At 36.0% G+C, this 72,089-nt stretch overlaps 2 protein-coding genes across 2 annotated transcripts; both read left to right on the plus strand.

Annotated features, from left to right (window-relative positions):
- The first annotated feature begins 21,601 nt into the window (after positions 1-21,601).
- Positions 21,602-22,513, plus strand: LOC110201853 (vomeronasal type-1 receptor 2-like). The gene has a single exon (XM_020977725.1). The coding sequence runs from the start codon at positions 21,602-21,604 to the stop codon at positions 22,511-22,513; it is 912 nt and encodes a 303-aa protein (XP_020833384.1).
- An 11,446-nt stretch (positions 22,514-33,959) lies between these two features.
- Positions 33,960-43,524, plus strand: LOC110201830 (olfactory receptor 10R2-like). Its single transcript, XM_078155764.1, has 2 exons — positions 33,960-33,983; positions 42,562-43,524. Exons 1-2 carry the CDS (start codon positions 33,960-33,962, stop codon positions 43,522-43,524), a joined length of 987 nt encoding a protein of 328 aa, XP_078011890.1.
- Positions 43,525-72,089: the final 28,565 nt, after the last annotated feature.

Here is a 72,089-nt window from a genome sequence, read left to right on the forward strand (position 1 = left end):
CTCTAAGATGAAATGCGATGATTAAATATGGACATTGGGAGTGAGTTACCAGGGTACTTGATGTTAGCTTTGTTGCTAAGTATTATTGTATTACTTTGGCTTTTGTTACATCATATTTATGTTTGCTGAGTTTTCTTAGTTACCTTGACACATGTAAATCTCCCTTCTAAATTTAGTCCCTGGCTTTAGATATTCTTACTATGACTTGTGTTATGTTCAGTCTATCTCGGTGTTCTTACATTTCTATTTTTTCATTCTTACATTAACTGTTTAGGAAAATTGTACACAATGACGTCCCTCGGGTAATCTCTGGTGGAGTCCCTATTCTTGGTTCACTTGGCAGAGAAACAACCTGTTATCTACCCTTGGTGAATGGGCCCTTGTTGCCCTCTATCTTTCTATTCTTTTTAGACTTTGCATTAGTTGCTGTGTTAAAGCCTATTCTGGCTTGCCCTCAAGAAGCATATGTCCTTGCACCCTATTAGTAGTTATTATGTTAGAGATCTTATGGAACAGGCTTATAGATACATGATTAAAGGGAGGAACTGAGATTAAAACTGATCCTGTATAATTTTCTTATTGATCCTACTCACAGTTAATCGATTTTATCTTATAACTACCTAAGTCATGGTTTCCTGGCTCTGAACTTAGTTCAGAATTCAGCTGGCCTATAATAGCTTATGTTTAGACATCAGTTTTTTGTTTCTTTGTTTTGTTTTTGATTTTTGCTGATCACTGTTCTATTCTTGCCTCAAGAAATTCTGCTAACCTTGGGGAATGTGGCTTGCCATAAGGGAGTTGGGCCTAATATCTTTATACCAACAAGCTATCCTTCAAAGATGTCTGATCAGTTATCCAAAGAAGTCTGCCTCACTATTTTGTAGGTGGAATCAAACAGTGAATACTTCTTAGTCACAGAAGGAAAGAAGGAGTCTTATTGCTAACTCTTATTCCCAACATCTGACCAGTCATACTGCTCTCTACGTCTTAGCTATGTAACTAATCATGTTTTCCTCAAACCTATGATGTCAGCTATTCTGTTCTGTTCTTTGTTCTGCATTCCCCAAAAATCTATGAAAGGGAAGCTGTCCTTCTGTTCAGGATCTTTGGTTGGAAACTGAGGCATCCATTGACCATCTTATTTCCAAGATTCATGCCATTTGAATAAAATGTTACCTTGCTTAGAGAAACATGCCTTAGTTTACCTTTTTGTGATGCTATTCTTGGAAACAATGCTTCTCCCTGTTTTTTTGTTTTGGTGAGTAATTGGGGTTAAGTTATTTGCCCAGGGTCACACAGCTAGTAAGTATCAAGTGTCTGAGGCCGCATTTGAACTCAGGTCCTCCTGATTCCAAGGCTGCAGCTTTATCCACCATGCCACCTAGCTGCCCCTAGCAATGCTTCTCTAAAGGCACAACAAGTTCATGGTCACTTTTTTTAGCTACCACATTACTCAGCTGTAGCATTTTCAGCTCACAACCCAGTTAAATGCCCAGATCATTTTCAGAAAATGACTGATATCAATGTATCCTCCAACTTATATGTATGGAATTATTTTTTTATCTTCAAACAAGACTTTTACATTTACCTCTATTGATTTTCACCTTGCTAGATTCAGTTTGGTTCTCAAGTCTAACAAGATACATTTTTATCTAGACTCTGCCATCCATTTTGTTGGCTATCCCTCCTATTACTGTGTCATCTGTAACTTTGATGAGTGTGCTATTTATGCCTGTATCTAAGACATTGATAAAAATGTTAAGTAGCACAAGGCCAATTTCAGATCTGCTCATTAGAGACCTTCTGCCATATTGATGTTGAATTGTTGAATTAACAATTGCTCTTTGAGGCTGACCATCCAATCAGTTCTGAATCCTGATTGAATTATCATCTAATCTATTCTTCTCCATCTTCTCCAGAACATTATTAGATACTCTATTATAAGCTTTTTCTAAAATACAGAGAAACTGTATCCATAGCATTCCCATCAACTACTAGTATAATAATCTGTTCTAAAATGGAAATCTGTTTAGTCTGGCACAATCTTTCTTGATGAAACCATTTTAGTTCTTTGTAATTACACCTTCATATTTTGGATATTCTCAAATGATGATCTTTTTAAGGATCCATTCTAGAATTTTCCCAGGAATCAAATCCAAGCTCCCTGGCCCACTGTTTGCAGACTCTATTCTCTTCCCTTTGTTGAAAATCTGAGCTACTTTTGTTCTTATTCCATATTGTGGTGCTTCTCCCCTTTTCTGTGGATATATTTTCAGCCAGAATCCCAGTTCTTTTGCTCTGCAATATATAGTGTTCCAAGACCTGTGGTCTTTTAGTGACACTGCTGCTAGGTTTTGTGTGATTCTAATTGTGGCACTGCCATATTTAAAGTTTTTTTTTTCTTTTGTTGCTCATAATATTTTATCCTTCAGCTGGGGGTTTCAGAATTTGACTATAATATTCCTATGGGTTTTCCTCATAGGATCTCTTTCATGTGGTAATCAGTGGATTTTTTTTCAATTTCTACTTTCCCCTTTTATTCTAATTCTTCTAATAACTTTCAGTTATTAGTGATGGTAGCTTAGCATCATATCTTACAAATAGTTTAGGTCCCATGCATGGATGACTTGAATTCGTCAAGGCTGCCTAGGTAGTCACTTGTTATCTCTTCACTTATTTTGTATATCAACTGCCTATTATTAATTTGCTTTCTATCATTTCCTACATGAAAAACATTCTCCTTTGAGAGAAATAACAGAGCAAAAAGAATTGAATAGCTTTGCCCTCTCTCTTATGTCAGTTGTTTTTGACTCATTTCCCTTTCAAAACAAAGGTCATATCCCTTTTCTGTGTTCCCATTTTTACCTCCCAAGGAGCATACTTTTTTTTGTTCTGGTTTTCACTCTCCAGTCTGACTTAATTTCAAGCTTTGGCATTCCTGATGTCATTTTATAGAACTTTGTAATGTTCTTATATTAATTTTTGTTATGACAATAATAGTTATAATAAGCATCTCTTTAGCACTTTAAAGTATGCAAAAAGCTTCACCAATATTTTATTTTATCATCATAACAACCCTGGTATGTAGCTGTGTCTGTTTCTTCTTCTCATTTCCATCTGCTGCATGTTTATTTTTTAAAAATATATAACTAATTATTTATTTTTAGTTTTCAACATTCACTTCCATAAGATTTTGGGTTCAAAATTTTCTCCCCCTTCTTCTCCTCCCCTTTCCTCAAGATGGCATGCAATCTGATATAGGCTCTACTTATATATTTATGTTAAACATATTTTCACATTAGCCATGATGTAAAGAAGAATTGAACTATTGGGAAGAACCATGAGAAAGAAGAAATAAAACAAAACAATAGAAGAAAAGGAGAACAAATAGTATGCTTCCATCTGCATTCAGACTCGAAAGTTCTTATTTTGGAAATGGATAGAATTTTCCTTCATGAATCTTTTGGAGTTGTCATAGTTCTTTGCATTTCTGAGAAGGGCTAAGTCTATCAATGTTGGTCATTGCACAATGTGGCTGCTACTGTGTACAATGTTCTCTTGGTTCTGCTAATTTCACTTAGCATCAGTTCATATAAATCTTTCCAGATTTTTCTAAAGTATACCTGCTCATCATGTCTTAAAGCACATTAGTACTCCATTACATTCGTATACAACAACTTGTTCAGCCATTCCCCAATTGATGGACATCGACTCAATTTCCAATTCTTTGCCACCACAAAAAGAGGTACTATAAATCTTTTTTTTTTTTACATGTGGGTCCTTTTCCCATTCTTATGATCTCTTTTGGATATAGAACTAGAAGTGATATTGCTGGTCAAAGGGTACGCATAGTTTATAGCCCTTTGGGCATAGTTCCAAATGATTCTACAAAATGGTTGGATCAGTTCACAACTCCAACAATGCATTAGTCTTCCAATTTTCCCACATCTTCTCCAACATTTATTATTTTCCTGTTTTGTCATGTTAGTCAATCTGATAGGTGTGAGGTGGTACCTGAGAGTTGTTTTGATTTACGTATCTCTAATCAATAGTGATTTAGCACATTTTTTCATATGACTATAGATAGCTTTAATTTCTTCATCTGAAAACTGCCTATGCATATACTTGGACCATTTATCAATCGGGGAATGACTTATATTTTTATGAATTTGACTTAGTTCTCTATATATTTTAGAAATGAAGCCTTTATCAGAGACAAGCTGCAAAAATTGTTTCCCAGCTTTCTGTTTCCCTTCTAATCTTGGTTACATTGGCTTTCTGCAAAAAAATTTTAATTTAATGTAATCAAAATTATCCATTTTGCATTTCATAATGTTCTCTATCTCTTGTTTGGTCATAAATTTTTCCCTTCTCCGTAGATCTGACAGGTAAACTATTCCTTGCTCTCTTAGTTTGATTATAGTATGAGTTTATATCTAAATCATGTATCCGTTTTGACTTTATTTTGGTATATGGTATAAGATGTTGCTCTGTGCCTAGCTTCTGCCATGCTACAGTTTTCTCTGAAATTTTTGTTGAATAGTGAGTTCTTATCCCAGAAGTTGTAGTCTTTGGATTTATCAAATAGTAGATTGCTATAGTCAATGACTGTTGTGTCTTGTGCACCTAACGTGTACCACTGATAAAATGGGAAAAGGACCCACATGTAAAAAATCATTTATAGTATCTCTTTTTGTGATGGCAAAGAATTGGAAATTGAGTCGATGTCCATCAATTGGAGAATGGCTGAACAAGATGTTGTATATGAATGTAATGGAATACTATTGCGCTTTAAGAAGGGCTTATTTAGCCAGTACCAAGTTTTGATTATTTCTGTTTCATAACACAATTTAAGATCTGGCATGGCTAGGCCACCTTCCATTGCATTTCTTTTCATTAATTCTCTTGATATTCTGGACATTTTGTTCTTCCAGATGAATTTTGTTATTGTTCTCTCTATAAAAAGATTTTTGGTAGTTTTGGTAGTTTTATTGGTATGAAACTGAATAAGTAATCTAATTTAGGTAGAATTACCATTTTTATTATATTAGCTTGACCTACTCATGAGCAACTGATATTCTTCCAATTCTTTAGATCTGATTTTATTTGTATGAAAAGTGTTTTGTAATTGTATTCATCTGGTTTCTGGGTTTGTTTCAGCAGGTAGACTCCAAATATTTTATAATGTCTACAGTAACTTTAAATGGAATTTCTCTTTCTATCTCTTGCTGTTGGGCTTTGTTAGTAATATATAGAAATGCTGATGATTTATGTGGGTTAATTTTATTTCCTGCAATTTACTAAATTTGTTTATTATTTCAAGTAATTTTTTACTTTATTCTCTAGGATTCTGTAAGCATACCATCATAGCATCTGCAAAGAGTGTTAGCTTTGTTTCTTCTTTACCTATTCTAATTCCTTCAATTTCTTTTTCTTCTTTTATTGCTAAAGCTAATGTTTCTAATACAATATTGAATAACAGTGGTGATAATAAACACCCTTGTTTCACCTCCAATCTTATTGGAAATGCTTCCAGCTTATCCCCATTACATATAATGCTTGCTGATCATTTTATATGGATACTACCCATCATTTTAAGGAAGACTCCATTTATTCCTACACTCTCTAGTGCTTTTAATAGGAATGGGTGGTGTATTTTGTCAAATGTTTTCTGCATCTATTGAGATAATCATATGATTTCTGTTAGTTTTGTTGTTGATATGGTCAATTGTGCTTGTAGTTTTCCTAATATAGAACCAGCCCTGCATTTCTGGTGTAAATCCTACCTGGTCATAGAGTATTATCCTTGAGATAAGTTGCTTTAATCTCTTTGCTAATGTTTTATTTAAAATTTTTGCATCTATATTCATTAGCAAAATTGGTCTGTAATTTTCTTTCTCTGTTTTGGTTCTTCATGGTTTAGGTATCAGCACCATATTTGTATCATAAAAAGAATTTGTTAGTACTCCTTCTTCGCCTATTTTCCCCAAAATAGTTTATATAGTATTGGAATTAATTTTTCTTTAAATGTTTGACAGAATTCACTTGGAAATCTGTCTGTCCATGGAGATTTTTTTCTTCAGAAGTTCATTGATGGCTTGTTCAGTTTCTTTTTCTGAAATAGGGTTATTTAAGTATTTTATTTTCTCTTCTGTTAATCTGGGCAATTTATATTAGTGTAAATATTCATCCATTTCAATAAGATTGTCAAATTCTCTGGCAAACAGGCAAAATAGTTCCTAATTATTGTTTTGATTTCCTCTTCATTGGTGGTGAATTCACCCTTTTCATTTTTGTTGCTGGTGATTCCGTTTTCTTCTTTCTTTTTTTTAAATCAAATTAGCCAAAGGTTTATCTATTTTGTTGTTTTTTTTTCATAAAAGCAGCTGTTAGTTTTATTTATTAGTTCAATAGTTTTCTTAATTTCAATTTTATTTACCTCTGCTTTGATTTTCAGTATTTCTAATTTGGTATTTAATTGGGGATTTTAATTTTTTTCTTTTTCTAGCTTTCTTAGTCGCATGCCCAATTCATTGATCTCCTCTTTCTCTATTTTATTCATGTAAGCATTTAGAGATTTAAAAATTCTCCTAAGAACCACTTTTACTGCATCCCATAAGTTTTGGTCTTTTGTCTCATTGTCATTCTGTTGGATGAAGTTATTGATTGTTTCTGATTTGTTGTTTGATACACTCATTCTTTAGTATTATATTATTTCATTTCCAATTAATTTTTATTCTATCTTTCCATGACCCTTTATTACATGTAGTTTTTACTGCATCATGAGCTGAGAAAAGCATGCATTTAATATTTCTACCTTTCTGCATTGGATTATGAGGGTTTTATGCCCTAATACATGGTCAATTTTTGTGTAGGTGCTGAGAAAAAGGGGCAACCAGGTGGCACAGTGGATAGAGCACTGGCCCTGGAGTCAGGAGGACCTGAGGTCAAATTGGGTATCAGACCAGACACTTAACACTTACTAGCTGTGTGACCCTGGGCAAGTCACTTAACCCAATTGCCTTGCCAAAAAAAGAACACCCTTCCATTTTCCTTCTCCTTTCCCTTTCTACTTCTTACAAAGTAAGTTAGATTTCTATACTTAAATGATTATGTTATTCCCTCTTTGAGCCAAATCTGATGAGAGTAAGGTTCAAACAATGGTTACCTCTCTCCCTTCTTTCACTCTATTGTAACCCATTTTTGTACCTTCTCATGTGATTGTAATTTAACCTGGTCTGCCTTCTCCTTATGTCTTTTCCCAGAACAATCCTGTTTCACCACTTAATTAGATTTTTTTAATCATTGCATCAAAGTCAACTTATACCCAGGCCATCTGTCTATGTATACCCCCTTTAAATGTAATAATCATAATAATACAGTTTCAAGAATTACAAGTGTCATCTTCTCTTGTAGGGATGTAAACAGTTTGCCCTTATTAATAACATTTTGGTGTTTTTTTCTTTCCTGTTACCCTTTTATGCCTCTCTTGAGTCTTGCATTTGAAGATTAAATTTTCTGTTGGGTTCTGGTCTTTTCTTCAGGAAGGTTTGGAAGTCTCCTATTTTATTGAATGTCCATCTCCTCCTCTGAAAGATTATGCTCAATTTCAATGGGTAGTTAATCCTTGGTTGTAATCCAAGTTCCATTGTCTTAAGGAATATCGTATTCCATGCCCTCTGATATTTTAACATAGAAGCTGCAAGGTCTGCATAATCCTGACTATGGTTCTATGATATTTAAATTGTTTCTTTTTAACTGCTTGCAGTATTTTCTCTTTGATCTGGTACTTTGGCAATTTGGCTACAATATTCCTTGGTGTTTTCAATTTGGGATCTCTTTCAGGAGGTGTTTGGGGGATTCTTTCAATGACTATTTTACCTTCTGGTTCTAGGACCTCAGGGCACTTTTCTTTGATGATTTCCTGAAAGATGCTGTCTATGCTCTTTGTTTTTATCATGGTTTTCAGGTAAACCATTAATTTTAAAATTGTTTTTCTCGGATCTATTTTCTAGGTCAGTTATTTTACCAATGAGGCATTTTACATTTTTCTATTTTTTCAGTCTTTTGTTTCTATTTGACTGATTCTTGATATCCCAAAGTCATTAGCTTTCACTTGCCCAGTTCTAATCTTTAATGAATTGCTTCCTTCTATTAGATTTTGTACCTCCTTTTCCATTTGGCCAATTCTACTTTTTAAAGAGTTGATTTCTTCAGTGTATGTTTTTCCCCATTTGGCCAACTGTATTTTTAATCTTGTTTTCTACAATCAATTTTTGTCTTTCCTTTTCCAAGCTACTGACTCTCTCTTGTATATTTCCCATTTCTTTTCCCAATTTGTCTTCTACCTCTCTTATTTGACTTGTAAAAATCCTTCTTGAGCTCTTCCAAGAAGGCTTTTTGGGCTTTCAATCAGCTCATATTCCCCTTTGAGGTTTCGGATGTGGGTATATTGATAATGTTGTTCTCTTCTGAATTTGTTCCTTGATCTTCCCTGTCTCCATAATAAGAATCTATTGTCATTTGTCTGTTTCTGCTTTTTGCTCATGGTGTTTGCCTATTTCCTAGTTTTCAAAGTTGAGATCTCCTACTGGAGTGCAGGGGCACTGACCCAAGCTTCTTGTGCTGGGTGCCTGGGTCCTGCTCACTGGTTTTGTGTGCTGGGGCCTCAGGTTCTTGCAGCTGGACACTGTAGGGGTTTGGCAGCTTATCTGGTGCTGAGCTGGGGTCAGCAACACTGTAGCTCCCTGGATAGAGGTGGGGAGTCTGGTCCCTGGAGGACACTCGCTCACCCGGGCTTCTTCAAAGCACTCAAACATTTGGCTGTTGGAAAATGTCTGCAAGGCTAGAGCTGAGCCTCTGGAGTTGTGTTGAAGCACCGGGAGATTTGGCTGCTGCAGAATGCTGGCACACGTGGTAGTTTTCTGAGTTGGTGTCTACCCGTTCACCTGCCTGTGCTGAGGCATTGGCAAGGCTGGGATTGCCGCTGGCTTGCTGGGATGCCTCCCATCTTGTACTGCTCCCCCTCCTCTAGAGCAAAAGGGACTTTTCCCATTAATCCCCCAAGCTTCCTGGGCTACAAGACTGCTGCACTCCATCTTTCTGCTGGCTCAGCTATTCCAGAGTTCTTCCTGGAGTGACATATACTGGGCTTTCAGAGGTCAATAAGGGAGGGTAAGAACAGCTTACTTCTTACTCCACCATCCTGGCTCCTGGAAGTCCATTGCTGCATGTTTATTTTAAAATCTAATTCATTGAGTGAATTCCCTATGCATCTACTTCAGACAAATTCCATATTGCTTTTCCCTTGGAGGTTTTTTCTCTGTGTCTACAGGATGTCATTCTTGTGCATCTGTCATATTTTCTCTGTTGACTTCTCTGAAAGCATTTTAGATTGTGCAATATTCTTTATCTTCTTTTTTTTTGAGAGGGGTCTAGACAATGGGGTTAAGTGACTTGCCCAGGGTCACAGAGCTAGTGTAAGGCCAGATTTAAATTCAGGTTTTCCTTCTCCCCCATCAGGATCCCTCCCTTATCCTCACTTTCCTATAAATATAAACACCTTTCTATACCCCTGTTTGACCTATTCCCTCACCCTCCCCTCTAGACATCTCCCCCTTATCCTCTTCCCTCTCCTTAACCCTTTAGATTTTTATTTCTTTCTGAATTTAGAAGATTGATACTTTAATATGTGTATATGTGTGTGTGTGTATGTATGTATGTATTGTTCCCTCTTGAACCCATTCCCAATGAAAGTAGGTTTCCAGAACAGCCCTTCTCCCCCATCTAATTCCTTTATGTTGGTTCTTACTCTTGCACCTCATTTGTATAAAAGAATTACTCATTTTAACTGTTTCTAAATGGTTTTACTTTTTAAAGTTATATTTTATTCAAGTCTAACCCAATCTTTCTTACGAGCTATTCAATTACTAATAACAATTTTAGACATGTATTTTGCATTTTACATACATAAAAGGTAAACAATCTACCTTATTTAGTGTCTTATAATTAGTCTTTGGCATGTACCTTATATTTCTCTTGGCTCTTGTATGTCAAATCTTCTATTAAGTTCACATTTTTTTTTTTTAAACAAAGCCCTGATCATCTGACAGTGCACTAAATATCCATTTTTTCCATTCAGGATTATACTTAGCTTTGCTGGGTATGACATTTTTGGCCAGAATACCAGTTCTTTTGCTCTTCTATATTTAGTATTCCAAGACCTGTGGTCTTTTAGTGTCACTGCTCATAGGTTTTGTGTGATTCTAATTGTGGCACTGCCATATCTAAATTGTGTTTTTTCCCTTGTTGCTCATGACATTTTATCCTTGAGCTGGGGGTTTCAGAATTTGACTATAATATTCTTATGGGTTTTGCTCATAGGATCTCTTTCATGCTGTGATTGGTGGATTTTTTCTATTTCTACTTTCCTCTCTTGTTCTAATGCTTCAGGACAATTTTCTTTAATTTTTCTTGTATTATTGTATCAAGATTCTTTTTATGATCATAGCTTTCTAGTAGTCCAATTATATTTATGTTTTCTCTTTTTGATCTGTTCTCCAGATCAGTTTTTCAAATGAGATTTCATACTCTCTTTTATTTTTTCATTCTTTATATTTTGTTTTTATTATTTCTTGATCTTTTATAACTTTACTGGCTTCCCCTTGCCCAATTCTGATTTTCAAAAAGTCATTTTCTTCCTTAAGATTCTGGATCTACTTTTCTAATTGATTGACTTTCTTTTAATAATCTTATTTTTCTTGGCTTGTTTTCTCTCTCCCCCCCCTCTAGTTTTTCCTTAATCTTTCTAATTTGATATTTAAAATATTTTTAAAGTTCTATGAATTCTTTTTGCACAGGTTGACCATTTGACATTACCCTTTGGGACAGAAGAGGGTTTCTTTGCTTCAGTATCCTCCTCTGAAGATGAACCCCTGTCTTCTCTATTCCTATAGTAACTCTCTTTGGATTCTTTCTCCTTTGCCTATGCATTTTTTTTAAAAAAAACATTTGTAGTTGCTTAATTTTTATAATCCCCTCTAGTCCTGGGATATAGGGGATGGTGTCTCTGGCCTCAGATCCTCCTTTAGCTCTCCCCTTTGGCCTGGAACTGGAAGCAAGGCCTCCAGCCCCCTGTAAGTGCCCACAGCCAGTGGTATCCCCACCCCACTGCTTCTGCACTCACTGGACATGGACTGGATCCTTCTCTCCCCTGCCCCCCATGTCTCCACAGCATAGCTAGGTCTGGAGTTCCTTGTCAGCAGAGGTTCCTTCAATCCTCCCTGGCTCAGACACCCAACATCTCTAACTATTCTGGCATTAAAAGTTCCTGAAGTTGGTGCCAAGGCAGCCTCCCAACCCAGCTAACCCCAGGGCTTGCTACTTGTTGTTTAAGTGGATCTAGGACCTAGCTGGGAGGTGTTTTCTCTTCACATGGACCAAACCTCATCCTGGGACTTTTCTTCAGATCTTCTCTGATTGTTCCAAGAGGACTCCTGTCCTGCCCCTACTCATTTATTTTTACCACTCAATATTAACCCTGAGGCATTATTTCATCTCTTTTGTGGGAGGAAATGTTGAGAGCTTGGAATTTTTTGACCTGCTTCACTGTCTTCCCAGAATCCTCTCACTGCTGTCTAAACTTTGGGCATCTGTTTATAGACTGCTGAGGCTCAGGGTTTTCCTACTGGCTCTTTTCTTTGTCTTCTTTGAGTTTCTGTGTGTTTCTGTAGTTATCCTTTCTTCATAGCTACTCTTTATAGGGTATAATTTAGTTGATAGAGGCAGTTTTCTCTCATTCCTCATTCTGAGTTCAAATCTGACATCACTTCCTCACTGTGTGACCCTGGGCAAGTCACTTAACCCTGTTTGCCTCAGTTTCTTCATTTGTAATGAGCTAGAGAAGCAAATAGCAAACCACTTCAATATTTTTGCCAGGAAAACCTCAAATGGTGTTCAATAATTGACTGTAATAAAAGAGTTGGACTGCATAATAGAGAAGGATAGATAGAATCTCAAAAGAAGAGAGGTTTCTAAGTAATGATGGCAAAGAGGGTAATGAATATAAATAAAGGAATGGGACTATGCCCACTCTTCTTCCTTGTTCATTGCTTTAGGTGGTATGAGAGAACACCCAGAAATGGAGAGCAGTGAGGGATGGATAGTCTTCTGTGGAGACCTAGATTTCTGATAGTACAATAAAATGGAAGAGTATCAAGCGACTAGGATGAAAAGGAGAGGGTTTACAAGAGATGAAAAATTATAGATGGGGCAGTGGGGTGGAACAAGCAAGGATGATATGGATTATGGAGGTATGGAGCTGAAGAGTACAGAGAGGAGAACATTGGGAGACATAGGGAGGAAAGTGGAGAACAAGTTGTAGTATATGATTGTGACGGAATACTACTATACAATAAAAAATGATGAGCTAGATGATTTTAGAAAAATGTGGATAAACTTGCATAAAATAATGAAGAGCAAAATGAGTAGAACCACATGTTGTATATAGTAAGAACAATATTGTTTTAAGAAAAATTGTGAGTGACTAAAATTTGGACTACTATAAATACGCAAATTAGCTTCAAAGGAATCATGAAGGAAGACATTATCAGCATTGAAAGAATTAATAAATAGAACTACAGTGACCCCAACATCAGGTTTCTGAGGACCCCATTATATTTGGTGTGGACACAACCAGAGATTCTGGGGATGCCCTAAAGGAAATAAAGACCAAAGCTTCCATGCTTTGGAGACTTCAGCAGCCATAAGGGCCAGAACATCAAAGAACCTTACACATCAATCTGTCCTAGACCAATGGTTCTCCAAGTGTTATTTATCCCCTTTCAGGAGAGGTGTGTGGGGTTAAAACTATTTTCATAATAATCCTAAGATGTTACTGGCCTATTAAATATTCCCTTTTCTAATTATTTTTCAGTTCTATGAGGCTTGATTTTCTTCATATGCTTCAACCAAAACAACACATCACAACAGATTGAATTCTGAAGCAGATATGAAGATCCAGCTGTCTTCTATTAAACTAGGAATTAAACAATTTTGAAGAAATTTGTAAAACAATGCCACCCCTCACTAATTCTGGAAAATACAGATATGTTTTCATAAAAATGTTATTAATGTTAATATGTAGTAGGTTTATTACTTTTATTTTAAATGAATTAATAGATATTTTAAAATTAAGTGAAAGAGACATAGGAAGGGAGAGAATGTTTTCCTGAGAAGATGATGACCCTCTAACATGAGTATTAGGGAGAAAAGACTGAGAATTTGCTCTTCAGAGGATGGAATATGACCAAGTAATGGACCAAGTAAGGGCATTAGACCTTGCTGTTTTGTGATTCTGTGATGATTGACTTACTGTCAGAGATAGTACCTTATAGATAAAAGACCTGAGATGCTGAAGAAGAATAAAATGATAATTATGTTCCTGAGACCTGGGTTGATCTTATATACTTGACTAGTATCTTCATCTCAAATGACCCACACCTGAGGCATGTCTAGTATACTCCCTGTATGAGACAAAGGCATTCACCAACTAATCTCTGAGTACCAGCAAACAAAAAGCACCAAGTGCTTTAGGTGATCTGTGGATTAATATCTAAGATGGCTTACAATCTTTTTTACATCAGATACAGAAAGTTTTATTTTCCAACTCATTCTCGTTATCCTTTTGGATGTTCTAATTGTTTAATGATTAATACTGCTAATGATCTGCACCTGGGACACATTTGTTCCATCCTCAGAGATATCACAGAATCCCACTGCAGACAGTGTCACTTCTCTGATAGGTGACATAATAATCACAATTCTAAGGAGAGATGAGGTCAGGCTCTTTTCCCTTTATAATTCTGTCCTCAACCTCCTCTCCCATCTACACGTTGACTGCTACAGTTCCATCTTATGCCGGAGCAACAGACCAGCCTGGTGAGTGATTCCATGCCACCTCTGTCAGCCCCACTTTCTTACCCTTAATCTCTCCCTACATATTAGCTCCTTTCCTGATATCTAAAGACATGCAATCTTTCTCTCATTCTAAAAAAAGCCTCCAAAACAAAACACAAAACAAATTGAAAAAGAAAATACTCAAACTCTGCTTTCTTGATCACCATTCACCTATATCTCTTCTTCTCTTGGAAACTTGTTGAGAAAGCTACTTAGTCTCCATTCATTGCTTCCACTTCCTCTCCTCTCACTGTCTTCTAAACTTTTTGTAATCTGTTTTCCTATCTCATCATTCAAACGAAACTGCTGTCATTAAAGTTACAGATATTTTCTTAATTGACTAATATAATGGTCTTTTGTTAATCTTGATCCTTCTTGATCTCCCTACAGCCACTGACATAGTCACTTACCCTCTCTTCTCAATTAAACTCTCCTCTCTAGTTTTTCATGACACTGTTATCTCCTGGTTCTCCCTCATCTGGCAGATCTCTTGTTCTTAATTTCCTTTGTTCAATCTTCAGATCTTCATCTAGGTCATGTTCACTAACCATGGGTGCTTCCTGAGGCTCTGTCCTGGGCCTTCTTTTCTTCTCCATCTTTAGTATCTTACTTAGTGATCTTATTATTTTCTTGAGTTCAATTATCATCCTTTAAGCTAATCGATACACACATATGTATATCTACACACATACATTTCTATCTTGAGCTCCAGTCTTGTATTACCAACTGCCTCTTGAATATTTTAAACTGGGTGCCCCCTAGATATCTCAAACCTATAATGTCCTAAAACATAGCTCATTATCTTTCCTCTCCATGCACTCTACTTCTCTGCTAATATCATGGGTACCATCATTCCTAGTTAATCAGACTCAAAACTTAGGTGTCATCTTCAACTAGTCATGTTTATCCTACAGATCCAATCTGTTGCCTTGTCTTTCTGTTATTACCTTCACAACAACTCTCAGAAATCCCCCTCATAGAGCTTCCACTCTGGTACAGGTCCTCATTACCTCTCTCTTATATTATTACAATAGACTTTTTGGTCTCTCTGCTTCAAATCTCTCCTCACTTGAATCCAATAGAAGGCTGGTTGTTGTCCCTGTCTTGAATATTTTTTTTATTAGAATCCATCCCTCACTCAGCTATCAAATTTATTTTCCTAAAACACAGGTGTGGCCATGTCATCATTCCACTCATTTAAACTTCAGTGACTCCCTAGTACCACCAGATTCATATTCATATATAAAACCTGCTCTTTGACTTCCAAAGATCTTTTCAACATGGCCCTTTCCTACCTTTTCAGTTTCTTACACTTTGCTCTTTTCCAGGTACAATGTCCAGAAACACTGATCTTTTTGCCATTCCTTACTCAGGACATTCCATATCCCTACTCTGTGTCATTTCAATGATCAACCCCTGTGCATGGAATGCTGTAGTCTCTCATATCCACCTCTTGGCTTATGTAGCCTCCTTCAAGACTCCGTTCAGATACTACCTCATGCAGTAGGACTTTACACTTCTTCTCTTCTATTGCTCCAAATCCCCTCCCCATTGCTAGAACCTTCCATTATACTTTTCATTACACTATATATCTTATCAGTTCAACTTTTTGTAAGTTGTCTCCTCCATTAGCATGTACTCTTTCTCCCTCCCTCCCTCCCTCCTTTCCTTCCTTCCTTCCTTCCTTCCTTCCTTCCTTCCTTCCTTCCTTCCTTCCTTCCTTCCTTTTCTTCTTCTTTATTTCCTTCCTAACAATTCTAAAGAGTTGTCTTTATCTCTGAGAACTTAATAGGTACATAGGTTATTTTATGTTTTGAATATTTGTTAATTTATGCTTATGAACCTTTTGCATTTTAAGCATTACTTTTGTGTTGGAAGAAAAAAAAAATCTGTCCTATATCTTTTGTATATTAGGAATGTTTTCTAGAAGGGACCTTTAATTCCTTTTTAAGAGAGTCCTCAGACATGCATGATGCCTAATGTTTATTTACAAGATTTTCCATACAACCATTGGGTTGGGACCTAAAAAGCCAGAAAGTGTTAGAAACGTCCTGCTTCCATCTTTGTGGTTAGGCCTTGCCCAGGATGAATGTAGGATCTCTGTGAGTCCAGTCTAGTTTCCCCTGGTGGCATGCTACCTATAATGCAGATTTTGTCTCTGAAGACTTCCAGGTCTGGGATGTTAAAATCCTGGTGTGGTGATTTCTTTGTCTTTTAAAACTTTAAGAAAAAAAGTTCATGCCTTTTCTATCTTTCATCATTTTGCTGTCCTCATATTTTCTGTCTTATATGCTCTTGGAATGACTTTATTCTCTTTGAATCTTCATCAGCTATTAAACTGTTTTTATGTCAAACATCTCTGTTTTAGATGACAAACTGCTTATAATATTTTCCATAATATTTTATAAACAAACTTATAACCTAAGTTAGTGTTGCCTTTTTATGCCATTTCTTTGTGCTTGCCAAACAAATAAAGTGTTTGTTAACCAAAACACTTTTTAGGTTCTTTAGATCTCCATATTATTGTTAGTCTTCCCTATAAAACTGTAATCTCCCTCACAATCCATTTATTTATTAAAGTGGTTGTTTTTGTTTTATATTTTTTAGTCTTTTGTTTTTGTTTCCATCACAAAAATTTTCCCCTGTATCCCTCCTCTTCTTTGCTTTCTAAAAATCATTGCATGTAATAAGCAGGCATATGCTGATGTCTACACATGGAGTTGGAAATACCTGAGTTTAAATCTGGTTACTTCCTACTGTATGACTCTGGGTAAGTCATTTAACTTCTTTCTACCTTAGTTTCTTCAACTGAAAAATAAGGATATCTTTGTGCCCATCTTCCAGGGTTATTGTAAGGATCAAATAAGCTAAAACTCATACAGTGTTTTTTAGCACAGTGTCTGACACATAGTAAATGCTTCATAAATGCTAATTTCCTTCTATACAACAAATAATTTTTTTGAGAAAAAAATCAGCACAATTTATCAATACATTGGAAAAGTTTGAAACGTGTATAATGCATAGATGTGTATAATGTACTAGCCTAGTTAAAAAATCTCAGGGTCAAAGAGTATGGACTTTTGAGTCACTTGATTTAGATAATTCCATAGTACTTTCCATAATGGCTGTACTAATTGAGAACTCCACCAGCAATGTACTAGTGTCCCTTTTATCTTAGAACCATTCCAACATTGGATGTTCTAATCTTTTGTTATCTTTGCTATTTTGCAGGGTATGTGGTGCAATGGCAGAATTGTTTTGATTTGATTTATTTTATTATTGGTGATTCAGAGCATTTTATATAGTTTTTAATAGCCAATTCTTTTAAGAACTTTTTGTTCCTTTTCTTTGAAATAGATTTCATCTTGAACTTTTTTCCTTTTATTCTTCTTCTTGAATTCATTGATCTCTGCCTGATGACGTAACTTTCTTTGCTACTTTTTGCAGCATTTATTGCACTTAAACTTATAGCCCATTCTCTCACCCCCACCTTACTTCTTTATGCTGTGGGAGTTGGAATATACATTGTTTGTCATTGCCAATTATAGGGTACCCCTCTACCATTATCAATCAGCAAACTTTCCTCCTTTCAATCCATATTTATTACCCAATTGTAGCTCTTGTCTACAAACTGTCAGGACACTCTTCTTCCTTCCTCAATGAATTCAGTGCCTAGATCAAAAGCTTACTCTACCACCCCATCTCCTACATCTGCGCTTACACCAGACTTCAACAAACATATTGATATTCCTTCAAACAAACTAAATTCCCAAGTTCTCAATTTACTCATTTCACATGGCTTACCTTTACTAACTGAAGTGGTTCTCCAAGGTTCTTTTCTTCCTCTACACTTTGTCACATAGTGTTCTCATCAGCTCCCATGATTTGAATAATTATACCTATTCACATGACTTTCAGGTCTCCTTGAACACCCATATAAAATTTGGGGCCTGACTGACTAGCTAATGCAGGTAAGTAATGAGTTATTTTCTGTCAATTGAAATGTGATAAAATTTTCTGTATGTTTGTATGTAAGATATGTTGTTCAGTAACTCCCAATATTTTTCTTTCTTTTCTGTTGCCCCCAAGCAGAGGGGAACATATTCTTTTCATTAGATTTTGAAGTTTCCAAATGGTGACAATTGAACATCTCCTTGTGAAGATAAAACTTTGATCTTTATATAGCATACATCCGGTTGAAAATGTGATGAGGCAAACCCAGTTTAGATGATAGTTCCTTTCCCCCCTTAATGGTATTTTATTTGTTTCTAATTACATGGAAAGATAGTTTTCAACATTAATTTTTGTAAAATTTTGAGTTCCAAATTTTTCTCCTTCCCTCCCTCCCTTTCCTTCTCCCCAAGACAGAAAGCAATCTTACATAGGTTATGTATGGACAATCATGTTAAATATATATTCCATATTAGTCATGTTGTGAAAGAAGAATCAGAACAAAAGGGAAAAACCATGAGAAAGAAAAAAAAACAACAAAAAAAGTGAAAATAGTGTGCTTCTATCTGCATTCAGACTCCATAGTTCCTTCTCTGGATGTGGTTAGCATTTTCCATCATGAATCTTTTGGAACTGTCTTGGATCATTGTATTACTGAGAAGAGCTAAGGCTATTATACTTAATCATCGCACAATGTTGCTTATTGCTGTGTACACTATTCTCCTGGATCTGCTTGGTTTACTCAGCATCAGTTCATGTAAGTCTTCCCAGGCTTTTCTGAAATCTGCCTGTTTATCATTTCTTACAGCATAATAATATTCCATTACATTCACATACCACAACTTGTTCAGCCATTCCCCAACTGATGGGCATCCCCTCAATTTCCAATTCTTTGCCACCACAAAAAAAGGAGCTACTATAAATATTTTTGTACATGTGGGTCCTTTTCCCTTTTTTATGATCTCTTTGGGATACAGACCTAGTAGTGGTATTGCTCAATCAAAAGTATTCACAGTTTGGTTACCCTTTGGGCATAGCTCCAAGTTGCTCTCCAAAATGGTTGGATCATTTCACAACTCCACCAACAATGCATTAGAGTTCCAATTTTCCCACATCTTCTCCAACATTCATCATTTTCTTTTTCTGTCATATTAGTCTGAATATTTTTCTTAAAAAAATTGTATTCAATGTGTAGAGGTGTGAGGCTTCTATGTAATCTACTGGTCCCTGACTTTTTTTCCCCTAGATTTACTGTTGCTTCATCTCAGATCATGATTGCTAAAATTCCATTGAAACATCAGAAAAATCTATTTTAGCTCATTATTTTAATTTTAAAAGAAATTTTATATTAGTTATATATATTATAATACATATGTATTATATAATAATATAATATACATTTTATGTCAGTCATATATAATATATACATACATGTATATGTATATGTATATGTATATATATGTATGTGTATATGTATATGTATATGTATATGTATATGTATATGTATATGTATATGTATATGTATATGTATATGTATATGTATATGTATATTAAGTACTTACTATGTGCCAGGCACTGTGCTAAGTCCTAAGAATACATAGAGGTGAAAGTCAGTCACTGCCTTTAAGAAGCAAACAATCTAGTGGAAGAGATGATAAACAAACAAATATGTACAAATATTTATGGGATAGACAGGAATAATTTGAAACAGGAAAGCAGAAGAATTAAGAGAGTTTGGGAAAGGCTTCCTGTAGAAGACAAAATGTTTATTGGCACCTAAAGCAAACCAGAGAAGGTGACAGGTAGAGATGTGAAGGCAAAGCATTCCCATCATGGGAAACAGCCAGAGAAATGGCTGGAAACTGAGAGATAGATTGTCTTATTTGTGGAATAGCAAAGAGGCCAAAGGAGAATCAAAAAGTATGTGGCAGGGAGAAATATGTAACAAGATGGGAAGTCTAGGAGAGTACTAATTTATGAAGAGATTTGCAATGTTTATGGACATTTTTTTGAAAAGAACATTTTTTTTTCTTTCTCATCCATTCTGCCATCCCCCTGTTCATTCCATTCAAAGTCATAATTATCATTGTGAGATTTTTTTCTTTATGTTACATTAAATTTTAATACCTCTCTCTAAAACCACTTCCACAGTGCCTACTTACATTGTAATGCTGGTTTTCCACAGGGCATCTGCTGACTACTACCCTCAGTTTCCTAGGGTTTCTGGTACCATGGTGTGCATACCATGAAATCAGATAGTCACCAGATAGCAGTGCCAGATAGTCACCTTCTTATCAAAGTTTTAAAGGCAATAGTCTAACAAAAATTGTAGTGATAAAGAAAATCCCATCAAATGTCCTAAGTCCATTCACTCAGAAGTACACATATAGGTCTGTGGAAAGAGTAGGCACATTTTCATAACGGTTGATTACGGAAGATACTTTTCTCTCTTAGTAGTGTCCTCTTCTGAATATGATTTAGTTCTGCAAATGTTTAAGTTACTGTTGAAATAACACTTCATCACAAGGCTCACTGTTATTTTGGTGGCATCACAATTGCTTCCTATGAAACTGGACTGGGTCATAGTCCCCAGACCACCTTGTGAAGTGACATTTTGATTTTTTTGTTGTTGCTGACTTTTAAAAAATTGAATATGACTAAGCTCTAGGTTCTTGTCGGTTTCCCTGTCTTGTTTGTTTCCTTTTTGTTTATTTGGACCATGTTCTTATTATGTGGTTTTAGAGGGAATTTAGAGTAACAGTATGTTTGTTGAAGTCTAAGTTGAACTGGATTTTTCACTTCAGCATCTTTTACCAGAACTAGCTAGAATTTCAAACCATTATCTATTCCCTTGTATCTGTCCTCTTTTTTTTGGTCCCATGAATTTGCAATTTTCCTTTCTTCCTCCGTATCTTTGCTAATACTAACCTTGTATGGATAGCCCTCTCTTTTTTCAGACACATGCAACTCCATCCCATCCTCACATTTCTCCTCTTCTATGAAATTATTCCTGACTACTGTTTTCTGTCTCTCTTCTCTGGTATCATCTGGCTTTTTATTCTTTGCTACATTATTTAGCAGTTGCATTTGAAGTTCTATTTCTTGTGTTTTAGCTTGTCAACTTGAACACAATCTAAGGGACCTGAAATCAAGAATTATATTACCAACATCTTTTGTATCTTCTGGAGTTATTACATAGTGATGGACACAAACCTAGTAACAGCTCAATCTCTGCCCTGCCGACCACAACAAAAAGACAGCAACAACCCTCATAACTTGTTGAAATTGTTGTTTTGCTCTACAATTTGAAGTGCTGCATGTGAACAATTGAGATAGACCCCCTCTCTGAGAAGCTTTGTTACTGTTCTTAATGACAATGAAAATCAGTGGAAAGACCACTGAACTTGGTGTCTAAAGACTTGAATTTGAATCCTGGCTTTGCTGTTTATTAGCTGTTTGAATTTGGATGTCACTGCCTCTGGAACTCAGTTACATGTGAAATTAATGAGGCTGGACTGGATAACCTCTAAGGTCTCTGCTAGGTCTAAAATTATGATCCTATGATATGGAAGTTGAGAAGGTTTGTAGATGTTGAAAAGAATTAATAATAAGGAGAATTTTATATTTCTTTTCAAGTCACTTTGGATGCGTTTGCAATTTTTTCCCCTGATTTCTCTGACAATGCATTTAAAAAATGTTTTCTAATGAAAAAATCTTTGGAACTCTCTTTGCCAACCAGATTGTAGTTGGAATCCTAGGGAATTCACTCCTACTTTATTTCTACATATTCAATTTTATCCATGGTCATAAGGGAAAACCCATAGATCTGATTCTCACTCATCTGTCCCTTATGAATGTCTTGTTACTTCTTATTAAGGGAATGACCCGGACAGTGACACTTTTAGGAGTAAGAAATTTCCTTGGTGATATTGCTTGTAAAACTATAGTCTACCTAGACAGAGTGTTTCGTAGCCTTTCACTCTGCAGCATGTGCCTTTTGAGTAGTTTTCAGGCCATCTCTATCAGTTTACACAGCCCTATGTACACAGTGCTCAAAACAAGAGCTCCAAAGTACATCATTCCTTCCTTTATCCTCTGTTGGATTCTCAGTCTACTAATAGAAGGAGCTATTCCCATACATATGGTTACACCCCCAAATAGTTCAAGTTTTAGGGACAACTGGAACTCAGATATTTGCACTTTGACTATTTACGCCATGAACACCTTCAACATTATACTATGGAAGACCCTTTATGATTCTGTGTGGTTTGGACTCACAATATGTAACAGTATATATATCATATTTATGATGCAAAAACACCACCATCAAGTCCTTTACATTTATAGCATCAGCTTCACCCTTAGAACTTCTCCTGAGATCAGGGCTGTCAAGACTGTTACGATGCTTATGAACAGTTTTATCTGTTTTCATTTAGCCAGTTCTATCTTTTTTGTTCTTTATAGGTCTTCTCAAACATCTAGTTCCTGGATGTTACATGTTTCTTCCTTTATGACCGGGTGTTTTCCAACTTTCTGCCCCTTTGTGCTGATCAGCAGTATAAGCAGGTACCCCAGAACCTGTTTTTTTTTTTCAATAATGGAATAAAAATTCCATCTTCACATATTGCATTGATGTCCAAGAATTTACCGGATTTTTCTCCTTGATCTCTATTGTTAAGATTTCAGTCATATGAGTTAAACCCCTGTGATAATCCCAATCTTGATCACCCAAATGGTCATGTGACACTAGTGGCCTGCAAGGTGTCAGTTGGAAAGACTAACACTTTTATACAAAGTTCACTAGTCTCCACACTGATTTTTTTTATTCCTGGGCTGGAAGTTGGCAACTTGAGCCACATCATGATTTCTATTAATTTGATTTTTCAGGTTTTGCAGCACTGAAACCTATTTTGCTTGAATTAAGGTTGTTTATCTCAGTGCCTAAGGTTCTGTCTATGCAGATCTCAGACAGGGTGTATTCAAATTTGTTTACCTCTTTAAATTTTAAAAATCTCTTTTTATATTTAGTGGGTATAAAATTGTTTTCCAATTTTTCTTTTTTTAAAATTGCACACCTAATTTTTTCTTTCTTTCATAAATAAAATTATTTAGAGATATACATTTTCCCCTATTGACCACTTGGGCTAAATCCCAAAAGTTTTGCTATGTTGGCTTATTATTGTCACTTCCTTTGATGGTGTTATATATTATTTCTATGATTTGTTCTTTGATTCACATATTCTTCTATATTTGCTTCATATTAATTAACATTTTTATAGGCACTTGTTGTTTACAAAGTTCTTTACATATATTTTCTCACTGCATTCTCATAATAATGCTTTCAATTAAGTGCTGTTATTATCCAAGTGTTACAGATAAAGAAACCAAGGGTGAGAGAGGGTAAAGAATTTACCTGGTGTCGCAGATACAGTACCTTTTGGAGCTGAGATTTGACCTCTGGACTTCCTGATTCTGAATCTGGTGCTCTATGCATTTTATCACCCATAATCCTCAGTCTATTTTGTCTCTACTTAAATTTGAATTCTTTCCTTAAGTGTCCTTTATCAGCCATATATTTATTGTGGCATATTTTAATTTGTTTAATATTTTTGCTTTTCTGCATTTATGACATTTTATTTTCCAAAACATGGTCAATTTTTGTAAAAAGCTTTAGAAAGCTGAATAAAGTCTTGACATTTTTATCTCAATTCAATATTTGCTTAGACCCATCATAGATACCATTTCTCAAATGCTATTGTGACAAGAGAAACTCTGGCTTAGACATCTTGCTGCCACTATGATATGAAGAAGGCAGCACCCTAGTCTCTATTTTGAAATTTCAGATATTGATGCTGGAAGCTAGAAGGTTTCACCACCTGAAAAATCAGGGCTGGGAAAGAAGCCCCAATTCCAATTTTGACCAACTGGGATGTGTCTTTGTCTTCTCTTTCTCTTACTTTTTTTTCCAGATGTATAAACCCTTCTCTTCTGTCTTTAAAATTCCATTTTTAATGCTACATATATATTTGCATTCTATATAAGATCACTAATGCTGATGCTCTAGGCTCACTGACTCTTGTGTTTAATTGGTTGAGTTTTCAGTCCGAATGTAATAAAGCTGCCTTTAACTATCTGTGGGTCATTGATTTAAGAGTAACAACAGTATCTTAATCAAAACTCAGGTAATTTTTATTTCAATTATTGTCAACCCAGATGGGACTGACTACATCAGATCAAGGTAGAATTTTCTGTCCCAATGTGCTTCTATTGGATACAAGGTAGATTTTACCTAAAGATGTTTGCAGGCAGGAAAAATTAGCTGACTCACTAAGTTGCAATTCTGTCTAGAGAAAATCACAGTGATATGTTATTGTTTAATGCATTTTTCTGATTTTCATTGGTAATTACTGTACTGTCTTAGCTACCCTCTCTGATTTAATTTCTGAGTAATTCTGGTCTGATCTAATGTAAATCTTGAGTAATCAACATGATCCCTATCACTAATTATATAAACCTGACATCTCAATGCCACCCTGATAGTCAATTATAGTAACAGGATCTCTCAGATTTTGTTGGTTCTTATCTGGTTCTGATAATTTTGTTTTGGGACAATTGCCTATAGATTCAGAAGAAGTATTCCTAGATGAATCTATTCTTCATATAGGAAAACTGGTATTGTTAAACTTTAGAAATATATGTTTGGACTCTAGTAATGCAAAAAAGCATCTTTTGCTTTTGAAATATTACATATATACAAGTTAATTGTTGAAGTTTCATATCCAAATCAGTAATTTAATGGCTATAATTACTTCAATTTTAATGTTAAATTGGACTTCCCAATGAACAGGTATTTATTCTGATGTTTTGGGTAATCTTTTAGTGACACAAATTTTAGAAACTGGCAGGCAAAAAATGAGAACTTTTTCTAATAAGAGAGAGAGAGGGAGAGAGAGACAGAGAGAGAGAGAGAGAAAGAGAGAGACAGAGAGACAGAGACAGAGTGACAGAGAGAGAGAGATCTTCCCCCTTTGTGAAAATTTATTGCATTGCAAACTAATTAGAGTCTAAATTTATGAACTGAATGGAAGCGTTACTTTGCATTCCCCAAAATTATGATAAAAATATGGTTTTGATGATTTTTATAGGTGCTGAAATAATGTAGTGAGCTTTAGGGGTTGTTGTTCCCAAGCACTTTTTCAAATGAGCGGTGCACCCCTCTATCAGTCTTCTGTTTCCTAGAAAATGACAGATTTATTGTTTTAGTGTAAAGGAAAAGGATGATTTCAATGACTAGAGAATAAATAGAACTGAAGACAATTAAAAATTTTATGTCCAGTTGAATAAAACAAAGTAAAATAAAGAAAAAAGTTTTGCAACTTTAAAGCATTATCTAGTGCTTAAAAACCACCTGTTATTAACTCTTATTAAGAGGCTTATTTAAATCAGGAAGCAAATAATTTGAAAATAAGCAAAATTTTATTTTCAGAGAATATTTTACCTTACCACTATGTTTTTTCTGGGAATGATTTAGCAGAACCTTCTTGCTTAGGTAAATTAGAAGCAAAGTTACCGAAAAGAAATTGAAATAGACTATATATTTGCAGTCTTTTAAAGCCTAAGTTGGGAAAAAATGTAGCAACTTTGGGGCCTTAGGAATTGGGAAAAAACAGCTTTATTCTGAATAATGAAGACATCAATTATTATAGAAATGAAGGGCTTATCCAATTGTCAAATAAAATACAATTTGCCCAGTCTCTATTTACACAGCCTTGTAACTGTTTCTTTCTCTTCTAAGTTTTTTTTTTCCTTCTGAGGAGAAGATATTTTCCCAAACTCAGAGAAATTTAAATTTTGATCAAGAAAAAGTAAAAGTTTTGCAATTAATTGATATTTTTCAGGAACACATGTGGGGCAGCTAGGTGACTCAGTAAATAGTGCGCTGGTCTGGGAGTCAGGAGGACTCAAGTTCTTACCTGGCCTCAGACACTTATTAGGCATATGACTCTGGGTAAGTCACTTAACTCTGTTCCTCATTTGTAAATGAGCTAGGGAAGTAATTGGCAAACCAGTGCATTATCTTTCTCAAGAAAACCTGAATTGTAGCAAATAATTATTGGAGCATACTAAAACTCTGTTCTTGAAAGACCAATATAAGTATATATTCTAATCTTTAAGTGGGGAACATACACACACATGCGCGTGCACGCGCACACAGACACACACACACACACTTATAATTCCATTACTACATTACAGAAGTTATGTTTGCAACTTCCACATTTCAAAAGAGCCTCAAGAATTCCAAAAGGGAAAATTAAAAATTCAAGACTGTCATGTTAATCTTTGGCAGTAGACTCACTGGAGGCATTAGTATCTATAATTTGAAGGGCTGCCAGTGAACGGCTTTTGGAAAAATTTAGATCCTGTCTGGTACAATCTGTATCTGGAGAAACAGATTTTATTTAATTGACTTTGTCCTAGATAAACTTGTGTTTCAGCCTAATTTAAACTAAAATGTGTTTTTCCTATTAGGACAATTGTGATATTTGACTCTTTGTAAGTAAAACAAGGCTTGATGGACAATGTGTTTAAATTTTGGCATTAGGCTAAATGTTTGGAGACTGTAAGAATAAAAATTATAAATGTAATATTTATATCAAAGTTAAGTCATATTGAGATCACTGGGGTTGACTGACATAAAAGATACCTTAAATTAGAAAAAAATAGACTTGATAAATTAATTGGGAACATTATTATTCACAGCATGGATAATCTCCGTCCTAAATGTTTTTGTTTACCTTTCTAACTCTAAGTGTAATTGGATAAAAACTACTCTATACTGTTCTCAATGAACTAGTATAGAATGCCTATATTAGTAGACAATGAAATGATTTCATAAAAGATAGTTTAGAAATAGATTCAACTGGATTAATATTATGTAACTGGAAATAACTCTTGTGTCCATATTTAAAAATCCATTAAATTGTTCTGTTAGTATTATGCTTATTATTTCTTGCATCATGATTTTTGGGAAACATGGAATAAGATATGCTATTAATTATATATGATTAATGTACAATTTAATCATTGCACAGGTAATTCTTTTGATCTGAATGGCGTGAAATCATGAATTTTAGCTATTTCTTATCAGAGACTTTGTTATTATGGTTTAGAAAACTGTTTTAAGTATTTACTTAGGCATGCTTTGACTTAAAATGAAGAATAGTAACACAGTGCTGGGAAAAGTACAAAAGACCATATAAATCCTCATTATCTGTAAAGTTCTCTGGTGACTTGCCAGTCCTCTGGATCTTCAGAATTGGCAAGGACATAAAATCTTATCAACTCTGTTAGAAATGGAGTTGTAAGAATACATGTTGCTATGGAAAGCCTTGTACATTCTGAAATAGTTAAATTGGTTTACCAGGAAACTGAGATCTCCTCCCCCAACACAAATACTTGCATCTAAAGTTGGGTAAACATACATTTGCTTATAGTACAGAATTATAATATAGCCTGATTATTGATTATGAAAATTACAAAATTACAGCTAGAATATTATGTGTCAAAATGACATCTTTGGCCAATTTAGTATCAACATACCTCAGTATATAAGATTTTTCTTATAACTCTAGGAGTTACTATGCAATGCCTTAAGATGTCCAGGCTAACAGAAGCTGATATCTTTTAGGTTATGAATGAACTATGATATATTCTCTTTATATATAAAAACTCCAGAGTGTGATTATTTTCTTAATTTCTGATTACTAAGTTTTCATTAGTATATGCTTAAATTAGAGAAGTAAAAGGATTACTGAAAACTTTAACTGTATATACTTAATAAGTACTAAAGGCATGTGTTTTTATTTATTGTTAATTGTTGTTGCAATGTGAAAAAAAAACTGTACCTTGTTCTAAACTATGATCAGTAATCTATTATCCCCTCTACAAGGTGTCAATACTGGGGAAAAGAAAATGATTAGACTGAATCTGCTCAACTCTATGCTATCTTCTTCTTTGAAGTCTTTGCTCACTTTTCCCCTATTACCAATCATGCCCTATCTAGCCCCAAATACAAATTTATATTGCATAATCTCAGCTAGACCTTTATTGCCACAAGGCAATGCTCTATACTCCCATAATCAATTCACTATCACACTTAACACAGTGGCTTTTATAAATCATTTTATCCTTTTTCAAATCTCCAATTGCTTCCTCCACCAACACCTTCTCAGCTGAGAAGCTTGCCTCATATTTGACTTGAAGAATTAGAAGCCATTAACCATGTTTTCCCATTTTCCTTCCTTCTTTTTCCTCCTCCTCTCTAAATGACATTGTTTAATCATTTCCCGGTATTTTCTCCTTAGCTTGTTTCATACAAAGAGATGGCCTTTCTCCTTGACAAGGCTAATCTATGTATGTGCAGTCATAAATGTATTCCATCCAATTCCTGTAACTCACTTTTCCTCTAATATGGGTGCTATGCCAATTGGTGTATATTTGTTTAGTATTGATATTTCTTCTTTATCTGTGGTACCTATGAGCAAGATGTAGTTTCCTTTCTCATCTCTTTTAATGAGGTCTATTTTTGCTTTTGTTTAGTTTGAGAGCAGGATTGCTACATCTGATTTTTTTTTTACTTCAGCTGAAGCATAAGAGATTCTGCTCCTTGACACCTCACCAAGGTGTTAAGATAGGGAAAGGAAGGGTATGCAGGCAGTCATGGGTAAATATATTTTTCTGTATTTTGTTAATATTTCCAAACTACATTTAGAATTTTTTAACATATATTTAAAAATAAATTTGAGTTGCAAATGTTCTACTCCCTCCTAACCTTCCTCCACCCCTTGAGAAGGCAAGTAGTGTGATAGATTATCTGTGTGAAGTCATGCAAAATATATTTCTATATTAGCCATGATGCAAAAAACAAACAAACAAAACCAGATACACTGAAAGAAGAAAACTAAAGAAAGTGGAAAAAAAAGCATGGTTGAATTTGCCCTCAATTCATCAGTTCTCTCTCTGGAGGTGGAGAACATTTTTATTGTAAGTCCTTTGGAATTGTCTTGGATCATTGTCTTATCTATAATTCACAGTTGATTATCATCACAATTGACATTACTGTGTCTTCCCAGGTTTAACTGAAACCATCCTGCTTATCATTTCTTATAGAACAACAGTATTCCATTCACAGTTATATACTATAACTTGTTCGGTCATTCCCCAATAGATTGGCATCCTCTCAATTTCCAATTCTTTGTCATTGCAAAAAGAGCTTCTAGAAATATTTTTGTAGATATAAGTCCATTTCCCTTTCCTATGATCTCTTTGGGATATAGACCTAGTAGTGGTATTGCTGAGTCAAAGGGTATGCATAGTTTTACAGCTCTTTGGGCATAGTTCCAAATTGTTCTCCAGAGTTGTTGAAGAGTTTACAAATCTGCCAATAGTTCATTAGTGATCTTATTTTTCCACATCCTCTCCAATGTTTGTCATTTTCCTTTTTCTGGCATGTTAATCAATCTGATAAGTGTGAGGTAGTTGTTTTAATTTGCATTTGTCTAATCAATAATGATTTAAGCATTTTTTATATGACTGTTAATAACTGATTTTTTTCTTCTGAAAACTCTTGGTCATATCCTTTGTCCATTTATAAGTTGGTAAATGGCTTTTATTTTCATGTTTGCCTCAGTTTCCTATATATTTAAGAAATTAGATCCTTGTCAGAGAAACTTGCTGTAAATTTCTCCCAATTTCCTGTTCCCCCCGACCAATATTGGCTCATTCCTGCCTTTGAACTACGACCCAGAGGTAGGTATAGGCAATGGAGTTGCCAAACAACTCTGGTCTTGTGTCCAGTGCTAGCAAAGGAGTTCCCTGTAATCTTTTTTTTTATTTTTAGGCAATTGGGGTTAAGTGACTTGCCCACGGTCACACAGCTAGTAAGTGTCAAGTGTTTGGTCTGAGGCCAGATTTGAACTCAGGTCCTCCTGACTTCAGGGCTGGTGCTCTCTCCACTGTAATCTTTTTCTTATCAGTTGCCTGATCCCCTTACCATCTCTGGCTATAGAGTTCCTGAAGCTACTGCTGCAGCTGTTGCCACATTAACTACAAATTTGGTGTTGCAGCTGTTTGAGCTCTGGATGAACCTCCACCCTGTGTCACAGATCTCTCCTTCCGATCTCCTAAATTGTCTCAGGTTAGAGTAATGTTTCACTTTGAACTCTTACTGGCTCTGCCACTCCATATTTGATTTGATTCCTTATTTTAAAGTTCTTTGAAAGGGAATGTTGAGAGAGGTCAGCTACAGATCTTCTTCTACTCTACCATCTTGGCTCTTCCCCAAGAAGTTCCCAGTGCTTGGGTTTTTCATCTGGGAAAGAACTGAGGACTTATAGATAATGAAAACAAAGAATGGGATTAGTGATTCTAAGGCAGAGGAAAAGATGAAATGATGAGATGATGAATTAATAAAGGAATTTCAGAGTTCATGAACATGTTTGGATGATAGGAAAATCAAGGGCAAAATGTATGGGTGATAGGAAAATCTCCCTTTATGTGGGAGGCTGAGGTGAAGTAGAGGATTTGATTATGAGAAATGAATAAACTGAATAGCTAGAAAGTTAGGATGTTTGAGAGAGGATTGATGTGTAGATTGAAATCTTCTGCTATGAAAGTAGATGTTGATGTAGTAAGAAAACCTTCAACCAGGTATTGAATTCATTGGGGAAGGAAGAAGGGTGTCATAGAGATCAACAGATAATAATATCACAATCTTCATTGGCCAATAAATATGGATTGAATGAACATGAAAAGGGAAGAGATTTCTCTCTAATTGTAGTAGCAGGAAGACTTGGCAATAGGGAAGAAGATGTTTTCTAACTCCTCCACCACAACCACAATATGAATGAAAGTACAACTAGTGCTGGAAAGGGTGACCAGAGATGACAGCCCATTGCAAGGGAGCAAGGTCTCAATAAGTACAAAAAAAAGGAAGAAGTAAAAATAGAAATGTTTTAATATGAAACAGGTGTCTTAGGTATGGAGCAAACACTCCACAATGGAAGGGATTGGAAGAGCTGGACATGTCAGAGCTAAGAAGGATTAAAGTGAAGGTAATAAAGGACAGGGAATCGAGTTTATACAATGATAACTATTGATTCACACAGAATCACTGTATTAACTCTAAGCACTGATGAAAGGATGAGTGTGAACTATTGAGGAAAAAGCTCAGGAAGATTATCAGTGTTGGAGAGAAGTCTATTGATGAAAGGAGGTGATTAGACCATTTAGGGTCTTCCTTTTATGTCCAGACTTGTGACACTCGGTGAGTGATATTAGGTCCTGTGAGACACAGGAGGCCCATCTTACAATAGGCTGTGGTAGATAAGGTGGAGCTGGATAAGTCTAAACAGAAACAAAAGCTCATAATTTGTGGTAGGTCTGGTCTGGGATTAATTTCCAGAATGCTGAAAAAAGTTCTGGGCTCAGGACAGAATCTACAATCTTGATGCCTAGATCTGAGGATGATACAAGGTACTCTGGGAAGACTCAAGGGCAATGTAACCACTGCTAAGCAGGCTGAATCAGGGCTGATACATGGGCAAAAGCAGAAAACGTGTGGTTAGGCTGTATCTGTGAAGCTTCCCAGGAAGTCTTAGGGGTAAAGACAGAGGTCATAGGCAGTGGGTCAACTGGTTCTGGGTGGGTGAAATAGTGTCCCCTGGGAAGCCTCAGAAAAAAATATTATTATGCCTATTATCCAGAACAAAAAAATTGAAATTGTGAAAGGTTCTATTATTTCTTCAGTATAATACAAGATTCCATGTGAATGAATGAATTAGGATTTGAGGTCAAGTCTTTGGATTTAATAATCAGTGCTCTTTCCATTGCACCAGCAGACAAGGGAGCCAGTCTGGATCTGGCATACCTATGAATATGATACATCATCTTTCAGCCTCCCATAGAACAAGACACACATAGAATCCAGGGTCACCTTCTTTGTGAACATAAAAGAAAGCACCAGTGAGGGGCAAGCTTTAGCTTTAGTTTTCATGCCTCTGTGACTGCAGGATTGCTTGTCCTTCCAGTGCTATCTAAAAAGGAACTGAACTTTCTGTACCTAGAACTTTTCTTTGGTGCCGTTATTACCTGACTTAAGGCTGAGTCCCTGTGGAGAAAGGGGGTCAGTGCGGCCTTTCTGAGCTCCATAAGAGGAGTCATGTGAGATTCTTTCCCTAGCTAATTCCCTATGAGGAGTTCCCAGCCACAGAACTCTTTAGCTCCCTAAGTCAGAGAAAGACTTTGTGGCTTTCACCTGGCCATGTACCTATTCCCTTCTGCTTCCCAGACCTGACCATAATTGTTGTAATATCCTTTCTGTCTCTGTTAGTCCAAGTTATCTTTCCTCAGTCCCTCAAATCTCATTCTTTTTTATTTTTTTGTTTTGTTTTTGAGGACAGAGACAGAAAATAAGAATGGAGTAAGGGTGACAGAGAAGAAGTCAGCAAGCTCTGTGTCTAGTCTGGATAATGAGAACCTAGGGATTTGGGGCAGAGAAACCTGAGGGAGGGAACTTGTTTTCTTCACTGTAGCTAGCAAATCCTTAATAAATCAACAATGAACTCTTGAGAGGTGACCTTCTAATTCTTACTATCACTGTCTCAATATTTTCATCCTGTGCATAGATTGTTGAGGTTACTGTACTGGCCCTGGTTGCCCTCATTGGTTTCTAATTGGAGGTATAAATCCAGTATAGTAATGACTCTCTAGGGGAATAGTAACACAATTTCTGAGAAAAGCTTTGGGGACACAGATAGCACAGAAACAAAAGAAAAGGCCCTGAATGATGCTCATTGGTGTGACAGCTTAATGAAATGTCCATGGAGAAGAGACTGAAGGAAGCCTTTGTGAGGATGTGAGGTGAGGGCACTGATATGAAGGGATATCTGGAGGGAATTAGATCTCCTTCAGTAAGACCATAGTACTTGGGGCATGTGGAGGGACTTCCACATCACATGGCAAGAGGAGATTATTACAGAGATTTTCATTTTGGGGTTCCCTGGTCCAGAAAGAAGAACCAGCTACAGAAATACGGGAAACTATGCCATTGGGCCCTAGGGCTCATATTTGAGACTGGACTTAAGAAATGGGTATGAGGTTCTTTATGTGAAATAGATGAAGACACTATTAAGGGAATGGGGATTTTAACTCACAAGCACCTCCTGACTATTGAAATATTGACAGCAATATCTATGCCTGAGGATTGTTTTGCTTATTTCGTGGATGATCAAGTTTCTTTTGAGCTGTTGCCTTGTCCTTTACTCCCTACAGTCACTGGACAAACAAATGGGGGGAGGAGATTATATGGGAGTGAAGAGAGGTCCTAAGTGTTTATCTGAGCCGGAGGTGGGGGAGTTGAGGAGGAGGTTGTGTGGCGATAATGGAACCAAAATGAGCGGAATGAAACAACAAAGAGGCAGGAAGGGAAGGAAGGCAGTACTGCTGTTGAAATGTCAGGAGGTCATTTTATTTCCTAAGTAGCAAAGCAGGTGTAGAGAAACCAAGGAACTTTCAAACTCTGACTTTGTTTTCCCTTTTATATTTCTGTTACAGAAGGTACGGTGTCCTTCATGTCATCCATGTCAGTTACACCTTCAATTTTTCTGGCTAATTGACTATATATCCTTTTTGTCACCTTGTTTCTCTCTCATTTCCCCACACCATGTTTCCCTCCTTTTCAAGTGCAAGTATCTCCACATTCCTCAATTACATCTTCCTTATCTGACCTGTTACCCCAGAAATCTCACCTTTTCCTGATAGCCTCCTGAGTGCTATGTGAGCAGGGAGATAAATGTATTGACCTTCTAACCACACTCCCTTCCTGCTCTTTGCCACTCCAGAGCTAGAGTTAAGTCATCATAGAGACCCACATTGTATAAAAAAGGGGAAAATAAGTAAAGGTGATCTTGCCATCTAGGAAGCTATTCTCCTTGAATTTCACATTCCTGCCTCACTCTGGGAACCAGTCAGCTACAAAACCAACATTAAGGATGAAGAGCCTGAGTAGTGATGAGGTAAGGGAGAGTCAGTTTGTCTGGGGAAAGTCCTGGAGGCAATTCCATACCAGTCTATTTGTCAGTCATTTCTTTCAATAGAATGAAAGTTTATTTCAATTCTTTGTACTTGTACCCCCAGTGGCTAGCGCAGTGCCTGACACATAAGAGACACTTAAGAAATGTTTGTTGATGTATTGATGAATTGGTCATTCCACTATCAGCTGCAGCAATTTATCCACCCTGGGAACAAAAACTAGGGGAGCTATTCTAACTCAATAAGCATCCCTATTCCCTGGTTCTGTGACGGAATGGGCAGAATATAGAACTGGGAGTGAGAAAACCCAGATTTTCTCCTGATCCCACCAACTGGAAGCTGTTTAAGATTTTGCATATCACAACGATTAGTAGTAATAATAATATCTACTATGTATATAGAGCGTTAAGTTTTGTAAAGAGCTTTGCAAACATTATCTCATTTGATACTCACAACAACCCTGGGAGGTAGGTACAATTATTATTCCCATTTTACAGATGAGGAAACTGAAGCAGACTGAGTTAAGTGATTTGCCCAGGATCACACAGCTAGTAAGTGTCTGTGACTGGATTTAAATTAAGGTGTTTCTGACTCCAGGTTCAATTCTCTATCTGCTGCACTACCTAACTTGCCTCACTTAATCTCTTTGGGGTTTACTTTCTTTATCTGTAAAATGAGGATCACAGAATCACAGCATTTTAGTTAGAAAGGACCTCAACAGCCACTTAGACCAACACATATCTGATAAAAATATAATACCTTCCTCTCAGGGTTGGTGAAATTAATATAAATAAGATACAATCTTTGCAATGGTGTAGTGAACATAGTGCTTGACCTGGATTCAGGACGAAAATTGAAATTCTCCCTTAGACACTAACTAGCTGGTTTTGAAGTGTTTAAAAGGTTGCAATGTTGAATAGGAATTTATTCTGCTTGACTCTAGAAGGTAAAACTGGTACTAATGAAAAAGTTACAAGGAGAGAGATTTTAGTTCAATTTAAGAAAGATGCTTCTAATAATTGAGTCATCTGAATATCTAATGAGCTGCTTTATAAGGCAGTAACTTGAAGTAGTTACTGGAAGTAATGCTCTCTTTTAAAGCTGTTACAATGGGGATTCATGATTCAAGCAGGAGTCATTGTAGATAATTTCTCAAGTCCCTCCTACCTCTGAATTCTATGATTTAAGAAGGGACCTGGGAATGCATGAGAGTATTAAACAGTGGTACTGTTTTGGGGGAGGCTGTAGAAAGAGATATTTTATCAGGAGTCCTTGGGAATTATGGTGGATCATTGTATTGATAAGAGTTATTAGGTCTTTCAAAGTTGATTATCTTTATAATATTGATATTACTATTTAGATTGTTCTCTTGGTTCTGTTCACTTTACTTTGCATTAGTTCATACAGGTCTTGCAAGGTTTTTCTGGAACCTTGCCCTTTATCATTTCTTGTAGCAGAAGAATATTCCATCCCAATCATAGATCATAACTTGTGATTATTTCTTCTATGTATTATGTATCTAATCTATTCCATTGATCAACCACTCTATTTCTTATCCAGTACCAAATAATTTCAATATTTACAGCTTTGTAGTATAGTTTGAGATGTTCTACTGCTAGGTACCCTTCCTTCTTATTATTTTTCACTGATTCCCTTGATATTTTTGACCTTTTTTCTAGCTCTATAAAGGAGTTCATTAGTAGCTTGATTGGTATGGCACTAAATAAGTAAATTAATTTAGGTAATATCATCATTTTTATTATGTTGACTCTGCCTACCCATGAGCAGTTTTTGTATGAAGAGACTTTTGCAATTGTGTTTATATAGTTTCTGGATGTGTTTTGGCAGGCAGATTGCCAAGTATTTTATACTGTCTTCATTTATTTTTAATGGAATTTTTCTTTCTATTTCTTCCTGCTGGGTTGCATCAGTAATAAATAGAAATGCTGTTGCTTTGTGTGGTTTTCTTTTATATCCTGCCACTTTGCTGAAGCTATTAATTGTTTTGACTAGCTTTTTAGCTGACTTTCTAGAGTTCTCTAAGTAAATCATTATATCATCAGCAAAAAGTGATAGCTTTTCTTCCTCATTACTTATGATTTTTCCTTTTATTTCTTTTTCTTGTCTTATTGTTATAGCTAGCATTTCTAACACATTATTGAACAATAATGGTGTTAATGGACATCCTTACTTCACCCCTCATCTTATTGGAAAGGCTTGTAACTTATCCCTGTTAGAGACAATGCTTGTTCTTGGTTTTAGATACTACCTATCATCTTAAGGAAAGCTCTATTCCTATGTTTTCTAGTGTTTTTTTTTTTTTGATTAGGAATGAGTGTTGTGTTGTCAAAAGCTTTTTCTGCATACATTGAAATAATAGTATAATTTTTTTTTGTTATTGATATGGCCAATTATGTTTATAGTTCTCTTAATATACAATCAGACCTGCATTCCTGGTGTGAATCTAGCCTGGTCATAGAGGATAATCTTTGTAATATGCTGTTGTAATCACTTTACTAATATATTTAAAATGTTTGCACCATTATTTGTTAGGGGAATTGGTCTATAGTTATCTTTCTTATCCTTAGCATTTCTTTTTTCAATAAGGTTTTGTATTTATTTTACCATTTGGTCAATTCTAATTTTTAAGGAATTATTTTCTTAACTAATGATTTGTTCCTCTTTTACAAAACTATTAGTTCTCTCTTCATATCTGTCTTGTGTAACTAATTGCTTTTTCTACTTTTCCTTCTATCATTCTTATTTGGTTTTCAAAATCTTCTTTGCAAAAACACTTTGTTTAGCTCTTCTAGGAATTATTGTTGGGCTTATATCCAATCTGCATTTTCTTTCAGGCTTTGACTGTAGATCTCTTCGTATCATTGTCTTTTGTGTTTTGTTTCTTGAGCTTTTTTTTGTCACCATATAGATTCTTTTGGTCATTTTTTTTTGTTTGCCCATTCTTCCAGACTGCTTCTTGAGTCTGGACTTTATGTTAGTTTTGGACTCTGCTCACCTGGTTTGAAGCACGGTCTTTTTATGTTTTTCTTCTGTTTTAGCAGCTCATTTTGGGGACCTGTATGTTTCACCATACTTCCAAGGTGGTGTGATCTGGGGAGAGGTTTATACATTTCCTCTCTGGTATAAGCTTTGTAAGTTCATTACTCCAGCTTTGATTCTGTGTTTTGTATGTGGTTAAGTTTTAGTAAACTGCTGCTGGACTCAGTTACTGTCACCCACTAGGAAGTTCTGCAGGTTTAGAATCACTAAACAGCTGGACTCTCCTTTGGTCTTTGTTTTCTTCCCTGGTTGTTCTACAGTAGGGTTATATACAGGCCAAAGGCTAGAACTGAATCCCCCTCTGCTCCTGGGATCAGTGCCACACAACTAAGCTTTTGGAACTTGTTTCTTGCTCTGTACACAAGCACATGCTCATTCTCAGGTCCTTTACTTGCACTGGGTGTTATTATGCTTGCACTGCTGCCCCTGCTACTAATGTGCTGTGTTCCTGGACAGGCACCTTACCTCCCTCTCTATCCATATTCTTAAGCTGCCCTGGGCTGGAAAAATTATTCTCTGTGACTTTTTATTGGCTTTCCTGATCAGAATATGAACTGGTATGTTTTCTAGGTTATTGCTCATTTTCCCAGTCTACAACTTGACCTTTAACTCTTTGTTAAAGTTGGCCTCTGCTTCCAGAGTGAAGGGAACACTGTCCCAAGCTTCAGGGATTTTATGCAGTTGTTTTCAGAAATACTTCTAGGGACCTATAAGTTTTCAGTTCTTCTGAGGTGGTATGGTCTAAGGAGAGGTATTTATTACTCTCTTGGCCTGTGCTCTGGTCTGTGAATGACCAAAAGCACTCTTTTCTGCCCTGGAACTATGAGGAGGATTCCTGTTCTACTGTGGCTGCAAGCTCCAGTATACTAGTGCTCCTTCTTGCCTATGATCTGGCACTGTGGCCTGTATCCAAATATGGGTGAAACAACAGAGTTATGTCCCCAGTTCAGCAAAGAAACCCCTGTAATCTCCTTCTGACCAATTGTTCGACCCTCTTACCATCTGTGGACTGAGAGCTCCAGAAGCAGCAGCTGCTGCTGCTGATTCAGTGGCTCCCAAGGCCTTTTCCTGGTTTGCTGGGGCTGGGTCTATGCTGGCATGGCCTGCACTACATTGTGCTTCACTCTCACCCAGGTCCAACAGAACTTTCCTGCCAACTTTCTAAGTTGTCTTTGGAGTCTTTGGGCTGAGAAGTCTGGAAACAGCCACTCCTGCCATTGATTCAGTTGCTGGGAGGCCTGCTCCTGATTTGCTGGTCCATGGTCTGTGCTGGCATGGCCTGCTCTGAACTGTGCTTCTCTCTCACCATGGTGCAACAGACCTTTCCTGCTGACCTAGTAAGATGTCTTGGTCTGGAAAATTGTTTCACTGTACCTTTTTGTGTGTTCTTATGTTCCAGAATTTTTTTAGAGTCTTTATATAAAGGTATTTGGAGTGTTTTAGGGGAGAGCTCAGGTGAGTCACTGCCTTTACTCGGCCATCTTGTCTCTGTCTCTGTTTTTGTTTTGATATGATTCACTGTATTGTTTGCTTTTATAATGTTGATTCATTCTTACATCCTGGTATGAATCCTGCTGGTTATAATGAATTATTTCTGGGATTAAAGAGTAGCAAGGGTTTGATTCTTATGTAATTTTTTTTCATTATGCTTAAATTGTAGTACTTTTCTCCCTAGTCAATTAATTCTGAACTCCACCCCTGTCAATTTAATAATATATGTGCTAGAAAATCCTCTTTATTTCATCTTTCTTCCTTAAGTCTCCTAATCTTCTAGACTTATAGTAACATCAAGGTTTTTGACTGTACAATTTACTAATGGTACAAAAAAACCCCAATAAAACAGCAACATAAGTACTTATTTACAATGTCACTTGTGAAGAAGATCATGACCATAGTCACTTCCAACCATAACTGAAACTTCTAACTTCTCAATTCTGGAAACATATTCCCATCGTTTAGCTTCCTCATGATAATAGTCAAAGTCTTTCAAGAATACTCTTTATTATGTTTCTTTTCTTTCTTTTTTTTTTAGGCAGTTGGGATTAAGTGACTTGCCCAGGGTCACACAGCTAGTAAGTGTGAAGTGTTTGGTCTGAGGCAGGATTTGAACTCAGGTCTTCCTGACTTCAGGGCTGGGCTCTATCCACTGTGCCACCTCGCTGCCCCATTCATTATATTTCTTTTCAAGATTAATAATTAAAGTCAAATTTTCAGGAAGGGCATTATTAGTATTTTGTTGTTACCTTACTTGATATTCTTTTCAGACATTAGAGTTAACTGTCTCTCCAAAATGACAAGTAAAATTGCAACTCCCTAAGACTGAATTGCTTGTTAAAGATACAATATCAGTATTTATAATCTCTTTGGGAATGGCAATTGAAACTAGAGTTACCTTTATTTTTGAGATAATACCCTAGTTTCCATAATTCTTTGTTTGTTAAGTGAATCATTTGTTTGCTAATAAAGGCTGATTCTAGTCAAATATGCTTTCCTTGTTAAAGTAATTTATTTAAATAATTTAACATTCTTTAATGAATGACTATAAGTCACTCTCTAGTCTGTTTTTCTTCCATTATCTATATTTTTAAGCACCAGTAACTAGATTGAATAGATTAGATGTCAGGTATTTAATTTGTGTGCCTTTTTCATTTTTTAAAAAAAATCTTTCTTGTGCACTAACATCTATAGCAGATGATGAAGAGGTAGAAAAATTCTTTGAAAAAAATTGGTAAAAATTTCAAATCTAATCAGCATATGCTTTGATCATTATTGATTTCATTGTAAAAGTGCGACTAGTGGAGTACAGTGGAAAATATGTGAAGAAGTATTGTTCAGGAATAATGAATGAGAGAGAGACCAAATATTTGACAGATTATGCAGAAGTCGGCAATGCACCATAAATACACTAATAAAAGAGTGAGACATGGTGTTCACCAAAATGACATTAGAAATAATGAAATTGATTATACCTTAACAGATAGGAAATAACTTATTAGTGATATGAAAGTCATTTCTAAATTACCTGTCAGTATACAGTCAATCCACTGACTTTTTAACATAAAGAACAAAATCAATACAAATCCAGAGAAAACTAATATTTAAAAATGTAATATGAAACTAAAATAACACCAATTTTACCTTTTAAATTTTTATTTTTATTTTCAGTTCCAAATTCTTTTTATATTTTTCCAGCCCCTCCCCCACTCTGAGAAGGCAAGAAAAACACAATATATAAATTCATGTAAATATGTATATTTCCATTTGTTTGCCATGTTCTTAAAAAAAAAGAAAGGGGAAAAATTGCTTCAATCTGTACTCTGAGTCCATCAGTTCTCTATCTGAAGGTAGATAGCATTTTACATCATGAGTCCTTGAAGTTCTGGGAGATCATTGTATTGATATTGATCAGGATTACTAAGTCTTATACAATTGATTATTTTTATAATTTTTATAATACTGCTTATTTCATTTTGCATCAATTCATATAAATCTTCCCAGGTTTTTTTCCAAAACCTTTCCCTTCATCAGTTTTTATTGGCATAATAGTATTCTACCACAATCATATACTATAATTTGTTCAGCCATTCCCCAACTGATGGGTTTCCTCTAAATTTCCAATTCTTTGACACCACAAAAAGAGCTGCTATAAATATTTTTGAACATATGGGTCCTTTTTCTTTTAATTTGATCTCCTTGGTGTACAGGCCTAGCAGAGGTATTGCTGGGGCAAAGGGTATGAACACTTTCTATAGCCCTTTGGGCAAATTGTTGTTTAGGCTTCCAACCTGACTTGTTTAAGGAAGTTATTGATAATAAGAAAGGTGATATAGAGGAAAGGAAATCAACAGTTATTAAAATAACTTCATGTTGAAGTTTAACCAAAGTGCCACAATCACTACAAGTAGAACACAGAAACTGGAAAACCATGTTAGGGAACAAATGCCTTCTTTGTGAAGATATGGTAGCTAAGGACAACACTGGCTTAGAATATCAATTGGTCTAATATAGGATCATGGAAAATTATGAACAGGATTGTTCTATAAAATAGAAGCAATGGAGGATAAAACCTGTTTGAAGAAAACTTGGCAAGAGGCCCAACTAAGCAAAATAATCTTAATGCATTTAAGGCTAAAGCAGCAATAAAGATAAGAAAAAAAGATGAAGATGTCAACATCTACAAATACATACTTATGTACATATATATGTAAACATATGTAGATGTAAATATGTAACAAAACACAGAGTTCATTATCAAGTATGGAGGAGCTACTATACTTGGACTGTAACACTACAGTATCAAAAAATGATTAAGGAGGAAGTAGAAATATCACTGAAGAGAGCAATGATGTGGAAAGCAGATAGCCTAGACCAACTCAATTGCACAAAGAGGTTATCAGTGTTGGAGGCAAAGTGATTTTAATAGCATTTTGAATTCTTAAAATACCTTAGTCAGGGAAAGACACCAAAGATGTTGGGATGGGGTGGGGAAATCTTAGACTTTATTCCTACTGTTACATAATTGTTATGAATCCATTCTCTGAGAACCAGCCTGTTATATTCCAGGTTCTCACAAGCAGGGCTTTCAGCATCTTTCATGTGGATGATGTCATCTTATCCATTCACTGGTTGTCTTGGCCCTCCATTCCATAATAAGAATGAGGAAATCTCTTTTTCCATAGGCTAGCTTCTCATCTTTCCATCTCATGGCACAAATTTATAGGCTGACAGCCAAACCACTCTTAACAGTCATGAAATTTATTACATATAATAATAGTCATGGAATTTATTAGCAGTAAATAATTAAAATGTAAGCAAAGAAGATATGAAAAGCTGTTATAAGAGCTTGAAGCTTAAGTAATATTGAGCTTTGGGAAAGCATGGAAAAAAGAGCTGCTGCTGACTGTATTTCAGTTTCCCCCTCTGTTAACAGGTGCCACATCTGCTGGTTTGGCCTTCAGGGTATTAGCTCTTAGTCCCCCTCCTTTGCCACTCATCCAATTTCTCTCCTTTCAGTCTTTAGTCCACCTTCTTATCTGCTTGTATTTCACTCTAGCCTGTAAGCCTCAGTGAGTAGTGTCTCCATAACTGGAAGAAAGTCCCTTTATCAAGACCACAGGAACGCTCATACTAACTAAGTTCTTTTGAATGCTTGTGAAAAATTTAAGCCCAAATATTCTTTATCCTCTTGGGGAAGTCCTCCAAAGTCTCAGGAAATCTCAAATGTAACACCTTAAGTATCTAGTCTAAGTCCAGTCAGTGGGAGCAGTCAAATGTTTAGGAGCCTTAAGCTTCTCACTTAATTATATCTATATCCCACTCACTCACTACTAACTACTACTCCTTCTTCCAAATCTCCTCCTTGCATTTCTTTCCTTTTATTTAAGTATCTATTGAACAAACCCAAAATAGTAGCAAACTCCTAGATAATTCAGAATAAATGTTCCCCAGTTTTCTTAGTCTATAAAACTCAGCAGCCTCTTTCTCCCTTGCTCCTCTCTGCAGGTCATTCCCTGGGGACAGCTTCCTGCGAACATAACCATGGTTACTGAATTCCTCTTGCTGGGCTTTTCCAACCTCCAAGAAATGCAGCTTTTGCTTTTTGTTATCTTCCTTTTCCTCTACCTTGTCATTCTGATTGGGAACATCACCATTGTCATGGTCATCATCCTGGAACATAGTCTCCATACCCCCATGTACTTCTTCCTAGGTGCTCTCTCTGTGTCTGAGACCTGCTATACCTTTGTTATCCTGCCAAAGATGCTCACCAATCTTCTGTCTTTGCTCAGGACCATTTCCTTCACTAGCTGTGCTGTTCAGATGTCCTTCTTCCTTGGCTTTGCAGCCACCAATTGCCTGTTGTTGGTTGTAATGGGTTATGATCGTTATGCTGCCATCTGCCACCCTCTACGCTACCCCATCCTCATGAACTGGAGGACATGCAGAGTATTAGTAACCATTTGTGGGGTGACTGGCTTTTTGATCTCAATAGTAGTCACATCCTTGGTCTTCACCTTGCCCTTCTGTAACTCTAATAAGATCAACCACTATTTTTGTGACATTTCACCTGTTATTCACCTTGCCTGTGGTGTCACTTATGTCAATGAGTTATTCATACTTATCTGTAGTGTCTTTGTGCTCATGGTCCCATTTATTTTCATCTGCATTTCCTATGGCTTCATTGTCAGCACCATCTTGAAGATTCCATCGGCTGAGGGGAAACGGAAGGCTTTTTCTACCTGTGTCTCCCACCTAACAGTGGTTGTAGTTCATTATGGCTGTGCATCCTTTGTTTACCTGAGACCCTCATCCAGAGTGACATCAGTTAAAGACCAGTTGATAACAGTTACTTATACCATTATTACTCCCTTGCTGAATCCCATGGTTTACAGTCTCAGGAATAGAGCTGTCCAGGTAGCTATTCAGAAAGTGATCAGCTGGGGTGAGTTTCCCCATAAAACCATATAACTTTAACATTTCACAAGTATGGGCACATAATCATGTCATGAAGAGATGTGGTCATATCCCTTGGTTAGGTGCTATTCCATTGGCTGGATACTTTTCAAATTGGTGTGGGGATTTTTCTGAAGAGAATGTGCATACATAGAAAGCATTTTAGGCTGTTATGTGTGAGAATTGGCAGGAGGATTTAATGCCAGAAAAAAAGGTATCATGCATTACGAGGCAATATAGGGTAGCAGAATGAATGCTGATTTTGAAGTCAGAAAGACCTGGATTCAATCTCATCTCTTATATTAATTGGAATGCTACAGTCAAGTCATTTAACCACCATAAGCCTCAATTTTCCCATCTGTAAAATAGAGATTATAACGCATATAGTCTCTACTTTATGGTTTAGTTGTGAGGCTCAAATCATAAAATATGTTGAAAGCACTTTGGAAATTTTAAAGTTTGTAAATATCAGTTATTAGTAGGAGAGAGTTTAATTGATGAGGTGGAGAATGTTCACCCAGTTAATTCTCTCTGAGGCTCAGGAAAAGTTCAGTCTGACTTTTCACCAATAGATTGTGTACCTTTAGGTATGACTCCTAATGACCTTTCCATAAAAGATTCTTCAGTTATTGGAAAACTCATTCTTTGCCATGTGGAGTGCTTCCAAGTGTTGCCACAGAGCATCCCATACTGTGGGAAAGGACATTTAGGTACATACACTGTCATCTAGGCCTTACTTCAGCAAATTGGGGTCTAGGACACAGAAAGCATTTGTGTGAAGAGGTGCTGGGAAGCTGGCCTGGGTTCTAAGAAGAATAGAAAGTGGATAGAGAGATAGTATTTTTTAAGTGAATTTCAGTGAGAGAGCAGAGAATGAGTGTGGGAGATTGCAAGGCACATTTTATTGCAGAACTCTCCTTGGATATCCTGCCCTTGTATGAACACAATGATGCTGATGTGTATGGGCTATAAACTCAGTGTTTATACCTTCTAAATAGCATACAGTATTCCCAAATTAGGAATTAAAATCAAAAAATCATTTTTTAAGCCTATCCTTTTTCTGATTGAATCACAAGCCCATTAAAAAAATTAAGGTACTTAGGATAATCAGTATTCTAATGGACCTGTGATCTCATTGATTTTGGGGTTCCCCCAATGATGCAGGTGATAAACCATCCATGCCTCTCCATTCTATTCAGTTCTTAATCATTGTCTCAACAAAGTCTCCATATGGGGGCCATCTGACCTGCTGTAAGTCTTCCTTGACTTTTCCTGACAGAAACTCAGAATACAAAGACAAAAATAAGAGTATTTGCCTTAAAGGAATTTATATTTTGAAAAATCATGGTTGTTTCTGAATCTGCTTCAAAAGTCTCATGCCAGAGGGAAAATGTCTTAATGAGCTACCAGATAACCCAAGTAGAGTATTGTGTGCAGGGTTTGGAGGGAGGGAGGTCAGATAGTAGTAACAAAGTCATTGCTAGGCATTCTAGTTGAACTTTCATAGTCACATTAATGGAGAATTCCTGATTTATCACAAAATAATATGTTATACATAAAGAGCTGGAAGCTACCTCAGATATAATTTCGTCCCACACCCTCATTTTAGAGATGAGGAGTTGAGGCCCAGGAAGGCCATAATTTGCCCAAACTCCCAACTCTTCCGGCTTGTACAGTTTTCTATCAAGCCCATAATTAGAGCCTTAACTAGCAGGATGACTATCCATTCAAAGAGATAAATTTGTTTTATACCTGGAGATATTTAAATGTAGTAGGGAATGAACCAGTATGTATAGAGAAATTGAAGATGAGAGAAAGAGAGGGAATGGTGCACAGGCTGAACTCCTGGTCAACAAATTTTCGAGTGCCAAAAGGTAGAAATAGTTAAGGTTTGGGAATTGGAGGAAAACAGGATCATTAACACTGTTGGTGACTCTGTGAATTATTCAAACATTCTAAGAAATATAGAATTTATGTTAAATATGCAAAACGTCCATGTTATCTGACTCAAATAGCCAGCTCTTAGGCATGGGCCTCAAGGACGTCAATGATAGAAGGGAATATCCAAAACAAACTAAAATATCCACAGTCACACTTTATTATTTAAACGTGTTACTACCTTGTATTTTTATATCATTCTTCATTTACCAATATGCCCTCCACCTTCCCTTCCCAGAAAGTTGTCTCCTATAACAAAGAAGAAAAAGAAAGAAGAAAAACAAAACCAAAATGTATAAATGCCATTCAATTCCACCATTACATGAAATATTCCATGCCCCTCATTCTCTTACTCTGCTAAAAATAAATGAAGGTTAATTTTCATATCACTTTGGGAACAAGGCTGGTTATTATAATTTTATATCATTCAAGTCTGACTTTTTTAAAAATCCAGTAGTTTTCTGTTTACCTGGAACTTCCCTAAACAGCTACAGCCTCCTAGTTCTGGAAAGACCTATCAAACATGTGGCCTGCTTATTCTGGATATTTCTCTGTAAGGCAGGCTTCCCTTCTCCCATTGGTGAATTCCTCCTAGATGCTCCATTTTTTGGAAGCACTTAGACTAGCCTTCATTCTCCTCCAAATCCTATTCCTGAATTTCTGAACATCGAAAGCCATACCGGTCAGGGGCTCTCTTTACTTGTGCTTATGTTTGTATCTCCAGTGCTTAGCACAGTACCTGGTACACAGTAAGTGCTTTCATATATAACAAATAGTAGAGCTTTTTTAGTTCCCCTTCTGGGAGCCAAGATGGCAGAGCAAAAAGATGGTCACTCTCACTTTCCCCTATCAACCTCTGAAAACCCAGAAAATATCACCCCAGAAAAAAACCTTGAAACAGACGAACTAGAAGAAAGACTGGGAGCAGCAGTGCAGCAGCCCGGCAAATGGGTCTTCCAGAGCCTCAGCAAAAATAAGGGAGGCAGAACTGCAAGGGGCCCCAGGCAGATAAGTACCCTGCATTCATCTAAAAAAAGGTGAAGAAAACAACCTAAAGTCTTCCTAAAGCCCCCGGCCTTGCTGGTTCCAACCCAACACCAGGTGAACTGTCGGAGCCCTGCAGCCTCCAATTGTGAAGAAATCCTGAAGCCCAGGTGGTAGAACAGGCAAACACCAGAACCTGGACCTCTGAGTGCCTCACTGAGGGTGGGGTGAACTGATGGAAATCAGCTCAAAAAACCACCAGGTGCCTCTGCATTCCACTGCAAAGGAATCTCTCAGTACATTAGCAGAAATGAGGGAGACAACACTGCAGGTGGCCCCAGGCAGATAAATACCCTGCAGCACCCATCTAAAAGGAGCTGAAGAAAGCTAAAGGAAAGGAAAAGCAGGCAACCTAGAATTGCCTGAAAGTTCCAGCCTTGCTGATTCCAGCCCAACATGAGGTAAGCTGCCAGAAACCTACAGCCTCCAATTGCCAACATAAGAGGCCCCAGCACACAAAGCCAGTGACCAAGACCTAGGCTCCCAACACAAGAAGCTTGGGTCAGTGCCCTCTGTTCCCCAGCAGGAGAGCTCAATCTCTTTAAAGGCCAGGGAATAAAGAAACACCATGAGTAAAAAGAAATATACCATAGATTCATATTATGAGAAGAGTGAAGATCAAGACAGAAATTCTGAAGAGGAAACATTGTCAACAAACCCACATCTGCAACAACAAAAGGGAATATGAACTGGTCTGAAGCCCAAAAAGCCTTCTTAGAAGAGCTCAAGAAGGATTTTAATAGTCAAATGAGAGAGGTAGAAGAGTCCTTCAAAAATACAATTGGCCAATTGGAAAAAAAATACACTGAAGAAAACAAGTCCCTAAAAAACACAATTGGCCAATTGAAGAAGGAAGTACAAAAACTAACAGAAGAAAACAATCTGTTAAAAACTAGAATTGGACAAATGGAAACTAATGTCTCTATGAGAGAGCAAGAATCAGTCAAACAGAAACAAAAAAAATGAAAAAATAGATGAAAATGTAAAATACCTCATCAGTAAAACAACCGACCTGGAAAATCAATTCAGCAGAGACAATTTAAAAATTATTGGACTACCTGAAAATCATGATGAAAAAAAAGCCTGGACAGTATCTTTCAGGAAATCATAAAGGAAAACTGCCTGGAAGTCCTAGAACCAGAAGGGAAAATAACCATAGAAAGAATCCACCATCACCACCTGAAAGAGATCCCAAATTGACAATGCCAAGGAATATAATAGCAAAATTCCAAAATTACCAGATGAAAGAGAAGGTGCTGCAAGCAGCCAGAAAGAAACAATTTAAATATCATGGAACCACAGTCAGGATTACACAGGACCTTGCAGCTTCTACATTAAAAGACCGCAGGGCATGGAACATGATATTCCATAAGGCAAAGGAGCTTGGAATGCAGCCAAGGATCAATTACCCAGCAAAAATGAGCATCATTTTTCAAGGGAGGAGATGGATATTCAATGAAATAGGAGACTTCCAAACTTTCCTGATAAAAAGACCAGAGCTCAACAAAAAATTTGATCTTCAAGTACAGGACTCAAGAAGGACATAAAAAGGTAAATGGGACAGAAAGATACAATATGTTGTTAATAAGGGGGGTGTTTAAACCCCTACAAGGGAATATGACACTTGCAACCCTTGAGAACTGTATTGTTATTACACCATGTTAAAGGAGTATACATAAAGAGGGTGGATATTAGTTGACTTTGATGTAATGATAAAAAAAATCTAATCAAGTGGGTTAAATGGATCCAAATAAGTGGATCAATCTGATCTTAGAAAATGTACTGAGAAAGGAGGAGGCAGACAAGGGTAAATTACATTACAGGAAAAGACACAAAATCCTATTACAGCAGAGGGAAAGAAGGGAGGGGGGAGCATTGTTTGAACCTTACTCTCATCAGATTTGGCTCAAGAAGGGCATAACAGTTAGGTAGAAATCTAACTTGCCCTATAGGCAGTAGGAGGGAAAAGGGGAAAGAAAAGGGAGGGGGAAAGAAAAGGGGGGGAAGAAGGAGGGAAGAAGCAGTAAGAGTAAAGGGGAAGAAAAGGGAAAGGGATAATAAAAGGGGAGGGACTGAAGGAGGCAGGTCAAAAGCAAAACACTAGTGAAGGGAAAGGAAAAAGGAGAAAGAAAAGCATAAATGGGGGAAAAGGATGGAGAAAAAGACACAGATAGTAATCATAACTGTGAATGTGAATGGGATGAACTCTCCCATAAAACGGAAATGGATTGCAGAATGGATTAAAAACCATAATCCTACAATATGTTGTTTACAGGAAACACATTTGAAAAAGAGTGACACATACAGGGTAAAGGTAAAAGGCTGGAGCAGAATATATTATGCTTCAGCTGAAGTAAAAAAACCAGGGGTAGCAATCCTGATCTCAGACAAAGCAAAAGCAAAAATAGATCTAATCAAAAGAGATAAGGAAGGAAACTACATCCTGCTAAAAGGCACCATAGACAATGAAGTAATATCATTACTAAACATATATGCACCAAATGGTATAGCATCCAAATTCTTAGAGGAGAAGTTCAGGGAGTTACAGGAAGAAATAGACAGCAAAACTATACTAGTGGGGGACCTGAACCTCCCCTCTCTGCACTAGATAAATCTAACCACAAAATAAACAAGAAAGAAGTTAAGGAGGTGAATAGAACATTAGAAAAGTTAGGTATGATAGACCTCTGGAGAAAACTGAATGGGGATAGAAAGGAATATACTTTTTTCTCAGCAGTACATGGCACATACACAAAAATTGACCATGTACTAGGGCATAAAAACCTCACAATCCAATGCAGAAAGGCAGAAATATTAAATGCATCCTTTTCAGATCATGATGCAATAAAAATTATATGTAATAAAGGGCCATGGAAAGATAGACTAAAAAATAATTGGAAACTAAATAATCTAATCCTAAAAAATGATTGGGTCAAACAACAAATCATAGAAACAATCAATAATTTCATTCAAGAGAATGACAATAATGAGACAACATACCAAAACTATGGGATGCAGCAAAGCAGTTCTTAGGGGAAGTTTTATATCTCTAAATGCTTACATAAATAAAATAGAAAAAGAGGAGATTAATGAATTGGGCATACAACTAAAAAAACTAGAAAAAGAACAAATTAAAAATCCTCAACTAAACACCAAATTAGAAATATTGAAAACCAAAGGAAAAATTAATAAAATTGAAATTAAGAAAACTATTGAACTAATAAATAAAACTAAGAGCTGGTTTTATGAAAAAACAATAAAATAGATAAACCTTTGGTTAATTTAATTAAAAAAAGAAAGAAGAAAACCAAATTACTAGTATCAAGAATGAAAAGGGTGAAGCTACCACCAAGGAAGAGGAAATTAAAACAATAATTAGGAATTATTTTGCCCAACTATATGCCAACAAATTTGACAATCTTAGTGAAATGGATACATATTTACAAAAATATAAATTGCCCAGATTAACAGAAGAGGAAGTAAAATACTTAAATAACCCCATCTCAGAAAAAGAAATTGAACAAGCCATTGATGAACTCCCTAGGAAAAAATCTCCAGGGCCAGATGGATTTACATGCGAATTCTATCAAACATTTAAAGAACAATTAATTCCAATACTATATAGACTATTTGGGAAAATAGGTGAAGAAGGAGTCTTACCAAATTCTTTTTATGATACAAATATGGTGTTGATACCTAAACCAGGAAGAGTCAAAATAGAGAAAGAAAATTATAGACCAATTTCTCTAATGAATATAGATGCAAAAATTTTAAACAAAATACTAGCAAATAGATTGCAGCAACTTATCACAAGAATAATACACTATGACCAGGTAGGATTTATACCAGGAATGCAGGGTTGGTTCAATATTAGGAAAACTATCAGCATATTGAGCATATCAACACAAAACCAACAGAAACCACATGATCATCTCAATAGATGCAGAAAAAGCTTTTGATAAAATACAACACCCATTCCTATTAAAAACACTAGAAAGCATAGGTATAAATGGAGTCTTCCTTAAAATAATAAATAGCATATATCTAAAACCTTCAGCAAGCATTATATGTAATGGGGACAGGCTAGAAGCATTTCCAATAAGATCAGGGGTGAAACAAGGATGTCCATTATCAACACTGTTATTCAATATTGTACTGGAAACCTTAGCTTTAGCAATAAGAGAAGAAAAAGAAATTGAAGGCATTAGAATAGGCAAAGAAGAAACAAAGGTATTACTCTTTGCAGATGACATGATGATATACTTAGAGAATCCCAGAGAATCAAATAAAAAACTACTCGAAATAATAAACAACTTTAGCAAAGTTGCAGGCTATAAAATCAACCCACATAAATCATCAGCATTTCTATATATTACCAACAAAGCCCAACAGCAAGAGATAGAAAGAGAAATTCCATTTAAACTTACTGTAGATATTATAAAACATTTAGGATTCTACCTCCTGAAACAAACCCAGGAACTCTATGAACACAATTACAAAACACTTTTCACACAAATAAAATCAGATCTAAATAATTGGAAAAACATCAGTTGCTCATGGGTAGGTCGAACTAATATAATAAAAATGACAATCCTACCTAAGCTAATTTACTTATTCAGTGCCATACCAATCAAACCACCAAAAATTATTTATAGAGTTAGAAAAAATAGTAAGATTTATTTGGAAGAACAAAAGGTCCAGCATATCAAAGGAATTAATGAAAAGAAATGGAGGGGAAGGTGGCCTAGCAATTCCAGATCTTAAATTGTATTATAAAGCAGCAATCATCAAAACTGCTTGGTACTGGCTAAGAAATAGGGAGGTGGATCAGTGGAATAGGTTAAATATGCAAGACACAGTAGTCAATGACTACAGTAATCCATTATTTGGTAAACCCAAAGACCCCAGCTTCTGGGATAAGAACCCACTCTTTGAAAAAAACTGCTGGGAAAACTGAAAAAGAGCATTGCAGAAACTAGGCATAGACCCAAATCTCACACCATATACCAAAGTAAAGTCAAAATGGGTTCATGACTTAGCTATGAAGGCTGGTACTGTAAGCAAACTGGGAGAACAAGGAATAGTTTACCTATTAGATCTATGGAGAACAGAAGAATTCATGACCAAACAGGAGATAGAGAACATTATGAAAAGCAAAATGGATCATTTTGATTACATTAAATTGAAAAGTTTTTGCACAAACAAAGCCAATGCAACTAAGATTAGAAGGAAGGTAGAAAACTGGGAAAGAATTTTTACAACCAGTCTCTCTGATAAAGGCCTCATCTCTAAAATATATAGAGAATTAAGACAAATTTATAAGAACACAAGCCATTCCCCAATTGATAAATGGTCAAAGGATATGAACAGACAGTTCTCAGATGAAGAAATTAAAGCCATCTATAGTCATATGAAAAAATGCTCTAAATCGTTATTGATTAGAGAAATGCAAATCAAAACAACTCTGAGGTACCACATCACACCTATCAGATTGGCCAACATGACAAAACAGGAAAATGATAAATGTTGGAGAAGATGTGGGAAAATTGGAACACTAATACATTGTTGGTGGAGTTGTGAAATGATCCAACCATTTTGGAGAACAATTTGGAACTATGCCCAAAGGGCTACAAAAATGTGCATACCCTTTGATCCAGCAATAGCACTTCTAGGGCTATATCCCAAAGAGATCAAACAAATGGGAAAAGGACCCACATGTACAAAAATATTCATAGCAGCTCTTTTTGTGGTGGCAAAGAATTGGAAATTGAGAGGATGCCCATCAATTGGGGAATGGCTGAGCAAGTTGTGGTATATGGATGTAATGGAATACTATTTTGCTATAAGAAATGATGAACAGGCTGACTTCAGAAAAACCTGGAAAGACTTATATGGTCTGATGCCGTGTGAAGTTGAGCAGAACCATGAGGACTTTGTACAGAATAACAGCCATGTTATGCGGTGACTAATATTGTTAAAATGAACCCTTCACTGCATTATAAGGATCTAAGACATCTCCAGAGACCTGGGATTGAAAATGCTGTCCACATTGAAAGGAAGAACTATGCAAGTCGAATCGCTATCACTTATTTTTACCCTGTATTGAGTTTTGTTTCATCTTTCTGATGGTTCCTCCTATTGGTTTTAATTTTTACTTAAAACTTCACTAATGTGAATATATGTTTAATAGGAATGTAAATGTAAAGCCTATATTAGATTGTGTGCTGTCTTGTGAAGGGTGGGGGAGAGGAAGGGGGAGAAAAATTTTCAACTCAAAAGCATATGGAAGTGATTGTTGATGAATCAAAATAAATTAATAAAATAAAGAAAACCCCATACAGTAGAGCTTTGAAGTTTGTAAAGAAGTTAAGTTAGTTATAGATGGAAACAGACAGTCAAACTATTCTAGTGAGACCCCAAATTTCCCCTCTCAAAACTAGATAAAGCTAACCAAAAATCAACAAGAAAGAAGTTAAGAAGGTGAATAGATTTTTAGAAAAGTTAGATATGATAGTCTTGTGGAGAAAATTGGATAGGAATATGGCTTTTTCTCAGCATAGACAAAAGCTGATTGTTTATTAATGCATAAAAAGAACAAAATTCAGAAAAGCAGAAATATTAAATGCTTTCTTTTGAGATAAAAATGCAATAAAAATTACATTCAATAAAGTACAGAAGGTACAGTAAAATGAATTTGAAATGAAATAATCTAATCCTAAAGAATAAATCATAGAATCAATCAGTAATGTCATTAAAGAGAATGACCAAAATGAGACAAAACAGCAAAATTTATAGGATTCAGCCAAAGTAATACTTAGGGTAAATCTGTGTCTCTAAATGTTTACATCAATAAAATAGATAAAGAGCAGATCAATGAATTAAGCATGTAACTGAAAAACTGGGAAAACAACCAATTAAAAGTCCTCAGTTAAATATCAAAATAGAAGTCCTGAGAAAATCAAAGGAGAGATGAATAAAATTGAAAGTTAAAAAAACAACATATAAAACTAGAAGCTAGTTTTATTGATTTTTTTTTGAACAGAAAAGAATAAAATAGACAACAACGGCTGAATTTGGTTAAAAAAAAAAGGAAAGAAGAAAACAAAATTACCAGTATAAAAAATGAAAGGGGTGAATTCACCATCAATGAAAAGAAAGTTAAAACAATTATTAGGAGCTATTTTTCCCAATTACAAGTGAATAAATCTGATAATCTAAGTGAAACTGAGGTTTACAAAAATCTAAGTTGCCCAGGTTAACAAAAGATGAAACAGATTACATAAAGAAGCCCATTTTAGAAAGAGAAATTGAACAAGCCATCAATAAACTCCCTGCAACAAAAAAAATCTCTAGGGCCAGATGTATTCACAATTAAATTTTATTAAACACTTAAAGAACAATTAATTCCAATGCTATATAAACTATTTGGAAAAATAAGCAAAGAAAAAGTCCTACAAAATTCCTTTTATGACATTAAAATATATTGCTAATACTTAAACCAGAAAAAGCCAGAACAGAGAAAGGAAATTATAGAACAATTTCCCTAATGTATATTGGTGCAAAAATTCTAAATAACATGCTAGCAAGAAGATCACAGAAATATATCACAAGGATCACACATTAAGACCTGATGTGATTTATACCAGGAATGCAGGGCTGGTTCAATATTAGGGAAAATATTAGCATTATTGACCGTATTAATAACAAAACCAATAGAAATCATATGATTTTCTTAATAGATGCAGAGAAAGTCTTTGACAAGATATGACACCTATTCCTATTGAAAACACTAGTTAGCATAGGAATAAATGGAGCTTTCCTTAATTTGACAAATAATATGTATCTAAAACCATCAACAAATATTTTATGGATCAGCTAGAAGCCTTCCCAATAAGACTACGTATGAAGCTAGGATGCCCATTATCAACACATTTATTCAATATTTAATTAGATGCTAGCTACAGCAACAAAAGAAGAAAAAGGAAAGTAAAGGAATTACAATAGGCATTGGGGAAATAAAAGTATCACTCTTTGCAGATGATATGATGGTATGCTTAGAGAATCCAAGATAATCAACTAAAAAATTAATTGAAACAATGAACAACTTAAGCAAAGATGAAGGATATAAAATAAACCCACATGAATCATTAACATATCTATATATTACTGACAAAACACAGTAGCAAGAGATAGAGAGAGAAATTTCCTTTAAAATAACTGCAGACAATATAACATTCTTGGGAGCCTACCTGCCAAGACAAATCCAGGAACTATATGAACACAATTACAAAACCCTCTCACACAAATAAAGTAGATTTGAACAATTGGGAAAATATCAATTGCTCATGGGTAGGATGAGCCTAAATGCCTAAAATTGATGCACTTATTCATACCAATTAAACTACCAAAAATATTTTATAGAGATAGAAAAAAATGATAACAAAATTCGTCTGGAGGGAGTAAAGGTCAACAGAGGTGAGGAACCTGTGGCTTCAAGGTCATATATGGGCCTCTAGGTCCTCAAGTGTGGCCCTTTGACTGAATCCAAATTTCACAAGTTCTGCATCTATGGTCAAGAATATCAAGGTAATCAATGAAAAAAATATGTAAGAGGGTGGTTTAGCCATACCAGATCTCAAACTATATTACAAAGTGGTAATAATCAAAATAATCTGGTACTGGCTAAGAAATAGAGTGGTGGATCAATGGAATAGATTAAGGACACAATACACAGTAATAAATGACTATTGTATTCTGGTGTTTGATAAACCCAAAGATCCAACTTTTGGGGCAAAAACTCATCATTTGACAAAAAGTGCTGGAAAAACTGAGAAAGAGTATAGGAGAAACTAGGTATAGAACATCTCACAATGTATACTAAGATAAGGTTAGAATGGGTGAATGATTTAGAAATGAAGGATAATACTACAAGCAAATTAGGACTGCATAGAATAGTTGAACTGTCATATGCATGAATAAGGGAAGAATTCATGATCACACAAAATATGGAGAGCTTTATGAAATGTAAAATAGATAATTTGATTACATAAAAATAAAAAACTTTTTGCACAAACAAAACCAATGCAACCAAAATTAGAACAAAGCAGAAAACTGGGAAGAATTTTTTTTACAGTGTCTCTGATAAAGAGCTCATTTTTTCGAATATATACAGAACTAAGTCAAATTTATAAGAATACAAGTCATTCTTCAATTGATAAATGGTCAAAGGGTATGAATAAGCAGTATTCAGATGAAGAAATCAAAGTTATCTGTAGTCATATGAAAAAATTCTCTGTCAAGATTAATTAAAGAAATGAAAAGTACAACAACTCTAAGGTACCATTTCACACTCATGGATATGACAGAAAAGGGAAATGATGACTGTTCAGAGGAATTTGGGGAAACTGAGACACTAATACACTGGAGTTCAAATGTTCTGGAGAACAATTTGGAACTATTCCCAAAGAATTATAAAGTTGTGCATACTTTTTGACTCATTACTAGGCTTATATGCCAAAGAGATAACAAAGAGGAAAAATTGTACAAAAATATTTACAGCAGCTCTGTTTGTGGTAGCTAAAAATTGGAAATTGAAGGAATGCTCATCAATTTGGGAATGGCTGAACAAGTTATTGTATATAATTGAAATGACATATTATTTTGCTATAAGAAATAGTGAACAGGATGATTTTGGGAAAAAAAAGAACCTGGAAAGACTTCCATGAGCTAAAACAGAGTGAAGTGGGCAGAACTAGGAAGATATCATGCACAGCAACAGCAACATTGTCCAATGAACAACTATTAATGACCTAACTATTCTCAGCAATATAATGATCCAAGAGAATCTGAAAGATTCGTGATGAAAAATGATCTCTGCCTCCAGGAGAACACTGTACATAGTAACAACCACACTGTGCAGTGACTGACTTTCATAAACTTGGCTCTTCTCAGCAATGCAAGGATCTAAGACAACTCCAAAAGACTCACAATGGAAAATGCAATCCACATCCAGAGAAAGAAATACGGAGTCTGAATGCAGATGGAAGCATGCCATTTGCTCCTTTTTCTTTGTTTTGTTTTATTTCTTCTTTCTCATGATTCCTTCCATTAGTTCCAATTGTTCTTTATCTCATGACTAATGTGAAAATATGTTCAATATGAATGTATAAGTAGAGCCTATATCAGATTGCATGCCATCTTGGAAAGGGTGGAGGAGGAGGGAGAGAAAATTTAAAATTCAAAATTTTATGGCAATGAATGTTGAAAACTAAAATAAATAAATTATTTAAAATAAAGAAAAAAGAAAAATTCTTTCCACCTCAAGGGAAAGAATCGATGGCATGTGAATGCAGACCAAAATGTACTATTTTCTCCTTTCCTTCTCTTCTTTATTTTTTTTTGTTCTAGTTTTCTTTCACAAAATGGCTAATGTGGAAATGTTTACATGATTGCACACGTATAACCTATAGCAGATTGTTTACTGTCTCAAGAAGCAGGGAGAGCACAGAGGGATGAACAAAATTTGGGATTCAAAACTTAGAAGAAAAAGAATGTTAAAATTATTTTTACATATGAATGGGGGGAATAAAATAGTATTAAAAAAAGACTAAACAAATTATGGTCTCTGGATGTAATGGGATATTACTACATTGTAGATGAAATCATGGATATAAAGAATTCAAAGAAGCATGAAAAGACCCTGGGAGTTAATTCAGAGGGAAGTAATCAGAAACAAGAAAAATTACATGTGTCTATATCAATGTAAAAGGAAATAACAACTAGAGAAACCTAAAAGCTGTTTAATTTTAAATACCACGCTTGACCCTGGAGAAAAACTGAAGAAATACATATCTTTTTATTCAAATAGAAGTGGAGGCCTATGGGTTTGTAACATTGCATATGCTAAAGACTTGGTTGACATGCTAATTACTTTTGATGAAATACTCTCCCCGCCTTTTTGTTATTTTGTTTTCTTTTTCATGAGGAATGATGGCCTCTGAGTAGAGCAGAAGTTCTTAACTTTTTTTTATGTCATGGACCCCTTTGACAGTATAATGAAGCCTATAGAAACATTCCCAGAATAACATTTTAAAATACATAATTATTATATAGATTTATAGATAGAGAATTGCAAAGGAAATCAATGATATGGAATACAATTATTAAAATATGTTTTTTTTAAGTTATTAGTTCCCAGATTAAGAACAATGGGAATAGAGGATAGGGGAAGGATATGTTGGGTCAATTTTGGATCCTCAGAAATTTAGGAGGCTGAGAGGGAGGGAGGAAGGTGATAGTGTAGATCATCTGAGAAGAGATGAGAAAGAATGGAATAGGGAATGTAGAAAAATTAAATAACATCTCACCCCCTTAAAGGATCAGCCCTATGTATAAGATACTGGGTGGAGGTGGCTGGTGAAGGAGAAAAGGGAGCTATGGTCCTGGGTGAAAGGGAAAGGAGGAGGAAGACAGGTTCTATTCACCATAGGACAACAGGGATGTGGACATCATTTATTCCTCATCTATGCATAGGTTCTGCTGCCTGCCCCCTTCTCCTCATTGTTAGCCTCCTGCCTTCAATTGTCGATACAGAACAAATATAGCTTCTGGGTAAAGGTGAAAAAAAGGTGGACAAGATATGGAAGTGAGAGAGAAGAGAAAGGAGTATGTCTATTCTTCTTCCTTGGTCAATGATTTAGGAGGGCAAGAGAAAGAGCTTATAAACCTGTAGAGAACTTCCAAGGATGCAGTATCTTCTGGAGAGAGGCAGATTTCTGACATCCAAAGATTATAGAAGAGGGTGAAGGGATCTAATATCAAGGGGGAGATTGTTAACAATTAGGTGAAGATTCCAGGGGATACATTGGGATGGGAAGGCAGAAAATGATATGGATTGTGGAGGCCTTAGGACCAAGGTGAATAGAGATGAGAATACAGAGAGACAGAAGCATTTTCTCCCTTTCAAAACAAGTGACTCTGAAGCATGGACATTAAGGGAAAGAGAATTGGAAATATTTCCACCAGAGGATGGTGAATGACCAGGTGATAAGGTTCACTTGATATTAGAGTACTTTGATGACGGACTTAAGACCAATAAGGGCTAGGCTATCATAGTTTCTAAATCTGAGTGCCTGAAGAAGGTAATCAGGCACTTGGGGGCTGGGATGAATTTATTTTTTGCTTTTTAAAATATATTTTTACTTATTTCGTGACATATCTTCCAAGAAGATGTAAAATTTTTAACATTAATTTTAAAAAATTGAGTTCTACATTCTCTCCCTCCCTCTTCCTCTTTCCCCAGTCCTTGAGAAGGTGAGCAATGTGCTATCAATTATATATGTGAAGATGGCAAAACATATTTTCACATTAGCTATGGTGCAAAATGAAACATACATAAAAAAACAAAAAATAAAGTTTAAGAACATGCTTCAATCTTCACTCAGAGTTCATTAGTTTTCTCTCTGGAAGTAGATACATTTTTCATTGTGGGTCCTTTGGAATTGTGTTGGATAATTGTCTTCGCCAGAGTAGCTAAGTCTTTCACAGTTGATCATCATTACAATATTACTGTTAATGTGTACAATGTTCTGGTTTTGTTCACTTTGCTTTGAAGCAGGTCATACAAGACTTTGCTGAGCTGAACTTACATTCTACACATGACCAGCAACTGTATCTCAAGAAAGCCCAGTTTGAGGTCCACTAAATACACTCCCTATATGAGGAATAGACTTTCAACTCCTAATTTCGGAGGACCAAGAAGCAAAGGGCCCCACAGTACTTTAGATATGCTGAGCCTTGGGATCTAAACTGACTTTGAATCCCTATCAGTGCAGGTAGAGGTGCAGGTGGAGGTACAGGTGCAGAAAGTTTCCTCTTCCATCTGTTTCCCATTTTTCCTTTGGAGATTGTAATTGATTATGAGTCACTACTGCTAGTGATTTTCACATGGGACAACTTTGTTCTTTCCTTAGAAATGTCCTAGACATCCCCCTCCCTCACAGTGTCATTTTTTCTGAAAGATGAAATGAAAATTATAGTACCAGGGGAGATGAGCTCAGACTGTTCTGTTCCTATAACTCCTCCAACCTCCTCTCCTTTCCACATGCACATTGCCACATTTCTATCCTGTGCCAGGGCAGCAGACCAGCCTGGTGAGTATGTCTCTATATCTTAACATTTCTTTTAGGAGGAGACCTTTGTATGGATGTTGGGTTTGGGGAAAGACCCTGAGAAAGATCCCTAAGTAGGACTGGTGGTGATCATTGACACTTAAAAGGAAATGATCCCTATTCTAGGGGGCTTCATGAAAATTGGTTACATTCTTCTCTCCCTATGTTGTGTCTCAACAACTGTGTATGTGGGGAATATTGCACAGTACTGAGATCCTGGTGTTGAACGATTCTGGTTCATCATCAATTAGATCTGTGAGCTGGTCAGTTCTCATCTTCACTGGAAAGAAAGAGGTTGAAATTAGTGAATCTTAGCCCATCTGGAAGAACAGGGGCCACTCAGCTCAAGCCCAGTCCCATTCATAGTGGAGAGAAGGACCATAACATTAAATGACTCTTCAGAGCTGACCTCAGGGTCTGGAATATATTGTGGAGTTTGGATTTAAGTATGGAGTTCAGAATTCCTAGATTTTCATTCCAGCACATTCACTTTTTCCATGCCTCATGTGAGCCAACAATCTAGATGTAAGTTAAATCATATTCTCTATAATTTGGCTGCATATGGCCAATATACCTGTAGTTTCTATTGGGACAGGCAGGGTGATGCAAATGCTGCTGACCAGATAGGGAGTAGTCACTCTCTGGTCCTTTAGATGACATTTTTATCTGTCTATTTTTCTGCTTATAGTGTACCTCTAACACTTCCTTCCTATCTGTGTCTGTCAAAAACAAAACAACAAAATAAAAAATCACTTAATTTGGAGTTCAACATTTTGCACTCAAATTCTGCCTCTGCTGCTCATGTGACATTGGGCCTATCAGATAACCTCTCTGGACATTAGTAGAATTCTCTATACAATGAAGAGAGTAGAATTGACTCAAGCTCTAAATCTATATGCCGCATGACCTTATGAAGATGATTCTAATTCCAAATGGAACCCAAGAGCCAGAAAAAGACACAAGCTAAATTCTAAATTACAAGGTAATTCAGAAGAAGAAAATGTATCTGAAATTTAATAATTAAAACTAACATTTGTATGGTACCTTAAAGTTTACAAAACTGTAATCTTCCAAGAAATATGGGATATATCTCACTGATGGGGGAATTATCTCTAGTGATGAAGATTTCAAGTCAACCAGGTTTATTTATTCTTCGATATTCATGGTCCAAGAGCCTAATTCATAAACATGTTTTTTTGAATATCTAAAGGTATAAGACATGAGAAGTCCAAAGAAATATAAGAAATAATCCCTGCCCTTAAGAATCTTACAGTTTAGTTATAGAAGCAGGGTATAAACAAGTGGCCAATGAAATTTTAAATATGGAGTATTTATGTTATGGATCAATGCAATAAAAAGAGAGAAGTGACAATGTAGCACATGACCATTTACCAAATTAACATGAGAGAGAAAAAATCTAATTATCAGAATTCCTCCACATCCTCAAAAACTATTTTTAAAATGAGACCAAAGAAATAAGCAAGCAAAAGAAATGAACCATATTAAATATACTGTTTATTGTAAAAACTAAAATCCAGCCACTGGTTGGTGTGACCAGTATAGCCAATCTTAGTTTTGGAACAACCACCCAGTTCCTTGTGTTGTAAGAAAAGAGGATAGTACTAGGTAGAATTGTTAACTGATTAGAGTCAGAAGAAGGACTGCAACAGGATGAAGAGGCTGCCCATTCATACTTTAGTTGTCCATGGCCCCAGATCATTCTCTCTAGCTCTTAGTTCAACTAGACTATTTTGGTGTAAATGTACAATCGTTTTCTACCCCTTAGATCACTTTTCTAAAATAATGTATAATTGTAATGATGAGGATATACAGCTTTACCCAGAAATAGTCACAGCTTTGATAAGCAACTAAGGGATTTCTTTCCAGGAAGTTACAAAGTTTGGGGGAAATGGGGAAATGGATTAGGAGTAGTCAAAATTCTCTTTGTGCTGGTTCTTATGCCTGTCTGTATGAGGACATTGCCCTAAGGAACACAAAGATCCATCTCCTAGACTTTGGATACTCCCACACTGATTTTGCTGATGTCTTCTTTACTGCAGTTCTTTAGCTTACTACGATCCAGGAATTGCGATTCTTTCTGCTTACCCTTTTCTTTCTGAAATTAGTGACTTCCTGGAAGAACATCCACAGCCAAGTGGGTGGTGAAGTGGACAGAGTGCTTGGCTTGGAGTGAGGAAGACCTGAATTCAAATCTGCCTTCACACACCAGCTAGCTGTGTGATCCTGGGCAAGTCACTCAACCTCTGTCTGCCACAGTTTCCTGGATTGTAAAATGGGGATAATAATAGTACCTACCTGCCAGGGTTGTTGTGAGAATCAGACAGAATAATATTTCAAAGTGCTTAACCCATGTAGGCACCTAATAAATGCCTGTTTCCTTCCTTATAAGAGCTGCTCTTGATCATCAGTGAAGCTTACCTTTTATACCTTTAACAAGAATTATAATTTACATGTGCAGAGTGATTTATGAGAGTTGCAGTCACACATTTGCACTTTAATATTGGAGGAATGGTGAGTGGGACTACATGTGAATAGATGAACACAACCAGTGCAGCCACAGTGGCAGAGTTTATTTGATCATGAATCATGGTTCCAGAGCTGGAGAGTGTTGGGTGTTGGTGGGCAGGGAGAAGGAGCCAAAATTAATAAGTGCTTACCATGTGTCAGGCACCATGTTAAGCTTTTTGTAAACATTGATCCTCACGACAACCCTAGGAGATAGGTGCTATTATCTTTCCCATTTTACAGTTGAGGAAACTGAGGCATAGAGAAGTTAAATGACTTGTTTAAGTGTGTGAGACTGGCTTTGAACTTAGGTGTTCCCAACTCCTGACCTAGCACTGTTTCCAATACTTCAGTTGTGGGGCCAAATGTACATCCACAGAGAGTTTGCTGGCTGCACACTCTCTGTACATAATGAAAGGGAGTGAGGAGAGAGAGTTTGAGGTCTGCCAAACAGGTCTGAGACAGATCAGTCCAGACAAAGCAAGCTGAGCCTTGAAATCAGTGAAAGTGAGGGAGCATGAGTCAACAAGAAAAACCTATGTTTTCTAATTTGTGATGTGATATTATGGTCCCTGCTATGGGTAAGTGGATGGTGATGGTAATCCAGAGAAAGCTCTGGCCTCTGCCATCCACATAGATCTGTGTGACCAGCTGCCTATCTAGGCATTCCCCCTTTCTTCCTTTCTACAACCCTTGTCTTTCCCCCTTTTCTAGAATTCCCTAGAACTGAATCTCACATGAAAAACTTCCCACCCTATGCTTTACCTGAACTGGCCTCAGTAGCTCATCCCATTTTTTGTCCCCTGAATGTCCCATTAAAAATTATGCATGAGAGAAGTGCTGCTCCTTGCTGTAGTATCACTTAACTTAGTCTGTTTTGCAGAGCTGCATAAGGACAGAAATAATATTGACCTAAAAGGAATGATAAGAGCTTAGAAAGTCCATCAAATCAACATTTATTAAGCACTTGCTGTGTTCCAGGCACTGGGCTAAGTGCAGGGGATACAAAGAAAGAGAAAAAAATACTTTTTGCTGTCAAAGTTTAGTGTGCTTTCTTCTATGGGCACACTTTTTGGCACCTCGAAACAATTATAATAATAACTTCAAAGATCTTTGGTCACAGATCAACATAACAGTTATAGAAATAATGAAATGCTTGAAATATTACAAGAATTACCAAAATGTGACAGGGAGACACAAAATGAGCACCAGCTCTTGGAAAAATGGTGCCAACAGATTTGCTTAATTCAGGGCATCCACAAAACTTCAATTTGTTTTTTAAAAAAGCAACCCACAATATCTGTGAAATGCAACAAAACAAAGAGCAATGACGTGAGATGTGACTGAATCTGTTTGAATTCAGTGAGAAGAACTCTTTAAGTATCAACTGATTTTGTTGAAGGCAGAAGCAATGAATGGCTTAGCCCTTATAAAGTTCTTACAGTTCAACAAACCTACCACTCCTTAAATCCTTAAAAAGTTCTTAAATTCGCTAACTTATTGAGCTTTCTTATTAACAAAGCTAACACCCACCCTTTTCTTAAATGCATTTCTATTTTCTTCAATATAAAGTTACATTCAGCTTTTTTACAGTGGTATCCCAAGAAGAAATGCAGGATTGTTCTGTAGTGTAGGAAGAGATCAATAACTGTCAATAAACCAAGAGATCATTAGTGATTTACCTCATGTCAACTTTACACAATCAGCTTTTGAAAGAAATCTAGCTACTAAAATTTCTGACTTGCAGTCGTAGCAATCTTTAGCAGAAAAAAATAGTTATACCACTAAAAAGATATTAACAAAAATGAAAAGAATTATAAAATTAACTGAATATAAAACTAATATAATTATGAAATATTAATGAATTGAATATAAAACAAAAATAGAAAACCAACAGCTGAAAATAAGGGAAAAAAAGAGGAAAACCTGATGCATGAGTCAAGGATTACATTGACAATTAGAAGAAAAACTGATAAATTAGAAAACAACAATACTATAGAATTTATAAGTAAAAGCAAAAGCCTGTTCTTGGAGGAGAAAGCCACCACCATCCAGGATCCCCTGTCTCCTTTGTCTTCCTTTCTTCTAGGCTGGGCCATGCTGGAGGGCTGAGCAGTGGGCAGAATCACCACTACTGGCATTACCCTAGTCCTTTTGTTACCTTCCCCTTCTCCTCCTCCCTGAAGTATAGGTTATCTCAGAACCCATTAAATCTGTCAGGCCTTCCTACTTGCCTACTACTGTGCCCTGCAGTGTGCTATCACTGTCTGTTTATTTACTTATATAACCTAAGGACCTTTGGGTCTTGACATTTGCCCCATTACTAAACTCTTAGGATTTTGAGAACTTCCCATCTTCCCTACAGGAAAGTCTTCTTTCTTTCTTTCTTTCTTTCTTTCTTTCTTTCTTTCTTTCTTTCTTTCTTTCTTTCTTTCTTTCTTTCTTTCTTTCTTTCTTTCTTTCTTTCTTTCTCTCTCTCTCTCTCTCTCTCTCTCTCCCTCCCTCCTTCCCTCCCTCTCTTCCTTCGTTCCTTCCTTCCTTCCTTCCTCTTTCTTTCTTTCTTTCTTTCTTTCTTTCTTTCTTTCTTTCTTTCTTTCTTTCTTTCTTTCTTTCTTTCTCTTTTTTTGAGGAATACTTCTTTTTAATCTAGAGCCTGAGAACAAAGTGTCGTAACTGTTCTGTCATGTCTTATAGAATCAAAGGCATTTAAGAAGAAACACTTTGATAAAGCAAAATGCTAATTATGCATTCTGTGACTAAGCTAACTTAAGTTTCATGTGGATTGACAGACAAAGCATAGTCCTACCTCAAGGCTGTGTGATAGCCTAGTTGATCCCTTTTGTCAGTTTTCTGGAACTATGATTACGTAATATCACATTTGTTCAATCCAGCTGCCATTTCTCAATTAATGGCCAGATACCAATTCATAGGCATTTGTGGAAAAAACTCTAGGCCCCAAGTATTCAAAGGCATTCCAAAACAAGCCTAACTGATGAGATCTTAGTATACGAGCAACCAAAAAAACTAATAATGAACACAGTCCCATTTTTTTGTAGACTTTCAGAGAAAGTCAATAATAGCTAGCATTTATATAACACTTTAAAGTTTATAAAGTGCTTTACAAAATTATTTCATTTTATTTTTACAAAAACCCCAGAAATTAGGTAATACTCTTTTCTTTCATTTTACAGAGGAGGAAACTGAGTCAGAATGAGCTTCAATGACTTGCTCAGAGTCATGCAGCTAGTAAAGATCTGAGGCCAGATTTGACTTCAAGCTTTCCTGACTATAGGTCAGGAGCTCCACCCACTTTACCACCCAGCAGAACTGATATTTTGCCAGGAAAAGAAATCATGAATGAAACTGAGTGTATTAAAAAACAGCAGCATGTAGATTGGTATTTGTTCCCCATCATTTACATTTTTGTGATGGTCATCAGCATTCCTGCCAATGTCGTGTCTCTGTGTGACTCATGTCATACATGTCAAGATACCTTCTCCTCCTGTCACTGTCACCATTCTGCTTCCCATGCATTAGCTTTTATTTTTACTCCAGCTAAAATCACCCAAGGGTTGCATGATTTGCCTGTCCTTGATTACCCCTGCTCTATGAGGATGCTCCTCATACCAAGGAGAAATACATGATAGCCAAGAGCAATGCTGATTTAGACTATAAATTCATGTGTTACCAAGGATGATGATCTAAAATTATGAACAATATTTACAGACAAAATTTACAAACAAAATTTGACAGACATGGTCTTTGTCATCTCCATATGGAAATGGGTCTATTACATAGGATAGTGTATGGTGACTTAAATGTTTTTCTGACATCCACCAACTTGGAAGCGCCAAAACTTTCTTTTATGTGCTATGTCTCTTAATCAGACAGATCTTCTTGCAAATAATGCTTATCTCCCTTTTTCTATTTGTATTTCTGGCGCTTAAGTGCAGTGCTTAACATAAAGCAAGCACTTAATGAATGCTTTTTCATTCATTCATTGATTCATTTATTCTTGGATAAGATCACACTATTGATAAACCTTTAGCCAGCCTGATTAAAAAGAAAAGGGAAGAAAACCAAATTAGTAAAAAAAATTAACAAGGTAAAGTCGAAACAGATAAGAAATAATCAATCAATAATTTTTAGGTACCTATTATGTCCCTGACTAGGAACTGGGAATATGAAAACAAAGAATGAAACAATCCTTACATGCAAGTAGTTTACATTTTATTGGAAGAGATAACAAATACATACAAAAAATATGTGAGATATGAATATGAATTGAACAAATAGAAATATATAAAAAGTAGTTAAATACAGGGTAGTTAAGAAAGAGGGCAAAGGTAGTTGAAGGGATCAAGAAAGGTATTGTGTAGAAGGTGGCCCTTGAACTGTATCTTTAGGAAAGGACATAATCTATAAGGCACAGGTAAGGAAAGAGTACATTAAGGACATGTAAGTCAGCCAGTACAAGTAAAAATAATCATTACAACCTACTATGCATAGTTACATGCCAAGAAACCTGAAAATTTTGAAGAAATTGATTATCAACAAAAATATGATACCTACATTAACATAACATAAAACAGCTATTAAATAATCCGATTTAGAGAATTTTGAGAAGATGGAAGAATATTAGGCCTCATAGGAGCCCAAATGTGCCACATATACTACAATAAACACACAAAAGGAACAATGATGAAAACCAAAGAGAAACAGTAATAATAGTTATATTAGAGAAATAATTAGATCCTTAACTCCTTTCTTATTTATTTTTTGATAACCTCTGTCTGAAAGGGGTATATTTAAATAGCCAACTATTATAGCTTCAGTCTCTCTATTATTTATTTTTTTCTGCTTTTAAAAGCAATTCCATTCAATGCATATATGTTATGTACCAATATTACTTCATTATCTACTGAATTCAAATCTGGCCTTAGATCTTCATTAAGTATTTGACCTTGGACAAATCTCTTAATCATTACCTACTTCAATTTCCTCAGGAAAATTAATTTTAATACTATTTTATTTTTTCCAATTACATGAAAAAATAACTTTTTAACATTCATTTTTTGAAAGATTTTGAGTTCCAAATTTTTCTTCCTCCCTTCCTCTACTCTCCCCTTCCCAAGATGGCAAGCCATCTGATATAGATAGATTTTACATGTGCAATAATGCAAAACACATCTCCACAATTAGTCATGTTGTGAAAGAAGAAACAGAACAAAAGGAAAAAAAAAAATGAAAATACTATGCTTCAATCTGCATTCAGAATCCTTCAGTTCTTTCTCTGGATATGGATAGCAATTCTCTTGGATCATTGCATTGCTGAGAAGAGCTAAGTCTATTATAGTTGATCATTGTGCGGTGTTACTATTACTGTGTACAATGTTTTCCTGGTTCATGTAAGTCCTTCCAGGTTGTTCTGAAATCCCCGTGCTCATCATTTCTTATAGCACAATAGTATTCCATTACATTCATATACCACAACTTGTTCAGCCATTTCCCAAACAATGGGCATACTCTCCATTTCAAATTCTTTGCCACCACAAAAAGACTGCTATAAATATTTTTGTGCATGTGGGTCTTTTCCCCTTTTTTATGATCTCTTTGGGACAGAGCACTAGTAGTGGTATTGCTGGATCAAAGGGTATGCACAGTTTGATTGCCCTTTGCACATAGTTCCAAATTGCTGTTCAAAATGGTTGGATCAGTTCACAATTCCACCCACAGGCATTAGGGGAAGATAATTAATTTTAATGCTGTCATTTCATTATTAATATTAATATGTAATATTCCCTTCTCTGTTTAAAATCCCCACTTTTCAGTTTAGTTCAAATAGAGAAATGGCTCTCAGGAAATGGCTAAAGAATGTGATCACATTCCATCCTTTCCTAAGGCCTGCTCTAGGGCTCTCTTTAATAGGTGATCACAGAAGTAGGCCAAAACTGGCCACACCACTAAGAAGTGACCATTGTACCCTTGCTCTTCTAATCAAACTTGGGGGTAACCTGGTCTACAAACTAAGCCAAGGTGAGGCTGATTAGGGTGGTTTTCCTAGCCCAGATTGCCAGAGGTGGCTGGATCCAATGATCAGGCTATGTTCTCACAATGATGAAGTAATGGGGAGGAGTACAGAACTCTTAGCACATCTCCTCATTAAATGTCCACCAATCAGGGTTGTTTTTTGCTTCTCAGGGGAGGTCCCAATGATGTTCTGTCAGAAGGAAGACACCTGGGAGGTTTTATTAAAGTCTTTGGTCACCAAAAAAGACCACTGACTTTGATTTATTGGGGATTTGCTGGCATTACTAATAAGCTGATGTCATACCCAGAACTTTGTCTGTTGGAATTTTATTTCTGACATTGCTCATCTATAAAATGTGGACAATAATAGTACCTACCTGCCAGGGCTGTTGTGGGGAATAAATATTAAATGTTATAAGGAATAAAATAATATAATATTTGTGAAGTAATTTACAAACCTTAAAATATTTTATAAAGGATAGCTGTTATTATGATTATTATTGTACTTGAGTACATTTTATATAGTTTCCCCTCTTAATCACTTTGATATATTTGCTGTTACCTAGTCCTAGATGATTATCACTCAAGTTGTCCTTAAACATAATAGATTTTTCTTTTGTTCATAATTTTAACTTTGTGACTTTTTTATAAACTGTGTTTCTTATAAATAATGTATTGCTGAATTCTTTTTATAAACCACTGCTCTCCCCTTTTATTTAATGGTTGAGATCATCTCATTCATAGCCAATTATGACAATTAATTTTGTATTTCCCTCTGTCCTGTTTTCTCATACTTTTTCCCTCTCTTTGCTCCCTACTCCTTTTTAAAAAATGTTTATTTATCATTTGGTTTTGGTTTTCAACGTTCACTTTTATACAATTTTGAGTTTTAATTTTTCCCCCTTCCTCTCTTCCACCCCTTCCCAAGATGGTGTGCAATCTGAGATGGGCTATACACGTACATCATATTAAACATATTTCCACATTAGTCATGTTATGAGAAGACTTAGAACCAAAAGGAAAAACCATGAGAAAAAAAAAGTGAAAATAGTATGCTTTGATCTGCATTCAGATTCCATAGTTCTTTCTATGGATGTGGATAGCATCTTCCATCATGATCCTTTTGGAAATATCTTAGTTCATTGTGTTGCTGAGAAGAGCTGCCTATCAAGGTTGGTTATTATGCAATATTGCTGTCACTGTTTACAATGTTTTCCTGGTTCTGCTCATTTCACTCAGCATCAGTTCATGCAAGTCTTTGCAGGTTTTTCTGAAGTCCACCTGCTCATCATTTCTTATGGAACAAAAGTATTTCATTACACTTAGATACCACAACTTGTTCAGCCATTCCCCAATGGCTGGGCATCACCTCAATTTCCAATTCTTGGCCATCACAAAAAGAGCTGCTATAAATGTTTTTGTAATGTGGGTCCTTTCCCCTTTATTATGATCTCTTTAGCATACAGACCTAGAAGTGGCATTGCTGGATCAAAGGGTATACACAGATTTACAGCCCTTTGAGCATTGTTCCAAATTGCTCTCCAGAATGGTTAGATCAATTCACAACTCCACAAGCAATGCATTACTTACTCCTTCTTTATCAAGAAGAAGATTGTGGAATAAGAGTGTGCTCAGGATCAAGGTTGTACTCTTAATACAATCAGCTTCCACACTCTTGCTCTTCCCTTCCCCTTATAACAATAATAAGTTCTTAAAATTAATTTCATGTCTTTTAAACCCTTCACTAATCTACCCTCTGAATTTATGGTTTATTTTATTTATAATTAAATGACTAATCCTTCCTTGAATCTATATTTCCTTGTATATTCTCTCTCTTTTTCTTACTTACATTTGACAGATTCAAATGAAAGGGAGGTTCAAGTGATATCCACTCTGCTCACTCTATCCTTGTTTTTATAGGCTTTTATGTTATGCCCTGATTATGTGAAATGATACGTGCATCAACCATGCCCCCAATTTCTTCCCTAATATATCATTTCCACCTGCCCACCCCCTGCCTCCCTGACACTTTCTTTCAAGATCATCAAGCCATACTTTCAGATTTTGTCTCTTATTTAACATCCTTTAAGATGCTTGATGACTTTAAAGTTCTGAAGGGATACTGTCTTAGCCTACCTATCCCATTAGAATGTAAACTTCATCTTTATAAAGCCCCTCCAATTGCTCCCTTACATTAACCTTTTGCTGTTTCTTTTGACTCCCTGTTTATATTTCAAAGTTTCTATTGAGCTCTATTCTTTTTATTAGCAATGCTTAGAAGTCCTCTATTTTGTTGCTCCTCACTCACACCAAAAAATTATATTAATTTTTTACTGAGTAAATTGTTCTTTTTTTAAATAATACTGTATGATATTATTTTTAAACTCTTACAATTCCTGTTTCATTTCTTCTAGGAATTCTAATTGATCTTGTAACCAGGTAGATTTTTTCTTTAAGGTCTTGCTTATAGGTATTTTGTAGTTTCTTTTTTTCTTATAGGTTAATGTTTTAGGCATTTCTCAATATCTCTATCTTTTTTTACTTGTTTATTTTATCATTCTTCCAAATTTCCCAAATTGTCACTTTCTGTACTTCTGGTTATCCTGGTATGTACTGATATGGTTTTGGACTTCCTATGCTTTCTTGATGACATTCTCTCTGGGCACTTAGCATTTTGTTCTTCAAGGATCATAATGCTGTCTTGGCCAAAGAGTCTCAGACTTCCAGTGGACCCTATATGGATGAAAGAAGGGCATGATTTGATTTCTGATTCCCTGAGTTGTTCAAGTTCTAGACCTTGGGTTGAGTCTAGGCAATACAGTTTCAGCCTTGTACCTGGGTGGAGCAGACCTCAGCCTCTGTCAACTAGGAACAAGGTTCCACTGGTGCAGTGACATTACCTACCCACTCCTATTATGAATCCAGAGAGAATGAGTTTATGATACACACTGAGTTCACAGTAACAGCACTGAAGTCCTAGAGGCCTACTGGGACCTAGGTACAATCTGTGATAGAGCTCTTAGAAGCACCATATCCAATGCTTATTTCTCCACTTTTTGAGTCTGGGTCTTAAGTCCAAACCCATTCTGATGTTAGATGAACAGCATTAACATCTGATTCAGGGCCTGGGGACTAAATCTGAGGGCCTTGTCTATCTCTATGCTGTAGTTCATGCCTTATCCAGTTGTCTGTGGATTGAATATGCAATCTTAAGCTCTAAATATGATCCACTGTGCTTTCCATAATTTTGTAACCAACATTATGCCTGATGTTTTTCTTAGATCTTTTTTGGAGTAGTTATAGAGGGATCTGGGTTGCACTGCTTCTTTTTACACCACCATCTTTGCTGGACTCCATTAACTTTTTTAATAGATAAGAATGGAGTTGTTTGTGTACTATACAAACACACACACATATTCTCATTTTCATGCATTCTTCTAACTGTATAAAAATTACATTTGCTCTAATAAGCTGGTGGTCTGACTATAAGCAAATGATTCATAAGTGATTCTTACATCAATAGTCATTAAAATATGATGGATCTTGGGGCAGTTAGGTCACACAGTAGAAAGAACACTGGCCCTGGAGTCAGGAGGACCTAAATTCAAATCTAGCCTCAGACACTTGACACTTACTAGCTGTGTTACATTGGGCAAGTCACTGGAGCCTTGTCCTATACATACACACACACACACACACACACACACACACACACACACACACACACACACACACATACACACACACATACACACATACATATTTATATACATACATATATATATGTGTGTGTGTGTGCATATATATGTAATAGATTTCATTATTATGTGCTCAATATTATTTGGTGCTCAATTTGTCTAATGATTTTCACTT

Source organism: Phascolarctos cinereus, unplaced genomic scaffold (assembly GCF_003287225.1).
Source record: "Phascolarctos cinereus isolate Bilbo 61053 unplaced genomic scaffold, phaCin_HiC Scaffold_5;HRSCAF=322, whole genome shotgun sequence".
NCBI classification, from domain to species: domain Eukaryota; kingdom Metazoa; phylum Chordata; class Mammalia; order Diprotodontia; family Phascolarctidae; genus Phascolarctos; species Phascolarctos cinereus.

Coding starts and splice junctions, on each gene's coding strand:
- LOC110201853 (XM_020977725.1), top strand. CDS start 21,602: ATGTTTTCTAATGAAAAAATCTTTGGAACTCTCTTTGCCAACCAGATT.
- LOC110201830 (XM_078155764.1), top strand. CDS start 33,960: ATGAAGAGCCTGAGTAGTGATGAG. Junction 33,984..42,561: donor AGAGCCTGAGTAGTGATGAG/GTAAGGGAGAGT, acceptor TCCTCTCTGCAG/GTCATTCCCTGGGGACAGCT.